The sequence below is a fragment of the Dermacentor albipictus genome, chromosome 4 (assembly GCF_038994185.2).
Source record: "Dermacentor albipictus isolate Rhodes 1998 colony chromosome 4, USDA_Dalb.pri_finalv2, whole genome shotgun sequence".
Taxonomy (NCBI): Eukaryota; Metazoa; Arthropoda; class Arachnida; order Ixodida; family Ixodidae; genus Dermacentor; species Dermacentor albipictus.
Window position 1 is genome coordinate 117,773,652 of NC_091824.1, and position 60,948 is coordinate 117,834,599.

Consider the following 60,948-nt stretch of genomic DNA (forward strand, 5'->3'; position numbering starts at 1 on the left):
CAATTATACACGTGAGTAGCTTGTGAGTAGCTTGTGAGAGTCTGTGAGTAGCTTACTTAAATAATTGCTTGCGTGCGACTGTACTGAAATTACTAAAGCCGTTCGTGAAATCTGGATTCTCCGCAACAGGAGTCGTTGTGGGGAGAAGCCCAATTTAAGGAATCTCTTCGTTTTACTATCCTCTTTAGTTTTCCCATCTTTTATGGCTTGCCAAGCCGCCAATCACTGCAAGACAGCTTTTCCCTATTCCGGAAGCGTTGGCTATACCAATCCAATCTTTAAAAATTCATCTTTAGTCTTTGCTTCAGCGTTTAAAACCACATGGTCACTTTCGGTCCTACTAGCCACCGCGTAATGTCTCAAAACACAAAAACAAAAAAAAGAGAGGGAGAAGAAAGTTTGCATTATCATTTAATTTCAGATGCAAATCTTTGTCTTTTTTGTTCTTTCCTCTCTCTCTCTCTCTCTCTCTCTCTCTCTCTCTCTCTCTCTCTCTCCTTTTTTTTCCCTTCAAACCTCTCCCGGACGTTAAATGCACACTCCGAGCGTCTACATCCGCAGGCTGCATTATCTTTCTGTGCGTGTAAGACCACAAGCCATCACGCAAAAGAGGGAGCTCGCTTTTTCCCCGTTGTCGTCATCGATCTCTGCGTGTGTTAGCGCAGACCCTAACAAAGAAGGAAAGAAAGAAAGCGAGGAACGTGAAAAGATCACATGACGACTCGTGTTATCACCTCCGCGGCCCTGCACGACTGCGTTCGACGCGGGTTTTGCGTATATGCAAACGAAACCGGTGCCTGCTTACGCACGCCGGGCGTCCGCAGAGCGAGGGCGTACAACCCGCTGCAGAGGTCAGTGAAACGGGCGCGGACAGCAGCGATTGCGCACGAGCCACGCGACGCACCTTGCCCGCTTCGTGACTGCAATGCGGATCGCGAAGCGGCACCGACGACGATCGAGCTAAGTGTACGACATCGAAAGACATCAAAGCAGAAAGCTGGACTAGTCTTTTGAATAACATCGAAAGACGGCGGATTCTGCGAAACTATTCACCTTAGATTCGTTTACGCGCGTAGGATTTCCCGCAAACCATTACGAGCGCGGCAGTGTCATTATTATGTGCCGTGCAATATTGATTGCCGAAGGAAGATCGATCTCCGTCGACACCGCGTTGCAAAATCGCGCAGAGCTGCTGCCCAAGGCGACACCTTTCTGCGAAGCGCGCGGTGAGTGCAGTTTAATAACTGCGCGAACTGGTGGAGTAGAATGTGTCTCATTTTGCTGATTTTGCGTTATAGCAGTGCCCGCATGCCTCCGTTGTCACCATGCGCTTGATATGATTATTTTTGTCGTTATGGCCCTCTAAGTTAACACTACCCCCCTCCCCCCATATTTTTTTTTTCACTGTGTTTGTAACTTTTGTTTAGATAATAAATTTGAATTGGGAACGCGCATTCGTCTGTGTGCCCTTTCATCGTCTTATGTTTTCAGTGCCGTCAATTGAACCACGCAGGGTGAGTAAAAGATAGAGTTCTCAGGAACGACAACGAAAGTTCTTAGAAGAAAAGGAACCATTTGGTAAAACGAGACTTCAGCCTATTAGTAACTTTCTTGAAACAGCAAAATGCAGGAGGTTTGGCAAACCCGGCGTGGTGGCGCTGGTGATTGAGCCGCTAATCGTGGTTTTGGCACACATAAATACATAATTTTTTTTAAAAGTTTGATAAGCTAAAAAACGCGCGCACACACATGCAGACAGACAGACGGGTGCCGACGGGTTCACCGAAGTTTGCAGTTCCCGCCATAGAAATTGAAATCTGTGACGTCACGGCACGCTAACACACTAGAGCACTAGCACCAAGGTATTGGCGTAGAGTTCAAGAAGCGGAAGTCTAGTCTTCCTTTTTTTTATAGTAGCTAAGCATCTTTCGTAAGGTTTGGAAGACTGCTTTATCAGCTTAAACAGAGTCATGGCCAAGTCTAGGAGGCCTCCACTGACAACTGGCAACCATGACTAAACATTTGTGGATTCTAGTGGATCCTTGTACGGCTACGGCACAGAAGCTACGGATAGGTCTTTTCTTGTCTGCTGCATGTTGCGCTTTCCTGTAGCTTGCGCTGTGCCCCGCAAAAGTTACAAAAGTGCTGTACTTCCTAAACAATGCAAATTTAATTCTTGCTAATCGACAATGATAAAAGCCATCTTAGTCTTCAATAACCACGGGAAGCCAAGGCTTTCAAAGTTTTACCAGTATTATGTGAGTACGCGTTTTTTCCAGCTTACGGCACTCCGCTATATATCTGTATAATTATGTGCAGAAGTTCATAAATAGCGTTTTCTAGCATTCCGTTACTTGGTAAATCAGAGCGGCTTGTGTAATGCGTTCTAAAAGTACTGAGAACGCATCACTTTTGTGTCAGATATCCGAAATCCCTAGGAACAAAGTTGATGCTTAAGTTTCTTAGCGCAGTTTCGACTCTCTGTTATGTTACGTTGTTGTTGTTGTTTTTTTTAACGACTGTGCGTTTACGACTTCCAGCCTGAATACGCGCAGCAACAGGTCATCCGAGAAACATTCCAGCTAGTCTCAAAGAGAGACGACAATGTCTGCAACTTCTTGGAGGGAGGAACGTAAGTAGACTATTACGACATATTTCGGAGCGCAAAGCGGTACGTGTTGTGTACCCATATGGAAAATGTTTGTTTGCCCTAAGCAAGAAGTATGGCAACCCTCAGAGTAGATAGCCCGTATAGTTGTCACTTATTTCGGCTAGTGTGTTTTGTTGACGAGTTGTAGTGGTAGCCTCAGTAAGCTTCACAAACTGTAGCGCTCGAATGTCTTGTTCTTATGCCTTTCATATACGTAGCCCACTCCGTAAATATTAAGTAGTGTCTTAACTATTTCACTTTGATGCTTTTCATTGCAGGCTCATCGGAGGGTCTGATTACAAAATCATCTACCGGCATTATGCAACCCTGTATTTTGTGTTCTGTGTGGACTCGTCAGAAAGCGAGCTTGGCATCCTGGACTTGATTCAGGTAGAGAAGTTGACATAGCTGTTAAACAGCTTTGGTTCATTTCAGCATGCAAAGTAATCGAAGCTGTAAGTGCTGCAGAAGAAAAAGAAAAGCTGTAATGAGTACTTTTCATATGTCAAATGTAAAAGGGCAATGAAGGAATAGTTGCTATTGAAAAGCACTTTTCTTGATCTGACATTTGCTCTGGAATATGCAAGAAAGATTATGTCGAGTGCATGTTCTGTTCAGATGCATAGTGTTCTGAGTGAATTATGTTCTGTAGTGTACTTAAAAGGTTGATCTTGCTAGGTAAAGGTGCCTAGAAATAGTCTGTAAGAAGGGGCATTGGAGTGCTGTGTCTTACAGCAACATCAGTTAAGAGTTTGAAACTTCAAAGTTTGCTCTCTCTGTTTGACCCTTCATTCCGTTATGCTGCGGCACGCAGCAGCATGCAGTGTCCATGTGCAATTTCATTGTAGTTGGATGTCAGTGCCATATGCAGGAAACATTTTATTGCGGCAACAGTGCAGAGTTCAAAACAGTATTTTGTCCATGCATCCATTGCACCGCATCATAGGGTGCTATGCCACTGTTGTCATTGTCGTAATAGTCTTCATTCAGCAGTCATTGCATACAGTTTGAGTAGTCTGGACAGTGCTGCAGGACTTTGGAGGAAACCGGGTTGTTGGGAGGAGTTGGGGAAGTAACCACTGTTTTTTGCCTCACTTTTCACACTTTCTCTCTTGGAACTTTGCGCCATGTGCCAGCGGAACCCAAGCCAGTGTTTGCTCTTCGTTGGCAATAATAATTCAAGAAGGCATTTTATGCTAAGTTTAGCAAGTTCTCAATCAAATCACAAATGCGATGAGTCAATAATGTACCTCACAACTACAATATATTCACCATCACAAATTCTGAAGCCATTGGAAGAGTACTGACATGATATTTTCTTTCTTTTTCTTTTGCATTAGAGTGAAGATCCTAGACCTCTGAACCCTAGACTAGATACTGGCAAGCCCTAGAGCACCCTACATAATTTAAAGGGGCCCAGAAACACTTTTCTAACAAAGCACAGAATGGCCCCACTATTAAAGGAGGTTGCCTCAAGAATATCCTGTCACAAAAATGTTTCATCTCCTTCAAGCAGAAACGGAAGACGTAGTTATCATACCAATGAGCCGCTTTCTCCCTCCTTTCATATCCGCTAGTGCACTGAAAGCTACACAGCGGAGGTGGCAAAGGGGCAAGGCTCCACCCAAAACTTGAGCATTTCGCCGACCAGAGGGCTTATAGCGTCACTCCATGGCAGTGGTCCAGGTGGAGGATGTTTTGGCATGCAGGCTTATGCTTCCGGAGCGAAGGAGAAAGACAGCTGACCCGAATCAATGCCGGACAAGAACCGCGAGCCGTGGCTTTATGGGCCACGACCACACGCCGTCTTTATTTTCTTCTCATGTGGGTGAACGCTATTCGAGTTCTAGGCACCACCCAAGGGAGGGCGTTACAGCCCCCCCCCCCCCCCTGCCTAGACTGAAAGTTGAAACTGGACTGAGGGCCAGCTATGGCACTCTAGCACGAGGTCAGGTGGCGATCTGAGGCTTTCCATCAGGGTCTCCACATAAGCCGGCTGTAGGTGGTCGAAGCTGACTGTCTCTTCACGACTGTTCTGTAGTAGGGTGGCAGTTTTTGGGGTGCGGTTGAGGACACGGAATGGTCGGTCGTAGGCAGGGTTAGCGGTGGTCAGACAGCATCGTGGCACATGTAAACATGTATTGAAGTGGCCAGGTCGGGGTACACGAAGTTTGTAGTGTGGCAGGAAGGACGGGGCGAAGTGGACCGGAGGTCTTTAACACAGTCTAGGAGGCTTGTAGGAATGCTTGTGGCTGGGCTGGTAGTTCTGCTGATGTAAAGAAGTCTCCGGGAAGACGCAGAGAACTACCATACTCTAGCTCTGCTGCTGAGCACTGTAGGTTTGCTTCGAGGACGGCCCGTAAACCCAGGAGCACAGGGGGCTAGAGGGGGTGACACAATTGAGGCGGGTAGCCAGCACGGCCCTCAGTTGTCAGTGAAGGCAATCCACCATGCTGTTGGCACATGGGTGATGAGCAGTGGTATTGCAATGTCTAGGGCCGAGAATGTGGTTAAGGCAAGCAAAGAGGGAGGACTCCAGTTGGCATCCATGGTCTGTTGTCACTGTGCCAGGACAACCAAAGTGAGATACTCACACAGAAATGAAAGCATGACAAGTACTTCGATGAGTTGGTGCGGAAAACATATGCTTGTAGCTTATGATCGGTCAGCACATGAAACTGGCATCCTTCCAGAAAATGCTAAAAGGGCTGTATCGCAGTGTGGATAGCTGGCTAGTAGCTCTCGGCTGAAGGCACTGTAGCAGGCCTCAGCACGAGGTAGCTTCCAAGAGTAAAAAGACAAAGGTCTCCGCTCGGAGTTAACTACTGTAACGCGACACCGACGGCCACGCTGGAGACATCCATCATTAACCGAGCTGGGGCCTTGCTGCACGGATGGATAAGAAGCATGGCATTCATGACTAGTTGTTTGGCAGCAGTAAAGGTGGCCTGGGCTTCTGATGACCAACAAATTGCAGAGAACAAGCCAGCGGTGGACTGAAGGAGGTCAGTGAGCGGGAGAAGCAGCTCTGCACAGTGCAGTATAAAGCGCCTGGAAAAATTACCAAGCCAAAGGAACTGTAACTAGCCCAGTGTTGAGGGCTGGGAGTAATCCTGGATGATCTCGACATGAGACGAGAGGGCGTATACCCTTGGATGGTATGTAATTGCCCAAAAACTCGAGCTCAGATGTGCCGAAAACACACTTGGAGGCGTTCACAACCAGGCCATACTGCTGTAGACATTGGAACAAAGCACGTAGATGGTGCTCATGATCTTCAGGCATAGGGCCAGTGATGAGTACATCATCAAGGTATGCAAACACAGTAGGAAGGCCCTGCGTGACCTCAGCAATGAACCGCTGGAAGGTTTGAACTGAATTGCGGAGTCTAAAAGGCATCTGCACATGCTGAAACAAAACAGAGGGCGTCGTGATGGCGGTCTTGGTTATGTCGACAGGTTCGATGGGAATTCGGTGGTACGCCTTAACCAGGTCCACTTTGCTAAAGATGGCGCAGCTGTTGAGGCGTGATGTAAAATCTTGGATGTGAGGCAGCTGATAGCTGTTGGGGACAGTCTTGGCGTTCAACGCTGGATAATCTCCACAGGGACGCCAGTCACTGGGATCACACTTGGGCACTAAATGCAGCGGAGAAGCCCATGCACTGGATGACGGGTGTGTAATGCTGAGCTGCAAGATGTGGTTGAACTCCCGTTTGGCGATAGCTAGACGGTTCCCAAACAAGCGGGGTGGTTGAGTGGTTGCTGGTGGCCCAAAGGCGACAATGTGGTTTGTCATCATATGTTTAGGCAGCTGAGCTGGGTTCGTTGGCTTTGTTAACTTCGCAAAATTTCCCTAAATTTTTTGAACTTAGAGGAAGGTATCAGCGTGCGGGTGCTCATGGGAGCAAGTTCTGACAGGACTTCAGAGATGGAGAGACGAGTCAGACCATCTGTGCCATCTGTGAAGCGACTACGCCGCATGCTGACATCCAAGCCGAAGTATGAGAGGAAGTCCAAGCCGATTATCGGGGGAACCATGTCTGCGACGACAAAGACCCATCAAAAAGTGTGGCAAAGGCTGAAAACGAGGGTAAGGGATCAGGGTCCGTACGTCACTGTAAACGAGGCATTGGCATCACGAAGCAACTGCCATGATGACCTGGAACGATCAGCCTTAGTTGGGGGAGCCACACTGATTTCCGCGCCTGTATCTATAAGGAACTTGGCGCCGGAGAACTTGTCAGTTACCATGAAAAGCCGGCTGGGACAACAAGTGAGACCACACGCCACTGTCAGTGATCTCGGCGGGCATTTCCTGGCCACAAACGGGGAAGTGTGCACTTCGTGGCTTGGTGTCGGAAACACCGGTGGTACCAGCAGAGAGGCAGGTAGCTGGGACTCCGAGATTGATGTGTGCACAGAAGAGTGCGAGAACCGAGACGAGGCGAACGACTTCCCTTTGGGGGACTCCGGAGCACGGCGATTGAGGCGGTGAGCTCGTTGATGCGGGCCTCAAGGCACAAAATCGTCAGGTCTTTAGGCGGTAAGACAGCAGCGACGGACAGGAACGTTGCCTCATGAACCTGGTCAGCGAGCTCCAGCAGGCAGTCAAGGGTGACGTCGCCAGCTGCCGTAAAGATAATGCAGATAGGCTGGGAAAGGCATTGGAGGAAAAGCACTCGAAGCAACGCTGAGTGGGTGGGGACGTCACACTCCCCGAGAAGCTGTTGCATCCAGCCCAGCAGTTGGGAGGGGTGCCGGTCAGCAAGGTCCTCCTCGGTAAGGAGCTGCCGGGGGCGGGTGCATTCCGACGGCATGAATCTCTCCAGCACCTTGGTCTTGAGGTGGTGATATGGTGTAGCGCTCGTGGGGCCAGAGAAAACGTGCAAGAGCTCACTGGCAACCTCAGGAGGAAGGACTGAGGCGACGTGGTAGTAGCACGTCATTTCCGAGGTGTTGCGGTAAAGGCGAAATTGCACCTCGATCAGGTGAAACTAAACTTGTGAGTTCTGGGGCCAGAAGTGCAGGAAGCGAAGCTGCAGCAATGAGACGTCCTGCGGACGTGAGTCCTGTTTTGTGGAGGTTTTGGGGGGATCAGTTGTCATGTCCTAGGTCACCACTTATTCCACTAGGCTTATTCCTCAGGAGCAAAGGAGAAAGACAGCTGACCTGAATCGATGCTGGAAAAGAACCACGAGCTGTGGCTTTGCATGCCACAACAAGGGGCCCTCTTTATTTTCTTCTCATGTAGGCGCGCGCTATCCGAGTTCTAGGCACCGCGCAAGGGAGGGTGCTACAGACACTTAGTCCAGCTTGCCCGGTCATCTATGCTACTACTCAGTGTGAGGGCAGATGTAACAGCATAGAAGATGACCAAGCAAGCCAGTGTGAGTGTCAAAACGGCATAATGTTCTTCTCCTACATGACCACCTTCTGCGTCATGACATCACAACACAGTAAAAACAAAGCCGAAACTGGTTTTAGAAAAGATATTATATTAAATTGTTTAGGATGCTCTGAGGTTTGCCAGTATTATTTCTAGGGTTTAGAGGTCTTGTGTTGTCATGTAACATGCTAAAAATAATAAGAGAGGACTCGGAAAGAACATGTCAACACGCTTGTCTTTTAAAACTAATTGAACAGCTGCTTGTGCTTTGAAGTCTACAGTCTTACTTGTAACCATGTTTTAATTGTGGTGGACACTGAGCTGTGTCTGGCACCATCTTCCTGAAGTCTTAATCTGACATCGTTTTTGTGTTCTATTTCACAGGTGTTTGTGGAAACACTGGACAAGTGCTTTGAGAACGTCTGTGAATTGGACCTGATCTTTCACGTCGACAAGGTAGTTATTCCTGCACTACTTGGCCACAGGGGTTTAACATGCAGGCAATGGACTGCATATGAGGCCTGCAACAGTTTTCTAGTGTCCAAGCAGTCCTGCAGCACCTGAAAAGTGTGTAGATGTTTTGCCACGACATTGTTAAGTGCAGAAAGTAAGGAAAGCAGAGATAGTTGTTAGCAAGGACAGTAGACTCCCTTTTTAGGCAGGCTTTGTCAAGCTGAACAGTTTACGGACATTTGTTCAGTTCTATATTGATTCATTGTGCAACTAACTCCTACAAAATTTCTGACCACATAAAGAGCCTAGATTCAGGCAGTGTAAATAAAAAGCAGTCTCCCTGCAATATATTACGGCTGAAGTATGAGTGGATGCATTACAAAAAGCTAGTGAGAATGGAAATTTAAAAAAAAACGCTGCCGGGTGACTGCGAGCCAGAAATGGCACAGAACCTAGAATGTTGAGTAACTGCATGAAGCCTGGGCATGACCTCCGGGATTTGGAAGTGCTTGCAGCCATAAAGGGAAATCTGATGCCACCGTCTGTGGGAGTTTCCTAAGGGCTGCTGTGCTGTCATGGGAGTGACGGTATATGTGTCTGCAAGGCTTGTGTTGGCCGGTCTTGTAAAAGGCTTTGTCTAAAGTGGGGATATAGCTACACAAATGAGGCGTTTTTAATATAATATCTTCATAAAAGGTTTTCATTCATGCATATTACAGCTTCCAGTGAAGTTTACTCACCTACAATGCATAACCAAGTGAAGAAAAGCAAGAATAGACGACAAACTGTTCGAAAGCGAGCACAAATCTTGTCGCCTGTCCTCTAACTTTATCATCCCGCTGATACTTTCTACATTTCATATAACTGTACATGCAATAACAAGTTTTCATTAATAAACAAAACATGTTTCTGTGTAATAATAAAGCTAAAACAGCTTCTTACGTGCTGTTTTAGTAGAAAATGAATCATTGTGACAGATGGAATGGCGCTTACCTGGCACGACTTGAAGGTGTCCTGTCTCTGAAAACAATGCCAATCCGAAGTCACAATATACCAGCATTCCCATGCGTACCACAGTGCAGCAGCGCCGGATGTCTCTCTAGGTAATGTAGTGAGAAACTTTGTGCTTGCAGCACACTGATGATCTCGGAGGCCATGTCCTGGTATCTGTGTCATATCCATCACCACCAGTTGCCCAGTTTGTCTGCTAAGGTGCTATTTAAAGGCTCCTAATAAAAAAAATTAGGCAGTTACTAGCCCTGAAAATTTGCCGAGATTGCTTCGATCGTATATACAACTACTTGCTAACTAATTTGGACAAAGCTACATTTTGTTTTAGTTAGCCTTTAAGCTCCCATTCATAATGTGAGCATATTTCTCAAGTCCTTTAATGTTCATGAATTAGAACATGTACTATAGTAACTCGCAATGAGAAAATATGGGCACCTTGCTTCAGTCCCGATCATATTTGGGCTGCTGCTATACTAGCGGTTCCCTTCTTCCTCGCTGCACTGAATTCTCCAGCTGGTGTGACCAGCTTATTTGGTGCAGAAACAGGTCTTGTTCAGCTGCTGCCATTGTCATTTCTCCTCTTCCATCACAGATGGGATGCTATAGACACTTGTGCTATAGCGTTTTTACAGTGAATTTTATGTAATAACTCGACATAGTCTGTAGTGCATAGCACCACTCATGCATACAGATTCTTTGTTTACACCATGACCGGCGCACTCAACTCGGCAGAGCTTAAAGTTCAGAGCATGTTTCCTGTATCTTGAGGGGTGCTGAAGGGCTGGGAGCCCAATTTTAACCCTTTGTTTGCACCTTCCGAATCCCCTTACGGCAGATCATGACAACCCAGCGACCTGATTGTGTCAGCTATGCTATCACTTACTCATGACCATTTCTCTCACTTTCTCTCTGCATTTTTCCGAACACCAAGTGAGAGAGAGAGAGAGAGAAAACAAATAAATAAATAACAACAAACAGTTCCTTTCTGTGACCTGTTATACTCTCCTGGCATTTCCAAGAACACTGACAGAGGAAAGAAACATCCGAGTAGCCCCGTTTTCACGCTTTCGTTAAAATGCCATGCCTTGCAGTAAAAGGCATCCCGACCGTAGCAAGTGCCTCGATACACATTGATGCCCTGCACATTGTTCATCTCCGACTGTATGTTCCAATTAATGGGTGTTCCATTTACTGAGAAATATGTGCTGGTGTGCGGTACTATATGCCATAAACCCTCTTAACACTGCTAGAAATATTAGGCACCAATAAGTGACGTAGCAGCTAGTTTGTCCCATGGTTTGAGCGGGGTCGCCGACTTCTGGATTAACTTGGCTTCGCTGTGGTTTTGGTTTTGAGGAGGCGCCAGCAACTTATCAAAGCAAGAATATCAGTCTTACTGCTTGACTCAGTGACTGAATTAGCATGCAGTCATGCAGTCAAAATTGTCTAATAGTGTGCTGTAAGGCAACTGAAATTTTCGTTGTTACGGTGCCACAAAGCTGTCTGCACTGCATCTGCTATACATTAAAAATTGATCAAACATTTACTTGCTTGAATCTTTGCCACTGCCTTTTTTAATTAAGATGGCTTGTGCATAAAAGGCAGGTATTCTGAAAAATAAAATAGATATAAAGAGTTCTTCTTTTTTAGAACTTGCTGCTGTGATTTCATTTAGAGAGCTGCAAAAGTTTTGTTTGTGATTAACGTAAATGTCCCTTTTTTCTTTTTTTCTTTCATTACCCCAGCAGAAAACCAACCAATTTAGAGGCTGTTGTTCAGTCTAAGTGGCAATTCGATTGAACCGTTTAAGTACTGGCAAAAAATCCATAAGGGTATTCAGAAAAAAAAAAAAATTATTGCACATCTGGATCGCAAGTTTCTTGCACATTTTAAATATATCTGGCATGGGGATATTAAATTCACAGCCTGTGTCTGAAGGTACAAAAAAACAAGAACTATGTATGTGGACTAGAAATTTCATAGTTAATAAGAGTTCAGTTCCATCATCAGTTTCATCATCATTGTGCTTGTCGGAATTAACAGTATTTGGTACTCATATTCTAATGTCACGTGATGTGCGCTTAACTTTCTTTTTTGAATGAATTTGTGTTATATTTTATTTTTGATCAATTGCCTGTACTCCCCCTCCCCCCCTCCTCCCTATGTGATACCCTCAGCTGTGAGGGCCTTTAGGGGTATTTTGTATAAATAAACTAAATAAATAAATAACCGCTCAATGCTGCAGGTACAATTTAGAGTGAACATTTGTTGAGGAAGGCTTGCAAATGAGAAAAGTCAAAGTGTTTGAAGAATGGATTAGGGTGTTGCTTTCACATGACAGATCACAAAACATGGTATGATGCAAAGTCCCGTATCATGCTCCTTACACAAGAAGCTTGTTTCTTTGCATGCTTCATTGTGAATTATGCTTTGACCTTTGCAACAGAAAACGCACCACCGCGTTGATGGACATCTTTTACCTACGGTAGACCAGATGAGTCCACAAAGTGTCATGCCGTCAGACGAGTAAGGCCTGTTTCTCAAGAACATGCATGCTGGAGCAGGACGAAATGCGTGACTGGCAGCTGCCATTTTTCAGATTTGTTTAACAAACAGAGTTCGTAGGCCTCAAGAGCCTTGCAGCTTTTTGTCTTTCCTGTACAAGTTGGCATTGGCAATTCACAGGCTAGAAGCAGCAAGTAGAAACACGATACACGTTGCTTTTGCAGTATATGTGATTAGTATTCCCATACTTCGTATGCAGGTTCACTACATTCTCAACGAGCTTGTCATGGGGGGCATGGTCCTGGAAACCAGCATGACTGAGATCATCACACGGATTGAAGAACAGAACAAGATTGAGAAGCAAGAGGTATCTATGCACATAAGCATGTGCATGCACATGCACACATGCAAACACACTCAAAGAAAATTACCTTTAATTCACTAGTGAAAGCCAAAGCTCATATTTGACCTTTAATTTCTATAGAATTCATTCTTTACAGTGCACATTCATTGGCTGTAATGGCATCAACAATAATGTCATTTTAATTAAATAAAGCTCTAGGCATTCTTGCTGTACGCCTTCCTTTAGTGGTTGAGTGTTACAATGTGCTTCATATATGCTAGTCATTGTCCTTGTTTGTAAATTATCAACACTGATGCATTTCTTTAAAATGCATTTAAAAAATTTACTGCTTCTCACAAGCTAAGATAGGGAATTTTTCAGTAGCCATTCACATCTTGGCCATCGCAAAGTCATATTGACTCCAGAATACATTCATACATATAAGTTCACAGCTGTATCATTTGAGGTTGCAGCTCATTGTTTCTCATCAGTGACTACCTGAGAAGCAGGAAGGCCTTAAATTTCAGTTTAGAGACCAATGAATAAGTGACAGAGTTTTGAGATGCAAGATGCCACAAAATCTATTCATTCAGTGGAGTTGTTGTGTCATATCCATTGTTGTCAAAAGCAGTTTGATCGAACCAAATTTCTTTATAGCTTGAGAGCATTGTTGAAGTGTTAATGGTATGGCCTCAGAAAAATGCAGTGACATATTTTTTTTTAATTCTCTCAACACCTGTGCTTTCTGCTGGAGCACACTTGTCGAGTAGTGATTTCATCGAGTCCATCCTTTCAAGGTAATGAGACTGGCACATCTGCCTCCTTTGCTTCAGCCATTCTGGTTACCTTGTCAGGGAGTAATAGAAGCGAGGAGTGAAGTAAAAACATGGCCACCAAATGGCTTGTGTTTCAGCTGGTTGACAGTTTGTGGTGACAAATTCAAAACAGCAATACAGACAAGGGGCAACGAGACAAGAGGCAGAAGTACAGTCTCACCTGAAGGTGTCGGTACTGTTCCACTTGTCAGTACTATTTAAAGAGAAATGTTGTCTCATGTGCTGCTATTGCAACGAGCACTACACTGACTTCACCTTCATAAAAATACATACTTGGATAGCACCAAGGAGGTAATAAGAATAAATTCTGGAGTGGCAGCCTTAGTAGCTTCTTAGCACCAGAGCAAAAGCCAGTGCTTGCCCCGTCTTTACCTCTTAAAGAGAGCTGCACCAGCTGGAGTCCACTCACAAATTAAGTACTCTTACTCTGCTGATGTAAATGCTAGGATAATTGGAAAATAAAAGCTCTTTGTTTCTAGCTAAACTATTAGGCTTGGCTAAAATGAAAATTTTTCTTGAGGTTCACATTTCATCCCAAAAGCAGTAACACAAAGCTGGTGTTTAGTAGGATCTGTACGGTGAAATTAGTTATCATACAGTACCTTTGGCTGAGCCACCCTGGCTGTACGGTGAAATTAGTTATCATACAGTACCTTTGGCTGAGCCACCCTGGCACCGTGGCAGTGCTGCAAAAATTACGCCAAACACTGCCCGAGTTTCACGTTTCGCTGCATGACAGATGAATGTGCGAGCCATGGAATGGGAGTTTGCGAATGTAGCACCCTCTGCGAGAGACATACTGAATTCGAAGTTCAGCAGAGGGCACTTTGTTACACAGGACACTTATCACTTGTACTCGTCATGATTCACTGCAACGTGAACAAGGTCAAGCACTTTATTGATCACAGATGCTTCAATTATGAAATGACGAATGATGCTTGCCATTTGAACGATTCTTGGGGTACTGGGATGAGGCTGCGAACTGTGCTGTCAGCACCTTGCATGTAGTCCTACATAGCCTGAATTTTCAAAACTGAACATGAACAATGGGCGTGAAAGTTACTGTATCAAATGCAGAAACAGATGCTGCAGCTTCGTACCTCATCCTAGTATGATGCCACTACATTGTTGATGAAATTGTCCACCTTCGGTGGCTGCTCTCGTCAGGACTTCTGGTTAGCAGTAATGGTAGACTGTGTGGTCTTTGCTGACCATTGAGCTACTGCATTCTTGCAGAAAAGGTAGTTTTGTGTGAGACATGGCAGAGACACAGCTTGCATTGTCACCGCCTGCTACAAAGTGGCACCCGAACTGAATGTCACACACGCATTAACAAAAAGCCGCATTTCAAGGCTGTGTTAATATTTGCTATGAAGCAGCATTGGAAGGCAAAATTGTGGTACAAGTGCTCTCCGCATTGCCCTGAAGCAGCACCATGCATTGACAAAAAGCAGCAGTAAAGGAAGTTATAATTGAACATACTAAAGAGGTTTGCTTTTGGTGCATTACTTTTGGTGCTTTGCTTTGCATTTATGTTTGTGCCAGGTCACGTGTGTTAAAGCTGTGGACATCCTTGCCGTTATTTGTGCAGTTATATGCATGGTTTTGTTTTATTTTTGAGGGTTGTAGCTTTTGGTGCAGCGTGCACACTGGGATGGCTTAAATGTATGAACATAAAGCATCTTTCTTTTGTCATATTCAAGAACATCTGCAACCAGGTCACATATAAAATAAAATATGGCAGGGAAAAGGCGGCTGTCACTCGTTTGTGGCTTTAGGGAGTGCATTGTGGAAATGCTTGACTAGTGAAACTTGCCAGTTGTAATTGAGCGACTCATACTTGGCTAAGGCCATTGTAAAAGTGTAGAAAGACACTTGCAGTAATGATGTTGGGACAACAGGGCTCATACCTTAATTAATATGTAGTTACTGTGTTCAATGTGTATGTGTGCGTGTGTGTCCGAGTGGGACTTGTGTAATTTTTTTTATTTATTTATATACCCTCAGGGCCATATGGCATTAAAGAGGGGAGTGGTTACAGAGTAGTAGTGTAAAGCAAACAAACAAGTGCAGTGAGTTCTGGTAATCCAATGATTCTCCTAATGTTAGCTGATGTCACAATGTTAGTTAAGGTTTCGCAGAAATACCGCATATTTCAATGGCCCACTGTTTGTCGCGCCTGCAGGCTGGTCTCTCGGCAGCGCCTGCGAGAGCTGTGTCAGCAGTAAAGAACATGAATCTTCCGCAGCAGATCAAGGACATGAAGCTGCCCGACCTGCCGTCCATTGGAAATCTCAAGTTCTAGAGCTAACAACCAGTAAGTAGCTTGACTCACGAACAAAACCTTCTGGGACCAGTAGAGAGCTTTAAGCGTGTCCAGCATTCGGCTAAACACAAGCTGACTGGATGTTTCATCAGATGAACAGAAGTGCAAATGTGAGTGGCCCACATGGTGCAGCCACCTGGTGGCACAAAGATCAACCAGACAAGCACAGAGCTAATATTGCAGTAACGAAATGTATCCTACTTAGCTGCTGGTGTGAATTTTCAGCAGCGGCGTAATCATGTTGCTACCGAAAATTTACACCAGAAGCAAAGTAAAATAAACTTAATGCTGCAATTTTAACTGTGTTTGCCTGGTTGAGCTCTACGCCACCATATGTGCATAGCTCAACTATTATAGTTGAACTCTGCATTGCGCGGATCTCACATGGCTTATGTATTGTGACATACTAACTTCGGGCATGGGTTGCCTTCAATGCTCATCTGCCCTTGCATAGGGCAGTCCACATCCTTACAAACTGTGCCATAGAATGAGGCATCCGCTCCCAACATCTTTACCATATCCTGATGGATCCTGGTCCGAGTTTGCTTTCTCAGGGACAGAAATTCGATCACCCTACATCACACACTGTGGTTGCTTAGTGGCTATGGTGTTGGGCTGCTAAGCACGAGGTCGTGGGATCGAACCCCGGCCACGACAGCTGCATTTAAATGGGGGCAAAATGTGAAAACATTCGTGTTGTCGAAAAATGCACGTTAAAGAACCTCAGGTGCTCCAAACTATTCCGGAGTTCGCCACTATGGCATGCCTCATAATCAGATCGTGGTTTTGGCACGTAAAACCCCGCAATTTAAGTTAATTAATTTAGATCACTCTACATGCCTTAATATTCTCTGTTTGGTCTGGCTGCACGTGCACATATCACCACCGCACCGACCGCAATCATTGTAGGCGCTGCACACATGCAAGATGTTGAGGCATGGCTTTTAGTAGGTGCGCCTACCATAGAAAAAGTGTGGGCTCTGTGCACAAACATTTTCTGTCTTAGACCAAGGACTTCTGACAACCATCATAGCCAAGCATCAAGATAAGAAACTTTGTAACATTGCATTTCTGCATGAGAGAAAGTGCAGTTTGGCTTGTTTTATTGTATTTTGCTATAGAACTTACTGTCACTACCTCTTGAATTTAAATTTCAATTGCAAAAGGATAGTGTAGCCATATTTGTCCCATTTTGCTCCTGCATCTGAAGCCTTTCTTAGCATAAGACAAACGTTGTGACGTTTCTTCCTTACAAAGGTCAATTATCTAGAAATCTAGATTGATCAAATGTTTGCATGTCATTGACCCCTTAATTGAATCTATTCTTTTATATTAACACAGTGCCTTGCATGTGTTGCTGAGTACTCTTGAATTTGTAGAGAGGCATGACTGTCACATTGCCGGCATGTTTTGTTTACTTGCAGGTTATGTCCAATCATGGAGAATGGTTTTTCTTGCTCTATGGGCTCCCTGCCAGTGCATTTTGCTCTTACACTGTGATGTCCTAAGTGTTTTTCTTTGTTTTCTGTAAATAAAGGATTCAAGAAAGGACATGTTTCGACCTTCGTTATCTACCGTTATAGTGCAGAACACTAATTTTACCAGCTCTCATAGGTTGGTGTTGACTGCCAGGCTTATAGAGGATACCTTGAAGGGAGCTTGTGAAGGTAAGATTCATAGGATGTGTTTATCACGAAGTAATACAGGGCATGAAAGTGTGATCATGTTTTACACCATTGCCATTTACATGCCGTAGATAACACAAATCACTTTTTGTAGTGCTGTCGTAGCCAATCAATGTACAAGGCTGATGGAGGTTTAACTATGCGAGAGTGTGCATAAAGAAAGGCAAAGTTGCAAGAACTTGCACCACTATTAGAAAAGAAGAATGCAGAGATGGTATTGTTCTACCGCAGGGGTGACCAGACTGTGGCTCACGAGGCCATGCAGCTCCTTGTGGGTCCAAGTGCAGCTCCATAACTCTTGCACCTGCACCATCCCTTCACCACGTTTCTGCCTCTAAAGACCAGCTTCCTTTATGTTATAGGAGAGGCACATGCTTGGGCAGCCATTGCAAGCTGGTGCCACGAAGTGACATGCATTAACTTCCTTCACAATCCTGTGAATACTGTGGCCACCAGCTTTGCTGGACAAAATGAAAAAAATTTACCCCCCCCCCCCCATATTCCCCAAGAGTGTAATTCATTAGAAAAAGGGTGTGGGGGAGAGGGGCGGGTCTTCAGTGTTGTCTTGGTGTAAAAGGGCACAAGTTTGTGGCTTGAGCAGGAAAGAATTGCCAACATTCAGTGGAACTAGCATGGCTTGCTTAAACTTGCTGGCAGTGTGGACTTGCATGGTGCTGGTAAATATATGCTAAATATATACTATGTGTGCCGTGGCTGCTTAGTGACTGTGGTGTTGGGCTGCTGAGCACGAGGCCGCGGGATTGAATCCCAGCCACGGCGGCCCCATTTTGATGGGGGCGAAATGCGAAAACACCCGTGTACTTAGAGTCCCCCGCTACGGCGTGCCTCATAATCAAAGTTGTGTTGGCACGTAAGACCCCATAATTTAATTAAAGAACATAGACGAGCAGACTATAAAATGCCACCTATAGCCGTTACGAATTCCCCTGAATGAACACTGAAAAGCCATGAGGAATGGTGTGCTTTGCATGGCTTTTTTGGCACTAAGTGATCTCACAATGAATTTTGCAAAATTGATGTTTTACAAGGCAAGATTATAGGCGATGTCATGAGCAACTGTGGCATTTTTGCTGTGAGTGGTTAGGATAACGATAGGAGGAAAGGCATTCATAAGGCTGGTCCAGGCTTAATTTTATATCTGGTGTCCTGCAAATAACACTTCATGCATGGATGCATCATGGTGCACACTTTGTGCTCAAAATACCATCTGTATGTCATATCTGTATGTCACTGATTGTGCACTTGATCTCCTCCTGCTTCTTTGTTGGAGAAAGAGTTTCTTAATGAAATATATAAGGCTTAGAGGTGAGCCACAGGAGCTAATTTCCTACCCTGCTACTCCACGAAGAATGGGAAGGATGGGCTATTTTCTATATCAGAGAAAACAGGTAAGTGTAATTGTGACCATCGTGATTAATGTTATCAGTTAATATCAGTTAATACTAGTAATAGGAGGCTCGATTTAAGAGAAACTTGCTTAAATTAAACTGCGAGATTAGGTAAACAACATAAAAGCGCCAGCTTTGGTTGGCTACCCATAAGCATGATGGCTGCATGCTCCAGTTAGATGGACCTGCTGTTGAAACTATTGGATCCTCACTGTCCAGCATGCTGCTCTGGAAACACCAGCAGTTTGACATACGAGTGCAGAGGCACCGCTGAAGTCAAGAAAATTCATTCTGGCTGACAAATGCCCACTCTACTGCTCAGCAGAGTTTACTTCCCTCAGTTTATTTGAGTGCCTTTTAACTCATTGTGAGTTATATGTGACAAAGAATAAAATAGTGACAGCACGAAGATAAAGGATGCTTTCAAAGTGGTTAATCGTATTGAAGCAACAAGCCAGATTGCACAGAAAAGCAGGAGCATTACGATATGATGACCTGGACTGTTGTGATGCAATGTGTAAATGCCACAGTGTTGAGTCAGCTCACAGGAGGTGAAGTTAAAATTCTGCCGTGCGAGTTTGAACATATCGGCCGCACAAGATTACTGGAGTTGTATTATATGCAAATTCTTATGGTGTATTTCTACTTATTTCTTAATTCCCACCAAGTGACTGCTCCTGGTGATGTGCTTCATACGGGCCAGTGACGAAGGGAAAAAAGAATTGAAAATGAAAATTATTGCAAAATATGGCCCCTGGGCAACCTTTTGTAGATGTACGTGCATGCATTGCATTCGAGGTACCCTCCGAAAGTTGAAGTGAAACAATTTTACATCCCCTTTTGCATGCTACTAAACAGTCACATTATTAAGGGATATGTTGCAATGGCTTATCTTTGTTTAAATACGCGGAAAACTTTTACCTTCGACTTTCGTTTCAGCAAAATATATTAACGTCTGCATTAATCACTCCATCCAGAGTCACTTGGGTGAGATAAATATTTTATACCCCTGCCACACGGGCACAGAAAATGACATTAACTGGCTAATGCCTTAAACTTTAATGTCATTCGCGGGTTGCCTCACAGACATGCTTAATGGCATTAAAGCTTAATACCATTCGCGACGTAGTGCGTTCTCATTTAGTTGGCCTGCTACTCTGGGCAGGGAAGAAAGGGAAGAAAATGGAATGAGTGATGATAAGGACAAATGAGACAAATGCTAGACGCACAATCTTGCAGTAGTGTGCCATCCACTGATCTTTACTGTGTTTAGTGGTCCTTGCGATTAACCACGTATGCGAAAAGTAATCGCCAACTCCAGAGAAGCGAGAGGCCCGTCCGCTACGTCCGCGTGAAGTGTCAGTTCGAGTCGCACAACTTGCTTAATGAGCGCTTAACGATAATTGATTGCTTTCGTTGATTGCCGACCTACACGATGCTGGTTGTCGGTTCGAAACAGCGATGCTCTAACAGCGATAAAGGGAAGCAAGGAGGGAACCGAAACCAAGAATCTAGTCTAAAAACGTCGCGGAAACTGCGGTCGCCTGGCGACATTGGTGTCAACATTGCCAAGATTCGACTGTCTGCATTCGGCTAGCGGTGTTGACGAGCTGAGTGACGTCCGCCAGAATGCGGTGGTTGAGCTTAAACAAATGTTTACGCCTTTGAACGACGAGATACGACTACTCTTCATCAAGTCTGGGTGAAATTGACGCTGAGCCATGTCGCTTCTGACGGATTTTTTCGTAATTACCGTGTCGCAAGTACGTCATGCAGCTTCTTGTGTGTCTCGATGATGGACGTATACCGTGCGGTGGGGTGAACGAATTCACAGAATATGCTTTCACAAGTTCAAATTTCTATCCATTAATGCTGGCGCTACGTTTGTCTTACTGCTGCTAGTCGTTTTGGTACAGATAGCTCGATTGCACATACTTTCGTACCGAATATTTTTTTAGTCTCAAAAAGCAGATGCGTACGTCATGACTGCAAAAATAATTATTACATAAGTAGCTCTTCAACCTAACTGATGTCACCCTACCACTTGAATAGCAGCTGTTTTACTGCACATGTTTCAATTCCGGGGTTCTGTATCTGCGGAGAGGTTTAGTTGTTAAGTCGAATTCCCGCACCATGTGTTCAAGATTTTGACCGCTGATCTTCACATATGGGCAGTGCTATGTAAGGGCAGTGATTGCGTTAAAAGCAACTAACCTTTTCAGCAGGTTAAATGTACAGCAATAAAGTGCGCTACAAACAGTCAGTAAACACAACTATGTTTGCAAGCTGAAGTGTGCTGTTATTGTGGTCATCGCGCCTAAATTGGTTGCGTACTTTATTACCTTTTGTGTAATTATGCGGAACTGATACTTTAAGTCATACGCTGAACACTTCAAAACTTACATTTCAGGTGTTGTTCTTTGCGGGCGGCTGGGTATTCTTTATGAAGAAGCTGTTCAAAGACTACGAGGTAACCAACGCATGCAATAGGAACTGCTTACAAATAAGGATGCCGGCATGACTGGTGATGTAGGCAGAACATAAAACGCGTGCATCACGTCAAAATAAAGCTGATACTTGTACGCACGTGCACAGGAGTTGCAGCATGTTCCCCGAGCATGACTTTCCCTCTCCCGTGATTCTGCCATTGGCAAAACGATACTGAGCATCGAAAGTTAACTTCTGTGTGACCTTTTGATCTGTTTTCATGCTCGCCCACCTTACCTTGCACATCATCACGTTACCATCGTACCAGGCCAGTGCACCAGACACTTGTACCAGCATAGTGACAAGTTGAATGCTGCTAAATTTACTGTAGTCCCATGTGATGTGACCTCAGATCTGTGCCAAGCTATTTCTGCCAAGCTTCATCAAGTCAGGGTAAAGATTAAATTTATCCGCTGTTCGTAGACAGAATTTGGATGAAGATTCCATCTTGCCTCGGCCACTTTGGTGGCTGAATGACTATGTGGTGCAGAGTGCAAGTTTGAATAACGGCCACGGTGACTCTTTTCAACGGGGGTGAAAAACAAGAATTCTTCACTAGTGAGCTTTGCATGCGCATTGAAGAATCCAAGGCAGTGAATAATGAAGAGCCCTCTACTACACAATCTTTTGTGTGGTAAAGCAAATTAGAGCTCAAAGACACATCTGCATACACGCACACATCCACACACAAGGACCCACAAGTAATTGCGTGTGTGGGTACCCAACAGAAAGTTCTGTTACAATCTCTTGTAGCCTCTGGGATGCTTTGGCATGGTTAAATCTCATCATTTGGTCAACCTTAACCTTGCAACTTGCCTTGTAAGAAATTTCTAGCCGGTGCAAGTGTAAATGCCAGAATCACTGCTTTTAGCTTGGCAGCTAGGTTTTAAGCCTTCATTTCAAATGATCTGTGTTTTACAGAAAAACAATGTGTTGTGTTCTTGTACTTTATATTTCATAATATTTTAATTTCTATGTGTTCTCTGCAGGTTCATCACCTGTCTGTACAACTGCTGTTTTCTATAACCTTCTCGTTGTCTTGCACTATGTTTGAGTTGATAATTTTTGAAATCCTGGGCTTCCTTGACACAAGGTAAGCACTGTGTTTCTATTCCACATTTCTGCTTTATGCAATCCACATAGCACATGGAACTGAAAGGTCAAAAACAAAAAATGAAATTCTGGATTACCGAGAAACATCAATTGGAAGCTTTTCATGTGGTACACTCCACAGCAGCAGTATTTGCAAAGAAAGAAAATGGTTTACAGTCACTGCTATGTTTCATATACTAGGTTAGAAGAAAGAACTACTACAAGGTTCCCTGCTAACATGGGCCAAGCTATTAAAACAAAGTATGCGATACAAGGACAGAACCAACCGTATCTTGTCAGCAGAAGCTTTCTGCAAATGGTATTTATGTTATGTAAATTAACCATTTAGTCAAGATTTTTTAGCTAATAAGTTTAAGTCTAAAATTGTTCTTCGCATTTAAAAACTTCACATTCATTAGTTTCCAGCTCGCTTTGTATTCTCAGTCGTGTTTTGATTATTAAAGCGTGATGTAGTGGTGTGTGTAATGCTTTTGGATGATCACAGGCAAAAATTTCTAACAGGTGAATCGATGCATTTTATCTAAAAGCTTTTCTTTGGTTGTGGTTTAGGTCCTACCAAGAGCACAAACTTCCACTGCACTGCTGTCTTTTTTTTTCGTTTTTTTTTCTTCACTACTGCAGCAACCAGACAACACTTCTCTATATATTTGAAATTGACACTGAAAATGTTGCGGACGACATCGTCCTCATTACTGTGCTGAACCATTTGATGTGCACGCGACAGTCGGAGAGGCTGCCAAAACTGAATGATGCCTCCTTTCAGCCCTTCGTGATGCTACGCACTTAGCCCGCTACACACAAGTGGGAATGCCTGAGCCCATTCGGCTGGCCTGCCCACCACACACTAACACACATTCCCAAATACCTACACATTTAATCAATTAGTCAATTAATGTTTTATTTTCATCGCAAGTTATACACTGGTTTCCTTACCTGACATTCGGCCAGTAACAGATAAACTCGTCTGGCTTCCACTTAAAAATACTCTAATTTGCGAAAGACTTCTGCTGACAGAACACCATTGGTCCCATCCTCTTATCTTGAACCCTTCTTAATCAGCTTTACCATTTTAACTGGGACACTTTGTATAATATCCTGAAAGATAGTCCACCATTAAAGGCAGCCTCATTCATTGGTGTGATGTTCTAGTTTCTGACAAAAATGCGAGGAGATGACCCATCCCTATAAATTCTGACTGCGGAAGCAACCTTGATGACCTTGGCAAAGAAAGGGACACAAAGTAATGGGCAATCCATACTGTTCAAAATAATACTGGGGGCAAAAAGTTTTAATGACCCACCAAGAACATTACAGACAGTTCTTGTTTTCATTCTTTTCTCTGTGTATTTTTTTTCATAATATTTTTAGCCATGAATCCTTACTTGCTTGCAGGTTTCTGCCATTCTAAATAACTTACTTTTTGCTGAATCTACCGTTGTCTAAAAAGCCTAACCTGAAGCAAGCATTCTTGTGTTACCATAGCATTGGAAATGTCTTATTACAGTTGTGTTACCATTGTGACCATGTGCACTCACGTATTTATTATTTTTATTACTATTTCTTTCAGTTCACGTTATCTACACTGGAAGCTAGGATTGTATGCCATTTTGTTTATGCTGATAGTGTTTCTTCCTTTTTATATTGGCTACCTGATAATCAGCAACACACGTTTCGGTGAGTATGATGCCTCAAGCTTGTTGACAGTTTTCTTTGCTCACTTGTGTACAGAACGGATACCAAGCATGCTTGTGTTCCTTTTTTTTTTCATAAAAGCTGTTTGGCTATATTCTTTAACCTTGTGGCTGTCAAGTTTTTCTTCAGACTGCTCTTCACCCTGTGCTGTCTTTCTTTTTTTTTTTTCGTGCATTGGTTCAGCGGACATTTCGTTCTACGTAAAAGCTGGTTCTTCATCATTGCTTTCATCCAAGTCAGAGTTCATCAGGAGTTCATAAATTTCCTCATCTGTCTAAGCATGGATGGACCTGCCATGCTGACTTGCCATGTCTGCCCTGCCAAGACGACATGGTGGAGCGCCAAGATGTGTGCTGCAGCTAGTGTCACAAACTTAATTCACAAGATTCACCTGTTTAGCTAGCCTCGCTACCACTAGTGTTATTAGGGGTGCCGGCAGTAGGGAGTGTGCGCACTTGTCCCAAAGAGACTACTCCATGCTTCCATTCCCTTTACCATGTCAGTGTGCTGTGCTCTGAAAGTCTAGCTGATTGCACAACCTCCACCACAGGGCAGACAGCGTGCATCAAAGCACCAGCCTTCCTGCCTTACCTGCTCAACCTCCTCCTTGTGCTTGCAAGCTTGCCTTGAGGCCTGCAGTAGGTGATGTGGTCCGCACCATCGCACCCTGAACAGCAGGGCTGTGGCGGCAATGGCGCAAACTCACCTTGCATGTCCGTACAGTTTTTATCGCAATGAATAGACCAGAATATTGTCATGCAACAATTAGTCAGCAATAACCACAAGGACGCAACAAAATGAAGACGAAGGTGTACGTAGTCTCGTGCACAGTTTCGCCACATTGCAGATAATACAGTCAACATCTGATTTTTTGGACTCCCTGAAACGTCGGAAAACGTCCAAAAAATCGGACAGGCCGAAAAAATGAATGCATGCTTTTTGCTGCCCCCAAGGGCACAAATCACCACACGCAAGTCCGGAGTAGTCCTGGAGACCTGCTAGTACAATTATTAGGCATATCGTTGCTCGTACTGTGATAGGAGATAGTGGGTGCACGCGTTTATAATTAAGGAATCGTGCTTATAATTAAGGAAGCCAACTTGGAATAAAAACAGATTGGAATAGTTTTATATTATGCCGGCCATATTTCACCTCTTTCCTTGAGCATCAACGTCGAGTCCTAGCAGTTGTGAGCACTGACATGTTCATACCAGCTCATGTAGTCCTTATTGTCGACACCATCAGTTGCAGAAAACATACCAGGGTCACAAGGCTGGTCTAAGATAACCAATGGGGTCGGTTGGAGGTTGGCAGGGAAGCAGCAGGATGTGACAAAGGTGGATCAGTCAGCATGACTGTGAGTCATGAATTTTCAGCGAAGCGCAATATTTCAAAACTGTGGATAAGACTAGATACCCCTTCATCACCTTCATCTTTAGTGTCCTTATGGGCATTGCTGACTAACTATCCCATGACAACATTTTCCTCTTGCATACCCATTTAGAGCAAGCACACCTAATCTAGACCCTAGCCGCCAGCTATTTAGGCAGCCTATGTTGGGCTGCTAAATTGATTATGGGGCGCCAGAAGACAAAGCCATGACGAGTGAACACTGGCGGCAAGCTTGTAGTAAGAACAGGCTGAGTGTTACTGCCGTTAATCTTTTGTTCTTTTCCCTGATTCCCATAGTCCCTGGCAAAATATGGCTGTCCCCTAGAAATGTTGCAAATCCTGGTTTATAGGAGCCAGGGTATGTGACGCAAATGTAACGTGGGCTCCAATATAGGAGGACGCTACTAGGAATCCTGCTTGCAATGGAGGCAATGGGGAGGGCTTTTTCTGCGAGGAGGCTGGCCCACCTTGCATCATCACCACACAACACTCTTTTGTCTTCTATCTCTGCTGTTACTAAACCATTGAGAAAATTTTATGGTGCAGAGACGACTTTTTGCTACTTTTACTGTGTATCAAAAATCTGTGCTCTAGGTGTGAGTACAAGCTATTGCCTGCAGGGTCATAGCCAGGGGTAGTGTTTTGGTGCTAGTACAACCACAAAATTTTGTGATCTTTATCAGAACAACCTTTGAATAAGTGGGAAAAAATTTGGGGGGGGGGGATATTGGAAATTAAGAAACATTTGTAATACCCCTCGAAATAAATCTGTGGCTGCACTGGTGATTGGATATAATTTACTGTTTGCAGAGTGAATTAGTGTGGATTTATTTATTGATTATCTTGACATTGAAGTTTACTTATTCTGCCATTCATCTGTTCCCATTTTTTGCTTGCATGCAGTGCGGACGAGGCTTGTCAAGCCACTCGCGCTGGGTGCATGGCTGGTGTTCGTCTATTTATTCTGGAAGATCGGGGACCCATTCCCGATCTTAAGCGCAAAACATGGTACGCCCGTTTTTATTTAATTTTTATGTTCTCGCTCCTTTCTTGACTATATAGTAAAGTTATTCGCTTTAGGATTAATTCTATAAATTATGAAAAACACTCGCTGGTAAAGAAAATGTAGAATTTGGATGTATCAGAAAAATTGTGAATTTCAGGGACCTCATCTGTGACCATATGGCTGTACCATGACTATACCATGATGAGTCTACTCTCTTGCATGATGTGTACTGTCCTGTGTGCCTGCAGATGCTGACAATTGGGCGGTAACTTTTACATAGACATCGACAGCTTGATTGGCATTGTAGATGAGGAGAAGCACTGCGAATTTATTAACAGCTTACAGCCTCAGCAGCAGAGAGTACTAAGCTGCTGTTGCAGGAAATTTGAGCAATGCCATGCAACGAAATGATTCATCACAACTTGCACTGCACCCGCAAGTCCTTTGGTACCATGCTCAGATCATGAGCCCAAACATGAAGTTGGTGCACTACGTGTGTCTTGTCCTTTCTTTCGTCCTTGTGTCTTAGGTACATTTGGACAAAGTCTGGCTAACCTCCCTGCCTTTCCTTGCTCTCTTCTTTCTCTCTACATGCCTGCAATGAAGTTGGTACTGCCAGAAGCATTCGACACATACAGTCATCAACACTTCTCACTAGAGCGCTGAGTTGGTGCACTGCTATGCAAATCAATCATTATCTGTGCATTGCTGACAGGTTTGAGGAATGATAGTTGTGACCAGCAGGAGCCACACAGGCGCCCGGGTAATACACTATACAGCCAGGTACCTTGAACCTAAAGGCTGCTGTGTTATTGCTCTTTCATTTAGTTCTGCAGCCATGCACTTGAGCACTCTAGACTAGAGATGTAAAATTTAATGAAATTTCGAGGGGCATGAAAAAAAAACTGGTTGATTGATTGATTGATGTTTGAAGTGTTTAATGGCGCAGGGGCCAGGTGTGGCCGAAGAGTGCCATAAAAAAAAAAGAAAAAGAGACCATCTTTCATGTTACATAGATCCAGGTGCTTCACAGACTCCCAAACACCTTGTTTTGACTGAACCTTTAGATACGTTGAAAGGAGTTTCATCACAACAAAAGAATTATGTGTAGAAGCTCTTTTTTTCTTCTTGTTCTCTTTCTTCAATTTTATCCTGGCCTAAAAAAAAGAACAAAAAAAAACTTTTTTTTTCGATATTTTCGATGTTTTTTTTCAACCACTCGCATCTCTACTCTAGACAGAAGTGCGAATGTCTGTACGTTTGAGCAGTTGTTTTCGGTTCTATCACGATTGGTGCTTGCAAGAGTGTTCTCTCAGAATGTCTGGTGAATGCTGCTGAAGTTGTTGAGCCTTAGTTTACTGGAGAGTGCACGGCTGAGTCTGGCACATCCTTTCAGGTACAGGGCTGAATATACTTTTCCTTTATACAGTGCAACCACTGAAAGGGCATTCTCAATGTTTATTTCTGTTAATATGAAAGAGCGTGCCACAGTGACTGAATTAAGCATTCATTAATACACATGTACATATAGATGAAAAAAAAACATAGGAGAATGCCGACCAAGGAAAAAAAATATTTAGTGAAAAATTAAGACATTCCTTTCCCCTCACGGGAAACTTGTTCACAATGACTGGCATTGTGAACAAGGCTCTCGTGTGGGAGCTGAAACCTCTTAATTATTCATGAAATATATTTTTTTCTTAGTCAGCATTCCCTTTTTTTCATCATGCTTCTTCCTGTAAGACAAGATTCCGTCAAACCTTGGATTTCATGTATGTATTACAGTAAGGTGGAATGGCGATAAGCCCTTTTGCTATTATGTATATGCTACACTACCCCCCCTCCCCCCGTCTCTATCTTTTTTTTTTTTTGCTATCAAAGCTCCTTTCAAGAGCGAAGCTGAATGGTAAATTATGCTTGAAATGCAGAAAAGGTCATAATTCATATGCACCATAAAAGAAATCAGTGATTAACTCAGTTTGTGCTGAAAATATAAGCTACAAGCACACCCTCCAATATTGCCCCAAAATAAACTCACAACACCCAGAACCTTGAGCATAGTATGCACAACACAAATTTGCAACCACATTTCTCTCAGGTGTCTTTGTTAGAGATCAGAAAGCTTAGAAATCGGAGAAGTACTCATTGTATACCTTGTATGCCAGTTTTACGGTCAGAAAGGGTGGCCTATTCTTAAATAAAACAGCTTGTTTGTCAATATTTCAGCATAGTTACCATAGATGTTTTACAGCAGTGGTAGTGCTTGGAGAACGCACATCTCTTGCTGCTGTTGGCAGGTATTAATCAACCTAAGCACCAGTGCCCATTTTTCACATGTATTTGCACTACATTCTTTGTTGGCTCGTTCTTTTTTCTTCTTTACATTGTGTCCCAGATAATGCAGGATAACAATAAATACTCAAGGAGATTGTAAATAAGTAAAGTTAATTAGTTAGCAAGAATATTAAAAAATAAATTCTAGTTGGACAAGACACTTGAAAACAACATTACATCAGTGATAGCAATCAGTGTTCAATAAAATAAGGAACAATTAGGGCTTAACATTGTTATTCAATTATGGGTAATTAAGCAATTAGACAGAACACAAAAAGATATCCTGAGTTGTGCTAGGTGACCGCAAAAAAGCTTAGCATCTGTCTCGCTGTTTTCTCTTCGCTTATTTGTTTTTCTCCTAGAATATAGTTTCATTTCAACAATACGTTACTGTAATCCTTGCGGGCTGTGTTATTATTTTTTAAAGCCTGTCTAATGTTTGCTGAGACAGCTCACACATGTTGTAGACAACCAAGCCTTGACATGTTCTTGTTGGTTTCTGCTAGGCATACTCTCGATAGAGCAAGTCATCAGCCGTGTAGGTGTCGTGGGGGTCACGCTCATGGCCGTGCTGTCCGGATTTGGTGCTGTCAACTACCCATACACCTCTATGGCCTACTTTATGAGGTGAGTGGCAGCTGAAATTGTACAGAAAAGTAAGCATGAGTGTGTGCTTCCTTTATAGCAAGCGTTCTCACAATGCAGCGGCAAAACCCACTGTTACTTCGCACTGCAATTCAAAAAGCTATTTTACTCTGCTGAGCAGCAGATTTCCAGATGGGGCACGCATGTTCTGATGGCGACAGGATGTGAAGTGCCTGATTACTCGGTTTATACTTTTGAAAACCTCAGGTAATATGTAATAATCAGGAGCCCTTTCCTACAGCTTCTCCCATTGCCCCAGTATAGCTTTGGGACACAAAACCACATCAAGTACTTCCTAGTAGCAGCAGTTACATTCGATTGGTGGCATTGTACAACATTGCCTGTGCACTGAAATTCGGCACATGTTTAACAGCCCTTGGAGCATTTATGTTTATCTGGAGTCTTCACCTGAACCATATGCCTCACAGCCAAGCTATACCTCTCAGGCATAAAGGTACTTCGGTCAGAAATGTAATACAGTTAAACCTCCATTTATCGAACCTCAATGTAACGAAATTTTTCTACATAGTGAAGTATTTCGCTTTTTTTTTACTTCTTGTCCATAAAATGCCAAGTATTTTGGACTTCATTGTAACGAAGTGTGTTTATACACGATTTCAATGTTACGAAATTTTACTGCTGCAGCGAAAGAATACCGAGACAATAAATGGAAACTTCTGCAGACGCAGATGGTCAGATGGTTGAATTACAGCCGGCTATTTTACATGCACCTCTCGAACTAGATGCCTCGAAGCAGAGCAGCACGATGCACCATATAAATTCCAAGTTCGATAAGATCCTATCGCACCCCGTGCACTGTATGCTTTAGGTGTGAGTGAAAGCATGCCAGAGTGAACCAAGAAGGGTGCTGGTCTGATCAGTACCATCTTCCCACGCAAGCGAAGGGAAAGGGTTGGGGGAGGAAAAAAGCTTGTAGTAATGCGATCATGCATGGAGGGGATGGGAGTTGGGGCAAGTTGGCGTGTCTCCTTTTCTAGCGTGGCTGGGGCGGCACATGGCTGTCTGTGTGGCTGAGTGCACACACAATCCGCATGCCCTGTTTTAAAGGTAATCTGCCACGTGTGCAAAGACAGGGCAAGATGCAATGGCGTGGCATCATGCACTGTCTCCCCACGTGTTTAGTGTTGGACGTTGCATGTTTTCAAGTTTCAAAGACATGCTGAAGCAAGAGGCAGACGAAGCATTCAGTCCTTGCTACTGGCGCTTTCCATGAAAGCGTCGTCGCACTGCAGGCGGCACTATCAACCGCAGGGGCGGAGTGGACGCAGAAGTATGGCTGGCTTCACTTCAAACCACCGATGAGAAAATATCGTCAACTTGGCATTTCAGTGCTAAAAAATGCCTCTGCACTAAAATGCCTGAGCACTGGAATGCCTGTGCAACAATGCATATGGACCGTATCTCTCATTGCTGACTCTCAAATTTAACAAAATTATCTTTTTTCTCATTCAAGTTTGCTTTTTTCGATGGCCCTATGATTTGGAAAATTTTGCAACCCCTTCCATATAAGGAAAATCTAACAGCAATTGCACTCATTTGTATAAAAGATAAAGTTTCACTATTACAAAATTTTCATATAACAATGCAAATTCGTTATCACGAGGTTTAACTGTGTCTCATTTCATGGTAGTACAGACTAGATGCATTAGAACACTGATTAGTTGGGAGTTTAATGCTTGTAGGGATGTTTAAGGGATTTTACGTGGATGTTATGCCATGCTGCCGATTTTTTTTTTTTTTCTTAAGGCTCTTGACATCTTAACCAGTAATGAAAAAGGTATTTGGCTGACGGTTCAGATCAAGGGCGCTTGGAAAGTATTGCGTAAACAACTACAGTAATGAAGAAAAAGAGAACAAGCCAGCCAACCATGAAGTACCCTCTTGTCTGTGAAAAGGAATTTGAATGCTGGGCTACAATGCAGAACGAAACACACGGTTTCATGTTGTCCGTGATGGTTTTGAGATACTCCTTCAGCTTGTACAATCTTTTGAAAATTCACCTGTAAACCATTGTTAGAAATGGCATTCAGTGTATTTGTTTTGACTTAACAGGAATATTTTTACTAATAATGATTATTATTGTTATTGTTATTACTTGGAAGACTGCAATGCAGCTTTTTTTTTCAGAACTACCAACCTGACAAAAGGTACCTTGTGTTGTATTCCGAACCATGCTCCAAATGAAGTGCAGATTTTTTTGTTGTTCCCCAGCCTCTCAGTGGTGCAGTTAGTATCACAATTCTAGCAGTATTCTTGTGGCCATATGTTGGGCACTTGGGCATTATGGTAGAGCCAGCTTGGCACTTTTCTGCATGGTTTATTCAACCGGTTGGTGTAGGCTCTGATATCCTCTATCATTTTACATTCTACAGGGTAGTCACTCTCACTGATGTGCAAAACATGGAAAAGAAGCTTCTGCAAACATTTGACGTAATCATCATGAAGAAGAAGAGGTCTGGTATTGCATTTGTTCTTTGCTTATCTTGCCCAATTATAAGTGCATTCATAAAAACTCTGATCTGTTCAGTAATTTGTTTTCTATAAATCTGACATTGTGCCTTACTTGAAAAAAGAACATTTCAACTGGCGTTGAAAAATTGTTTTAAGCGAGCGCTAGGATTTACAGTACCTGGTATTGTTGACTCTTTCTTAAAGAAGTCTTGCCTTTAGTTTTGTTTAATTTATGCTGCAGTAAGGTTTGAATAGGAAAGCTAGGTTGCTATTACATGTTATTTGTTTGAGACACTAGTTCTCATTTTTAATTGGTAACCTTTCTAATGGAATCTATTTCCTTCATTATTTCATTGAACCCATATACTGGTGGTACATTCGAGCCTTGGTCAACTTTTTGGCCGGGCCACAGAAAAAGAAAGCATGATCTAAGAAAGGGTAACATTCAGTAATGCTTCCAACAGCATTACAGGCTGTAATCTACAGGCTGTAGGCTATAAGCTTTATTTGAAGTTGAAAAAAATAAATAAAAGATTATTCAAAACATTCTAAATAAGGCTCACTGTTGCCCCCTGGCAATTAGATGGAACACCACACTTTTTTTTCTTTTGCAGTCATAGTCGTGACTCGTGATTAAATTAAGCTTGTGATGTCCGTCTGCCACTTTAAATAAATATTTCATAGTAGCAGGCCTTTCTCAGGTGCTCACAACCCTTTTTCAGTTAATGCAAAGCCACGTATATCAAAATAACCGCACAAGATATCGAAGACCATGACATTGTCTTCAAACATGCATGAGCCCGGAGGGACTGCTCGAGCCTTCATTCTCCTCTTATTCATTTTCGACATCATGGACCATGCTGGCATCAGTCTGACAAGTTCATCTGTTCTGAAATCCCAAGAATATATTTTGAAGAATACACATTCACAATAATTTCTATGGGCTCCAGTTGTGCCATAGCATCCTCAAGTTCCCTGCACTTTTTTGGCAAACCCGTTGGCAATCTCAGTGTGTTGCACATAACTGTAATTTCTACCGATGCTGCACCCTACAAGTTCTTGCTCCTGCCCATCCAAACATTGAAACCCGTTCTTACAGTAGGTATGTAAGACAATCAAATTAGGAATGATGTTCAGCTATGTAAAGAGAAAATGCGCTGAGTCATAAGTAGTGCATCATTGTACTTTTTGGACGTAAGAACCTTCAAGTGAAATGTAACAAATGGGGTGCCAATACTGTAAACACTATGGGAACAAAACACAACATGTTTGACAATGTAAGAACCAAGAGAACATAACAGGATCGGTACCAACCTTTCTATTCATGTTTGAACTACTGTTTTACTGTCTGTTTGCTGCAGTTAGATGAAACCAAATAGTTGCGCATTCCTTGTACAATATTTGAGCACCTATAAGCTGCACAGAAGATTCAAGAAATCTTAACGGTGCAGTGGTTTCTGTGGCGAATTTTACCTTAAATGTAGCTCATTGGCCATGCCAATTTTGTTGCCGTGAAGCTGAACGTGAAGGCAATGTTATTGCCATGCAGTTGCACGTAGATGTAAAATTGGCATATAAACTAAAATACTTGAGAACAGTGCAAATAAATGGGCGTAAACTGCCATGTAAAACACAGGCGTCCCTGCTTCGTATAAGCAGGTTGTGCACTGCTGTGAAGGTGTGCTGCATTTCGAGAGGGCAGCGGCAAAAGCTTTCATGATTAAATGCAGAAAACCAGTGTTTGTCAGCTTCACTTTTTTTGTCAACAGTCTCGCTGGTTTGTCTTAGTAAGATTTGAGCATTTCTGTAAACAATGAGGCATACATGCGGTTTCCTTTCCTTTTCATTTTTCTTCAAGGTTGTAATTGTGGGTGCAGGTTACATGCAAGGGTGGGCTGCATGTGATAAGATACAATATGTTGCAGATTTCAGAAGCAACTTTCATATATTGTCGAGAAACGACTCACCATTCTCATCTTGCCTTACCACAGGATTGCCCTGGCAATGAGGGAAAAGCAGAAACAGTCAGCATCGGGTCGGCAAACCACTGGCATCTGGGGCATGTTGCAGAGCGTCACATCAACTTCGGCCAGCGGGGCTGAAGGTATGTTGCCATCATGAGATTAGCATTTGCACACATGTGATGGTTACACTGTAATTAGAGAAACTGACAAATTGCTAGCATGTAATACCTGTTTTTATTCATCTAACTTAGCCTAATATCATCCTAGTTGAAAGAGCACTAAAAAAATTTTTTTTTATATTATTCAATCAAAGGGGCCCTGAACCACCCCTCTGGCTTGGTGAAATGACATTTCACCAAGCCAGAGGGGTGGTTCAGGGCCCCTTTAATTTAATAATAATAAAAAAAATATTTTTTTCTTAGTGCTCTTTCAACTAAGGTGATATTAGGCTAAGAGTTAGCTGTGAACATCTCAACCAAGTTTTGCTGTCGTACGTGGTGCGTGGAGCTCACAAGCACAATGCGGTCACCTTTCTCTCGGTGCTCTCTTTTCAACAGAAGTCCCTGTCCTTACTCTCTTCTAGAAGCACTATTAAGTCATTCCCTTAGACAGCTGCTGTTGACCAATAGTTCACATCAAGCTGCGGTCGGCTACATGTCGAAGATATTGCGGCTGCCACGGGTTGCCGCCACAAGTCCACTGGCTAAGCGCACTGCGACATGCTGAGGACAACCTTGTTTGGCTTATGTTTAGTGCGTGATAGGCGCCAAAGGCGGAAGTCATGGTGTCTCCATTAACATCCACAATGAAATTTGAACTGTGCACCACGGTAAGATTTAGAAGGCGGAGCGTTGCAGGCACGCCCCACTGCACCATATCCTTCGCTGTGCAAGGCATTAAAGAAAGAACGGGAGCACCGTGGAGGCCCGTGTTTGATTGCCGATAACTCCGCTTCTGCTGAACACATCGAAATACTTTTTGCACCAAAGTCTTTCTGAAATAGCCTATTTTCACTTCAAATGCCTTTCTCCACTTTAATAAAAAGTGGTTCAGGGTTGCTTTAAACATCTGGAGCATGAGCTTTAGATTAGTCATACCATGAGAACAGGCTTGATGCTTTTGAAAGGACATGAAAGGCAAAAAGCGACTTTACACTGAAATTCTCACACCAGCTCTCTGTGATGCCATCGATTTTGACGTCTGGTAGAGCCTGCTTAGGACTTAGGTGCTACTTTCAGCCTAGAGTGTTGGTGTATGTAGCTTGTCAGACAGTCCTAGGCAGTCCGGGATGGCAAATACAAGAGACCCAATACATCTTTCATGGGACCGCAGAATGGGGGAAAAAAAAACCATAAGTGCCACAAAGAATACGTAACAGCAAGGGAATAGAAAAAGCAGGTGCTGTTTTTAACATGAAACGGTTTATTTGATAAAACTCGGCCTTGAGCACTTGAAGAAAAGAGTTTTGATGGACATCATCGTTATCATCATGATCACTGTTATCAGCTTTCAGCTTTTGATTGGATTGGTGCAACAGCTACTAGTTGGCAACAGGAATGTGAATGGCAGGCTGTGACGGCCGCATCAGAATCTTTTTGGACATGTAAGTGAGTGTTTTGTCCATCGGATATTGGCCTCAAAGACATATCGTGGTGCCATCTGCTACACTACAATCTCTCTGTGAGTTCGAAAGCGACATCACATGATACAAGCTGCGAGGTGTGGAACATCTCCAGCAGTTCAGCAGCAGTTAATTTCAAATGTTTGCATGTTTTAAGTATTGTATGTGTAGCATTTTTGCAGCAAGACAACCTAGCGCGAACATCCTAGTCTGGTGTGTAGGGCAGCAAAGACTTCTATTAAGTGAGAAACCTGATGCTTTCATATTAATTATTCAGTTTGCATGATTTTTCATGAAAGTAGCTTTCGCAGCACTTTCGCAGCAATAACAGTACTGTTCACAGCATTTGTCGCGAGGAGTGCGGCTTGACATTTTTGACAGAATTATCATGGGACGGTGATTTTGTTGCCAGTCTTATAGTACCTGGAACTTCAACTGCTTACATTGTTGTCTCCTCAATCCACGATACCATCGTGTGTGCAAATGCAAGTTGCATGCTTCTCTGATCAGGGTATTTCTACTGATGTCATATAAAGTGAGCATGCTACAAGTCCTGTGTGCATCACTTGCTCGACTCTTGCAATAACAAATTATCTTGTTTTCAGTTACTTTATCAGCCTAGCATCTCGTTGCTGCTTCATTTTGAGGCACGTGTGAAAACTCGCATCAGGCTTGGTTGAATACATGCGGCACAGTAGCATCGAGCACTAAACCATGCTGTAAGAGTGGGCAACTAAGTTGCTATGTTGGGAATGAAACACGTCATCTACAACCCTACAGTCAAGGCTTCAATCGCCAAGTCAGCGAGCTGCGTTGGCTGCAGCAAAGGCACAAAAGCGCAAATGCAAGCCATGTAATATCACTTTATGTCATAGCGATAGCAGCCGCCGGTCTCTCCAGTGGTCTCTCCAGTGGTCTCTCCAGTGGTCTCTCCAGTGGTCTCTCCAGTCTCTCCCCCAAGGCCAATACAGTTGTACTTCGTTTCAACAAAGTCGCATAAATCAATGGAAATACCTTTGTTATATCTGATATTCATTATAAGCATACCCACAGATATAGACAAACAATACGTTGTGACCAGGTCTATGCGAAAGAAATGCTAGTGGGGTGCTTTTGACGGGCCAGCAAAGGGCCTCCTGTAGATTTTGATGGCCTGCTGATACGAGGCATCGAAACATCAATAATTTACGTTCACACGCTCTGCACCACTGTGAATATGCAATGGTTCGGTCATTATTGCGCAGGATTGGCATGTTGGCTTGCTGACTGCAGTCTAACTAAGCCTAGCCACTGGCCGAAATGTGCACGCCATGGCTTTTTGGACACTGAGAAGACCGCACATGGATCCATACTCTGCTACTACAGCCATCAGTCTATAGGCCATGCGTCTGATCTCACACTTCGATAAGGTCCACAAGTACGAACATAAAAAATGTGTACACTGCCGGCAGTCTTTTCGAACACAGAGGGGACCGCACATAAATTCGTATTCCGCTACTGTGGATATATCAGTCTAACCTGTGTGTCTGATCTCATGCACAATTGCTGATAAGGTCTAAAAGTCTAAATATATTGGTGGCAAGTCCTGCAATGGCTTGTTACCAGCCACTCTGCCAGCTGCACTGCTTAGTCCGCCAGGCCTAACCAGTGCCACTTCATTGGGAGTTGTCAACCAGAGTTGCAGCTTCGTGCCCGTCGATATGGCAGCAACTTTGTTCATGGCCACCATGTTTGTAGCATTGCACCTGTGGTAAATGCCCAAAACACCATGCAGTGCCCGGCATTTTTGTTGTTGTTTAAATTGTTGCTAGGGGTAAATGGCGGTGCCACAGAAATTGTGCAGGTCTGAAAAGTAAGGCATCTGAAAAATCAGTTGGTGACAGCATTCGACACTTTAGCTGTCTGAATAAATATTCTAGACACCTGCAGACAAGAATTTGCTTTGCTATAGCCAATACCTTGTTGAATCCACCAGCAGGAGACCACACATGGAAATAAAGCACGGCCAATCAAATTTTCTGTCTACTTTGTTACATCTGATAATTCATTATGTCTGTGTTCATTATATTGAGGTTCAGCTTATGTGCTAATAGATCACATTTTGCCAGCAAATGGCAAATCAGGTTGCTGCCCCATACAAAGTGCAGTGTAAGGTGAGAGAAGATGATAGAATAGCAATGCTCCTGAAAAATGTTGCTTAATACAGGCAGGCCACAGAGAAGACGACAGGCTGTTGAACCCCATATGGACAGCCTCACATGGTTGTAACCTACATTTCATTGCCTTTCTTGTTCTCACTCAACCTGTGTGTTTTTCTGGCGCTATGAACTGGTTAGCCCAACAACAACCGCTGAACGGTAACATATTCAGCAGGAATAAAATACATAGCAGCCTATGGGCTTTGCACTGGGACCACAACAATGTGGCGTTGCAGTCGATAAAGCACAAAAACTGAAAATGTGTTGATGAAAATCTCTTCTACACGAGAACAGATGCTGCAAGTACAATCTGTATAACCTCTTCCTCAATGGTGTGTAGGAGGGAGGCCCTGTTCAAGCCTCTGTAAATTGTTGACTGGAATTTTGCCTGTCACGTGAAACTTCACAGTCTGTAATGTCCTGCTTGGATTTCTTCTGTATGTCGCAGACATTGGGCAGCTGAGGCAGAGTGTGGAAGCCCTGGAGGAGTTCAGCCGACAGTTGTTTCTGGAGACGGTGGAGATACACAACATGCTGGTAAGCAAAGGCTTGCTCGTGTAGCACGTGGTCCATTGCTCAGCCATGAAACGCAGCCATGTTTAAATGTATGTGACTGAAGTTCATCGCATTTGCTAGTGCAGCATGTTAAATATTTGCAATTACTTACCCCTTAAGGCTTCCTGGCCACATGTACATATCCAGGAATTGTCAAGTACTGTTCAATATTTAGAATAAAAACAGCACAAGTTTCCTGTCTCGTTCTTTGAACTGTATTCGTTCCAAATACCATGTACCAACTAGCCAAACAGCAGATTCTCTTGACAGTTCTATGCAATCTATTTGCAAAGCAGTAGGTATATGGCTCAGATACTCTTGGTATAAACAAAAAAAAAGAATTCTTGTATTTTCGCAGGTATATTTTCTGCATCCTGATCACATTCATTGGGGAGGGTAGGCAAAATGTTGGCTTAAAGGCGAACTGCAATAAAAATTTGGACAGCATAAAAATTATAGTTTAAAATAGTAATTTGGATATATACTAGAAGGACCTCCGTTAAAGGGACACCAAAAGCAAATACTAAGTCAAGCTAAAGTGATAGATTAGTGCCTGAGAATCTCTAAGGCGTAATTATTATCGCGAATAGAGCCTTAACAATCAAGAAACTGAGGTAAATGCAGGACATGATTAGAGATTCCCCCAGAACGTTCAAGCATTTCCAAATGACGAAAGCACTCCTCAGTTAAATTTTGTCACTCGTACTCAACTAGTCGTTGTACGAGTTGAGTACGAGTAAACATCCTTGTATTGTATTATAAGATGAAATAAAATGCTACTTGTCCACTTCTATTTCATTTTTAGAAAAAAGAACTGATTGAAATTAGCCTTGGCAACAACGCGGGTGGTCGAAAGGTTTCGTTTTTGCTTGATTCTGCACCACCCTCGCTTTCGCGTTTCAGTAGCTTCATTATCACATAGCGCTGCGCTGGTTTTACTGGCTCGCGAAACTTGCACGAACTGCAAGTAGCAGAGAATTCAACTTCCATGTGATCTCCCGGGATGGCTGAACGGTCTATGCCAGTTTCTGCTGCAAGTCTACGCTGCAGCAGCGAATCCACGGCTCTGTCTTGGCTCGGTACCGCCATCTGTCGGGCGCCGTTTTACTCACCGACGGCAGCAAAGTGTGATGATGGCATATGCAGTGTCACCACTCCCCCAGTTGGGTGGCAGGAGATCTGAATTTTGGAAACGGAGTTTGGACCCTTTAGGTGCAATTTTCTCGTAAACTGAGTCTCTTCTTGACACGAAACAAGCATTGCGAAGTTTCTGGAATGGTATTTAAACAGTCCACATTGACTTAGTATTTGCCTTTAGTGGCACTTTAAACGCTTGCCGAAATATCCGTTTTTGATACTGAAACTCAAAAAGAACACCACCATCACCTCTTGCTGGAAGTGACACATGACGCAACACACGGCTCATCAGTATGACCTTCACAGTCTCGGAGGCCGTGCTGCTGTTAGCATAGATACAATGGCCTGTGTGGGGTGCCGCGACAAGCCCTCTCCCCGTGCCTGTGTGAGATGCTCGAGCTACTGCATGCTCTGATTTACCTGTGCGGTTGTTGAGGTGTGGTTACGCAAGCCAGCCCGACCACAAGGCACCCTTGGCTCCTTGTGGCGCGGTGAAAAATTTTGGACGCTGCGTGCCGGGACTTAAGCCAGAGTAACACCACTAGGCGCATGTGCCATCTGCTTAAGTGCTGTTTAAAAACTGTTAACAAAATAACTATACAATTACCAGCTCTACAGCTTTGCCAAGATTGGTTCAGTGCTATATCAGTACTATTCATTTATAACCAATTTAGCCAAAAGAAAATTTCGTTGCAGTTAGCCTTCAACGCACACAAATAACTGTGCTAAATAACACATATCTTTATGAAACAACCCTGCGCAGTTATCGGTTGAAACCAAAGTTCTTAAACTACTTTTGTGCATGTTTCAGTCATCACAACCGTTAGCAGAGTGCATTGCTGTAAAGCCACACAGCATGGCAAAATTTACATAAAAAATGCACCCACACTTAAGCTTCTCGAATTACTGGTGCAGGTAAAGTCTACAAAAAATGTGACAGTTAACAAAGATGAAAGCTTACTACAGCTGTCCCACAATCTCAAGGTGGCAACACACAATCGATGCAAGAAGCTATAATTAACGGAGTACACAAAGCGCAGCATTTGCCTGGCAAGTGACAATTTGAGGTGCCAACAAAAAGCTTTAGAGGTGAATGAATGAATAAGAACTTTATTGTGTCTACATTAGTCGTAATGCCAAGGAACCCTCAGTCCAGGGCTTTGTTGACAAACTTTCCCAGGAATTTCTGGATATGGTTCATAAGGTAGCATTTGTTGGACGAGGTCATGCTGAGAATGAGCCAGTCCAATGTAAGGGTTAGTCGGAAGCCAGAAACAGGAGGGAAGAGAGGTGTTAGTTTGCATGTGCTAGAATGTTGCGATAATCTGTGTAGCCTTTACATGAAGGGCACTCAAGGCAAAGCCATTAGTGTCCGAGAGCTTGTGTATGCGAGATGGCAGAAGCTGAGAAGCAAGCATGCCCCAAAGCATAGCTACAGCTTTCCTACTGATATCAGCAAGACTTTGTTTCTCATTTGTGAACACTACTTGTCCGACAAGAAATTCTCTGAGCAGTGTCATAAAGGCAAGTATACTAGTGACTAGAACCCCTACTTGCCAATATGAACACTGGCATTAAAGAGAATGGTACGCAGCATAGCAACTTCTGGGGATGAAGCAGTGATAACGTTTGAAGCACACCGAGTGATGTTTGCTTGAAGTAACACTCGACCTGAGTAGAGCTCAAGGTGTAAACTGTACTTCGGCTATAAGCTAGATTTGAATAATTTTCCTAGCATTTAGTGGCGATGTTCATTTGTGGCCCTCTTAGCCTTTTCTCACCTGACATCATACCTTGTTCTTACCTAGTTTTGTGCATTTCGTGTAAGCTGTTACTTGAACAAAATTGCTTTTTCATTTCTCATATTTTTGTCCACTTAGAAATTGAAGAATTGAAAGGCTAGAACTTTCAAAATAGAAGGAGATTGTTTGATGTGGTGTTGATACATTCCCCTTCACTTAACTGCAGTGTTGGTGGACCCGCTCAAACTATCTTGATTGCATTGTTAGCTTGAAGAACTGAAATATAGAAAGAAAGAAAGGTGTTAAAATAGAGTGACAAGACCCTCTCTTGCCCCCTTTTTCAATTTTTCACTCTTTCTTGCAATTAGCGGGATGTGGTACTGTTTTCACATTTGATATTGGCTCCATTGAGGTCTTTCTCTATAGTATTCTGTGGTAAGAGTTGTTTGGCTAATGTGACCATCGTGATGGAAAAGCTTGAATGGGGATGTTTATAGGTTTATAGGCATCATCATGGTCTCGACGGTGCCATTAGGTGATGCCTGTTTCTTTCTTTCTATTTTTAATGCATACTTTATTTTTCTTTCCCAGGAAAGAATAGAGTGGTCCAAAACCTTCAAAGGGAAATACTTCAACTTTATCGGTTACTTCTTCTCTTTGTACTGCGTATGGAAGATATTTATTGTGAGTAATTTTGAACCTGTTTCTTTTCACTTGTCATTTAGAAAATCATTCTGGAATTGTGTTGCACTGTACGTAGGTATGTAGTGTTCTTTTGCTAGCCTAAGGACCCACTGTAGGCATCGTATTACATGTACAGTCAACTTCTGTTAATTTGGCCTTGACGGGACTGACAAAATTGATTGAGTTACAGTGGGTCAAATTAAAGAAGAGAAAAAAAAATAGAAACGCCAGAACACATTTGCTCGTTTCTAACACATCGCTGAATCAAACATACACCCATATTTTTATAGGTTCAGAGTAGAAAACTAGCGTAGAAGCGACATTAGAGGTTCTAAACAAGGCAGACATCCTAACGTACATCAGATTCTTTAGCAAGAAAAGTAAAGCATGCATCAGATTTGGGCATTAAGAAAAAGACAAAACCAGTGAACTTCACCTTCACAGAATGGATATATTTTGCACTTAATGTGAATCATCATGCCTCCCAGGCAGCATTTTATCGCTGTCTGTGAACCAAGATGTGCCATCGTTCATACGGTTGGCTGCATGTTTATTATTCTTCATTTATCTAACAGCACCACAACAATCACAGACGTACGTAATTAGCTAACCACATTGCTAGTTCATACTGCAATGCATATGGTTCGTTGGAATACTAACAAATGGTGATGCGACTTGTTGCTGCTAGCTTGGCTTGTGAAATAACTTATCCTTTCCGTACTGTGAAAAGTGACGAAAATTGTACTGAATTTACCAAAATTTTTTTCCACTCAGTTTGTAGAGCTTTCGTTTTTTTTTTTTTCCCTCAACAACACGGTACCATTCTTTAAGTTTGGTAAAGTTGTTTTATTTCCCAAATTGTGTAAAAAGAAAGGCAAGAAAGTTTAAGGAAGGCTTCTCTACACTGCACTGAGGTCTTGCAGCACAGCATCCTGTGGGCCCGATGCACTATGTAAAAAAATAATTCGAAAAGAAAATAATTTAGACGGTGCAAAACAGATGTACATGAATAGCGACTACTTTTCCACAGCTCCAAAGGCACAGTCTGTAAGTGGGGAAACCATTCGCGGGCTGCAGTGAGAACCTTCAGTCTATCCACATGGTCATCTTCGTCCAAGTCTTCAAAGGGGAACACATCTCTTTCTCTTCCTGAGCAAAGCTCTACAGAGCTGTTTTCTGAAGAGGGATCATCAAAATACTTGCTTCTACATGCACTTTTATTCGCATGCGATAGGAAGGCAGCCATATTTCCTGTTCAAGCGTGAGAGGAGACAGAAGTAAAGAGAAAGGGAAGACATAGTGGCACAACATGAATAAGTCTGGCCATCTAGTGTCAAAAATTGCAAATGAACACAATTTGACGAATATATTCATCATCGATTCACTGTGTGAGGCATTTTTGTTCATGACAGTTATACTCATGACAGGTAAATAAAGGGTCATGAGCTTTCATAAACACTGAAAGTGACGTGTTTCGTCATTATTCTAATTGAAAAATTGTTCTGCTGCTATTTTGTGAGGGCAATGTTGATGACGGTGGCTAGGCTGGATCTGATGGTAGGCTGTTGTGGATGTGGTTTTGGTGTCATATCCTACGGGACCATGCAGGGAATTCTGTGGCAAATTTTCTTGGAAAGAAAGGCACACGTTGGAATCAAATGACTACTGCAATCACTCATTGTGAGCTACCCTTATTGCTTTAAAATTTTTCTAGGGTATTCTGAAAATAAGTCTTTTTAGTGGGAGATGATATATGCTCATCTCACAAGCACTGCTAAGGCAGGCACTGCTACCCCTATGGTCATCATTGAGGTCATTGTGGGGGTCACCATTGAGGCATGCTTGCTCACCAGTCAAGCTCGAATCGTCTGGCAGAGGCAAATTTCAGAATCAAAATAATGAAAATTTGGGTCTATAGAAATGTGTGGATACCAGCCGGGATTTTCGGTAGAGATAGAATTAAGGGAAATCTGCTGTATCTGCATGAAGACATATCTTTATATGAGACCTGCCTGTTCCGCTTGTTTGACTTACTTAATTTCCTTAGTCTGATGTGTAGACCTGGTTGCAAAAGCTTTTAAAACATGTGTGCTGCAATAGTTTTTTAGGGGGCCGGTAATAGAAAAGCATTAAGAAAAAACACTACCTGGCCCCTTGACAAGGACAACAGGAATAAAAGTAAATATGCAGTGATGTCATGGCGATACGCATGACACTGGCATAGAAGTATGATGATGATGATGGAATTACAGTTTAATAGGGGTGTACGAATAAAAAAAAATAGTAGATTTCAAATAAAATATCAAATAGAATCAAGATAAATAAAGCCAAATATTGAATTGAATATTGACTATCCAAAAATTTTGCACGAAATTTAATACTTACAAATTTTGGGCATGAATATGTGGTGCTGCACATGCTCGCGCATCTCCTAGTAGGCATAACAACAGTGTGTCATGCTATCAATAACCTAGGTTCATAGAAACCAAGGTATGCAATACGGTCTACTCTTATTAAAGGAAGCACCTAATTAGTATACGAGCACTGATTACATCTGGTCTAGTATATGAAGGTCTAAAACATATCTTTTTAATCAGTAGAATTTCTTTTTAATAGAATCTAGTGTTTCTTTTTCTCCACTGAAACTAACTAATTAGTGACGCTTTGCCATACTGAATACCTACAAGGTTCTCAGTTTAATAGCGGACCTGTGCTTTGCGGCAATTTTTTATTGACCTACGCAGAAACCTGTATAGAAAGTTTTGCTTTCCAGTTTTTCTCCAGAATCCAGAAGGGCTATCCCAACTTTACGGCAGGTGGGTTATCGCAAGGCCAATCTGCACTATAGACGAAAAGACCACACGTTACGTGACTTGATCACCACTGTGTGTCCAGCCTTTGCCGACAGTAAAAAGCAGGTGCTGTCCGCACCTTTTGCTTGTTAGGTTCAGTGTGACCTGCCACTTGTCAAAGATTCTGATATCTGCAGAGTCATGGTAAGTTTGTGCGAGGCAATTTAATTTGAATCCCTGTGCACTATGTGAGTGAACTCTGATCAGTGCAACACAGTGGCCTGGGAATCGCTGAAAAGAAGAAGAAGAAAACGAAGAAGTTTATTTTACCACATAAGTACACTGATGTATACAAAGTAGTAGGGATGGCAGGATAAAAGCTGCATAACGGCTATTTGACTAGTCCCACCTCCCCGTGAACAACAGGCAGCAACATGGCAAGATATTCGTTGTACATACATGTGGCAGGGTTAATATATACATATTCACAGACGCATATATATACACACACTTATATATACACACACACACACACACACATATATATATATATATATATATATATATATATATATATATATATATATATATATATATATATATGAGGGCTGCACACATCTGTCGCAGCTGGGAACCTGTAATTTAGCAACATATTGTTGTGGTCATGCTGGGCAGTACATGCTGCACCTTTAAATTCTTGGGTATACATGTTGGCAGTGACAAAAGCTTGCTTTTCCTCAAGCCATACACCCTGAAAACATTGTTGGAGCAGTCAGTGCCTTGACTCCCCTACAGTGACAAGAATTCCTAGCATTCGCAGCAATCCTGCGCCTTATTCCAGGCAAGGTAGTTGACAGTGATGAGACTTGCTGATAGCTTTGGTCTAATGTTTTGCCTTTCTATTAGCTTCTTGTTGTCACATTCACTTTCACTGGTTCAATCAATCAGTGACCACTGGAACTGGTGTTGCCAAAAGCGTGATCAATTGACACTGCAGCCTGTGTGTGCACTCTGCTTGACAATATACACTACAGGAGCACGGAAAAGTCATGCAAATGCCTGTCACTTGTGCAATGCACAATAATGGTGGCTGGGTGACTTGAATACAAGTGACTTGAATAAATTTGTATCTTTAAGAACGGCTGCCCAAGAATGTGGCTGGTATTGTGCTCACAAATTTGCCACCACCTCCACTGCAGTTACTGGCATGATAATGTTCTTTCGAATATATTGCAGTGCACAATCAACATTGTATTTGATCGTGTCGGCAAGGTAGACCCTGTGACAAGAGGAATGCAGATTGCTGTCCATTACATGGGATTCGACGTTGATGTGAGTCTGTGTGCTTGTCTGGCCAACATCTTGCATCTAAGGTGTTTCAAGTGCTCGTGATGATTCCTCCTCGGAGTGAAATTTATCCTTATCCAGAAGCAGTGGCATTCACATATACTGTGGTTCAGCATTGTCTTCTCTTGTATAGAAACTGAAGTAGCATGCTAAGCCTATAGCTAGACTAGCCTCTGAAGATGTTAACTTTTTGTCTCTTTTGTAGTACAGTAATACGATCTAGAGTGAATTGACATCGTTCAGCAATAGAGAGTGTGCACTTACAATTTAAGTCTTTTTTTTTTGTTCTGGTCATTAATTTAATAGTACCTGGGCAGCAATGACAATGTTGACGTTGACACGACATGCATGCACATGATGTTTCAGAGTGCTTCTGCCACGAAGTCACTGCCTCTTTGAAGGCTAGCTTTCCTTGCTTTTCTTTTGAGATATTTATCAGCCGGCTTTTTGCAGAAAGGCCTCTCGCAGAGGCGTTATTGATACCATCATGTCCAAGTATTTAATCAGTATACTTTCATTTTTCAAGTTCTTGATGTTGTGCCATCATTTTTCTTTTCATCAATCTGCATAGGCCTGAATATTACCCTAAAAAAAATTATTTGTATACAGCATAAGCTTGTACGCCGCTTACGCAGCTTGCCTATATCTTTTGTTACCACTAGAAATGTGTTCATTTTTGGTGCTTTTATGTTTTAACATTTTACTTTAAGATGTAGTAGTCACAACACATGCTGCAATACATAACATTATAGCCTGATCACTGCTGTTTTGAACGGATGTATAGCAGTAATGATTGCTCAGGAATATTTTCACGATTCTTATATGAAACTTCGAAGAAGCACCTCAAGGAACTCAAATGAAAGTAATAATTGGCTACTTTTTGTATAAGTACTGAGAATAAAAGAAATCTGAAGTATAGAAAATATGCATTTGGTTCCTAGTTCCTTATTTTTATAAGTTAGATCACACAAAAAAATTATTATGAAGACTTGTCAGCAGCCATACTAGCCATAGTGATGCCCATGCTATACAGAAAAGCAGTAGCTTCACAAGTGTGAAAATGGGTAAGTTCCTATTGTACAGGGAGCTTTTTTTCTTACTTATTGGAGCATGCACCTGGTTTGCTTTTTACAAGATTCTTTAGGCTCACGAAGCAATGGTTGCTAGGTCACGGAGCAAGCACAAGCTTCCTCATACTTGATTATTGTGTTCAATCTGCTCTTCTTCATACTTCTACTCTTCTGCATAATTGAGTGTGCATTCAACTGGTGCATTTAACTGGTGCATTCAACAGGTGCATTCGACTGGTGCATTCGACTGGTGCATTCAACCCACATGCTTTGTTCGGTTCTTGTACAGTGCTGTACAGTAATGTGGAGTGTTACACAATATTGTACAGCGATGAAGAATGGCAGTTGCACAAGCGGTGGTCATAATGTAAGAAATTAGACAGCTAGTCAGGCTTCAGGCAAGGGTGGATCTGAAATCAACTGCATGCTCTTGTGTGAGTGTAGACCCTGCACGACAGGGATTGCTCATAATAATCTGTACATACACTGTCGAAGCACTGATGGATAAAAGCAACCCACGGTGGGAAAGAATAAAATTGCACTTTATATTAATCGGACACAGTTATCAAAATAACATGTACTCATGCGCATTTACCATTGTTTGAGAAATTGTTAAAACAGCCTGTACATCAGATCAGAATATCGACAACCCAAGGAAAGCTTTTGTGTACTCACTGCTGCTGTAATCTAAAAATTATGTTTCCAAGTCGACCAAAGCGGAAATATTGCACTTATTTTTTTTTATTGAGGAAGTGGTATGAGCACTGCAGGATAGTTCCAATGATACCCCCAGTAGAAGTTTTATTTTTACAGACTCCCCAATATGTGAAAAATTGTCAAATCTGACAAATAGCTAAAGTTTAGGTATCATTTCAAATTCTGCATGATGTTGCTAGTAGGAGAATTCCAAAGGAAATGTTTAACAATGCACAGAAAAACTGTCAATCAAATTGATATATTTCTATAGACGCAGTAACGAAAGAGTTAATGTATGCAAGGTGTGCATAGTGCCACTAAAAAAATTCTGTTTTGGTAGCTGGTAGCAATAAGGAAAAGAATGCAGCTTGAACATACTAGTTGTCACATAATGTTGTTTCGGGTTGCTGTGCAGCATGCAATAAGCAACAGCTTGTTAGAGACCAGAGCAATTGGTATTCAAGGAGTTGTCTTCACTTCTGAAAACCATGTAATAATAGTAAGACCCATCCCTGTGTCGGTATATGTGTGATTGAAGTTGTGATGTTGGTTCCCAAAAGCGCTCAATAACAAAAGGCTTAAGATAAAAGTCATGTAATGCTTTCATTTGTGTTATTCTTGCAATGACTTTCTCCCATTGGGAGCGAGAAAAATAGGAGCATTTGGAAGCATTTATAGGTGTACCACTTCATTAATTTTATTTAAAAAGGCTAATGTTTGAGGGAACAAGGCTTTGACAAGGCACACTAAATAGACTTAGGGCGTATTGCCAAGAGTCATTGTTTTACCTTTTGTTGGTCACAGGATTATGACTTCCATCAAGTTGTTGCTCAGTACAAGTTGCACCTACGTATCCGAAATTGAATGTTGCGGCCAATTATGTTTGGAAGGTGGTGTGTCTGGTCAGATTTTGCATGCATTGCATATTGTGTTATGTTTTCAAAAGTATGTGAGTACCAATGATTAATCTGGAATGTATGGTTACGCATGTATATATACGGATGCACTTTACGCTTTGGAATCGTTCCAATGACCTAGGACTGTGCTTACCATTGTTGAAGTGGTTTAAGTGTTGCTTGTTTTTCGGGGCACAAGCTCACCCAATAAACAGTTAAGACAGTTAACTCACACACATGGCAGTGTTTAGATCTTAGAATATCACATTTCTCTGATATCTTTCAAAACATGTTCCTTTTTGTCTGTAGGTGAAGTTTTGGTCACAGCATATATCTTTTATTTTGGTTGGCATCATTGTTGTCACTTCTATACGAGGCCTTCTGATAACCCTCACTAAGGTAAGCTGCATTAGTTGTATTTCTCACTGGCAATTCTTGCGAGCATACAATTCTGGACCTAATTGCTTGTACTACTTGAGCTTTGCTATCCAACTGGGATCTCTGCGATTAAATATTAGTTTGGTGTCAGAACAACCGGAAGGGGAACTGAGGGGCTCGAAGTTTTGTTTCACAGAGCCACATGGGGGGAAACCAAGAAAAGCACAAGGGAAATTAACAGTTGTTTTCATTAAAATGTAGAAGCGATAAGGTAAGTGGACGCACAAAATAACTTGCCACGTGTAGAAGCTGATCCCATATCTTTCACATTACACGTTTCTATGTCCTACCAGTTGGCCTGTGCCAATGGCTGTTCTCACGTCCACTTTCTTTGGTATTTGTGTATTTTTACAAGATGTAGCCCTGGGACTTTTAGCTAGTGCCACTCATGGCCACGGCAGCGTATGTGGAATGTCCACCACTTTGGTGTCAGGTCAGCCAAGATGTTTTTGCCCTTATGCTTAGCATCCAAATGGCACCCGGAAACACGCTATCCTGAACCTTGAGAGACTGTCTCACCAACAAAGTGTGATAACTGAAAAAGCAACAGATATACAGTTAAACCTCGACATAAGAAAGTCTGTAAAATTGGTAATTTGCTTCTATATATTGAAATTTTGTTGTATTGAAATTTGACCTCTCTTGCAAATAAGTAGAGTTGCTGATGGATTTTTCTGACACGGGAGGGGCCGCGAAACTTTTTGAATTACTGGGCAGTCACAGAATGTTAATTGTGAATGAGAAAAAAGTTCATTTTATTGAATTTGAGAGTTGGAAATGAAAAATATGATTTCATGCCATGTCAACAATATCTTCACATCTTCAGTGCAAAGCTTCCACGCTTTTGTGTCATCCACGCTTTCATGTCCTCTCCGTCCCTGCGGCTGATAGTGTCCCCCGCAATGGGACAACGCTATCCTGAAAAGCGCAAGCAGCGGGGAGCGAATGCTTCGTCGGCCTCTCCCTTCAACGCATCTCCGAAACTCATGATTACGCAGCTTCCAATACTAAACATGCAGGAAGACAGCGTCCATGATACCACGCCATCTCGGCACGCCCACTTTTTGCACACGCAGCAGATTACTTCTAAAATGGTGTACGAGCGGCGAATGCTTCGTCGACCTTGCTGACAGCCATTCGTAGCCACGGCCATGCTATGGAAGGAGACACGCACCAATCTGCCTCCCCCCCACCTTTTTCCTTTACGCGCACTTGATCATGTTGTTGTGAGTTCACTACCCTCCAAGGCATCCTGGATAGTAGGCCTGTGCACTTTGCTTATGACATCATGCTACTGGAACTGAAATTTCCACTGCCAAGCACCAGCATGACGAAAGCAGTGACGTCAAAATCACCGCAGCTCACTTGGGAGCATCTTCATTAGATTCTATAGCAGTCAGGCAAGGTAGGATGACGCCATGGATCGAAGTAGACTGGCCTTGTGCTATCTAGAAGGCATTGTCACCTCCCCACCTTTCCCATTTTCTGACCTTTCGAGGTGGTGCTCGTCAAGCCGCCATCCTTCTCAAGTCACCCTCGCAGTCTTCCACTCTCACCCAAAGCATACAGTGCATGAGGCACGATAGGATCTTATCACACTTGGACGTTATACGGAACATGACGCTGCTCTGCTTCGGCAGTCGCTCTCTGTCTAGCGGCATATGATTGGATGAAGATGTGTGTTCGCAAACAGCTGCGTGTAATTCAACCATTAGACCATCTGCATCTGCAGAAGTTTTCACTTATTGTCTTGGCAGCGAAATTTCATTACATTGAAATCATATATAAACACACTTTACTACACTGAGATTCTAAATGCATAGTTTTCTACAGGCAAGAAGTTATAAAATGTTTACTACTTCAGTATATCGAGAATTTCATCATATTGAAGTTTGTTATATTGAGGTTTAACTGTACTCATGGCTGTGACGTTTGTGACGTAGGGCACATGGGTCATGCCCAGTAAATTAATAGAGACACACCATATACAGTGCACAAGATTTTTATAGCAAGTGTACACTTTGGAAGTCTTAAAGACCTAGCAGCTCAGTCAGGGACTGTAGACGTCATCTGCAGTCATGCAGTATGGCTTAGCTATACACATTACAGCATTACCACTGAGGTCTACATCAGCTTCGATATTTGCATTGTTCTAGCCACTGAGCTGTCCTGGAATTCCTTGTCAGTTAAAACAAGCTTGAGAGATTTCATGGGTCTTGATTTTCCATTGCAATGCTTATAAACTCAGCTAAAAACCCCTGTAGTTTTGCCCCCATGTGCAGTACAACCACATAAATAGTTGAAGCACCTTATTGGACTAATCCTTATGTGTCCTGATGCATTTTTTAGTAAATGTGAGATGACCTTGTGATACAACTATATGTCAGTGTTTCGACACTACTACTACATCTATTAACCAACCACTTTTAGCCAGGCAAGATTCCAGTGCACTCATAATTGGAAAACATTTGTGTATAAACGGCTTCAAACACTTTGTGTATTGCGAGTGCTATCACAATAGTGACTAATCAGTTCTGGGTAAATTTAACAGAGGTCACCAAGGCTCTCACTGCCTGGGCATCTTGTTAAAGGAAATAACTATTTCTTACCTTAGAGCCCCTTATTGATCTACAACGCATGGTAACTGCTAAGTGTTCCAAACAAAGCAAAATAATCACTAGAAATTAGATACTGGAATTTATAAACTGTGGCCAAATATGAGAAGCCTCAGCTTGCAGCCAACGTTTCGACAAGGGGACTTGTAAATCATTGGAAGGAAGGAAGGAGAACAAGAGGTGAAAGGCAGAGAGGTTAACCAGATTAAGTGTCTGGGTGGCTACTTGGCACAGGGGGATGGGGTAAGGGGCAGAAAAGATAATAAAGCAAGAGAAGATTAAAAAATATCAATGGAACTTGTCAAAAAAGGGAACTTATTAAGCAATGGAACTTGACCAGATTAAAACAAATCCCATTGTTGAAACGCTGGCTTTGGGCAGAGGCTTCCCTTGCTTGTCCATTGCTAAACGTAACGAGGGAGACATTCCGTGCAGGCTTTTCATTGATCATTCATCATTTTGACTTGTACAAGAACAGCCTGGCTGATTCCGTAATTTGTAAAATTTAAATTTAGAAACATCCATGTGATGTTGTGCATTTAGTTGAACATCGGCTAAAGGTATGTGCATAAGTATGGTTGCACATGTTTGCTTTCATTAATAAATGCTGCTCTTTATGCTTGTTAGGTGGCCAATGTGCATTATACATTGAAATATCTTGTTGCTTTCTCTATATTTTTTCTTTCTATCTTTTTCAGTTTTTCTATGCGATTTCAAGCAGCAAGTCCTCCGACATTATTGTCCTGGCTCTTGCCCAAGTCATGGTGACATTGCTCGAAATTTTTACTCATTACTACCCCCTTTCTACTATCCCACATGTTAACGTTTGTATTTGTTAAATTAAATGTGAGGTTTGACATCCTGAAGCATCTCATTAGCTACGAAAGATACTGCATTGGGGGGGCTCCACATTTACTTCGACCACTTAGGGTTCTTTAGCATGAACCAAAAGCATGGTGCATAAGCATTCTGCATCCATCAGAATGTTTCCACTGGGGTCGGGAGTAAAACATTTTACATTGTGCTGAGCAGCAAAATACCATAGTCCTTGAATCGCTGCTGCTGGTGTGTTTGTATTGTATCAGAAAAATACACTAAGCCTTCATTATAATGAAGTCACTGAAACAGATGATTGACTTCATTGTAAGCAATATTTCGTTAACCATAGAGGGACTATAAGAGAGTCGTAGCAACAGAAGGTATAGTACACTCCGACAGCATGAGAGCTCGTAAAACATATGTTGAAGGAAAGCTGTATTTGATAGTAGCGACATAGCAGTGGTAAAGTTCTGTCAAGATAAGTAAACAGCTGCTTCGTCTATCGATTATTGTCGTGTCATACACTTAGCCGCAAGAAGCTGCCACCATGTAACTTTTCAGCACTCTTTGTCAGGCAGGTTGGTGCTGAGACGAACAGCCCAGTATGGATTTCACACTTACTTTATGCCAAGTGGAGTCAGGTTCTATTGCACTTCGAATTTTCCAATCTAAATACTCTGCGGTCGCAATCACAAGAAACTTCAAATAAAGCAATACTTCAAGTAAAACAATTTCGATATAACACGTGTTTATTGTAGTGCAAATGTTAATTTGCTTTAGTTTTTTGCATTCAGAAATATTGGCTGACAGGGCATCAATATTGACTTTTGTGTAGACAAGAAAAACTTAAGGACTTGGTAACACTCTTTCCTTTCTTTTGTTGCAGGGCATGTACTTTGTGTCCTCTGTGCTGTTGATAAGAATGAATATGCCTGCAGAATATAGGTAATACCTAAAACTACTGTTTATTCCTTCTTTTTTTTGCGTATTTTCTATTGTATTTCCTGCCCCCTTTTTGCTTTAAGTGGCTTATTTGCTTATATTAACAGCCCTACACTTTATGTATATCCTTTCTGGCTTTCTATTAATCATACTCATGTTTCTATGCCATTTATTGTCCTTATTTTAGCCTTCTGTCCTTCTCAGTGCTTTCTTCTGGAAACTATGTGCAACCAACAAGCTCAGGCAAACACTATCATTATTTTAATGTAACCCCCGCTTAGTTAATGCTGCGGTGAAGCTTGCTAAGAACTATAAATAAATAAATAAATAAATAAATAAATAATATTGTGTCCTGTCTGCACCTAACCTTGAGTGACACTAAGTAGGCATAGAAAGTTAGTGAATAGGCTGCTTTACATAATGGTAGAGTGTACAGGGAGTCCTTGCACATATACAGCCTATATCAGAAGAGTAAAGATTACCTGGACATTGCTGGCAAAAGCCCACTAGCCTTGGCTTCATTAGCAAAGCATGTAGTGCATCTGAAAAGTATAGGACGTACATCTGGGATATATCTGCAAATGTGCGAATGGGTTGGCAGCGTCACCAATGAAAAACTGACAGGACAGAAGACATACAAGGCACAAGCTGGATGTCACGATGGAAACCAGCTTTTGTTCTGTGTGTTTCTTCCTTTTTAATTATTGAAATTTATGCTGGTAACCACAATGCTTGGGCCTTGCATCCTGGTTTAGCATTACCTCCTAAAAAGGACACTGCAGACTTGTGTGACCCTGCAAAATCACAACTGAATTTCCAATGAAGCTATTTCTTTCGAGTAGTTGCAATAAAAATATTAACTGCCTGTAACTAAATCACACATTTCAAAATGTTGCTCCTATATGACAGGTCCATTCCGGCATAAAACCAACTCGGGCTCTTGGTAAAGAAATTTTACAAATGCAGTAATTCATCTACACACATTCTACTTTGCGAGAATATTGGCCATACTATTCCCCCCATTTGCACTAGACGTGACCTTGTTCCAGCTTACAGTTCACCCACAGCAGCATGTTAAATTCTGTGTTCTTCGTGAAACAGTTAAACACTCCGAATAGCATGCATAAGCAATTTACTGCCAATGCCTGTAAATTGTCCACACATATTGAACTTTACTTATACATTATTTATAACCTGCCTCTACTTTTAAACAGATATAACCAGTGTGCACATTGCACATGAGACACCCCTCATTTATGGTAAAAATGAAGATTGTGTAATGCAGAGTTCTTTCCGAGCATTGATAAACATAGATAATAACGGCCACATTACATTTGGAAACACTCTAAGACATGCTTTGTAATGCATTTAACTTCACACAGTAATCTTTTTAGGAGTCCGCCTATTGTTGCTAAATATGTTCTTTGTGGCATTTGTGGTTATGCAATGGCTACTTGCAAAATTTTGCACAGCTTGTAAAAGTTAATTATGTATGCTTCGGAGCACTTGTTTATGCAATTTATTGCAGAAGACGTTATCACCCAAAACACCATGAATTTCTCATACACATTACCCGTAGCATGGCCCTATATTTCTGCCAAATGTAAACTTTGTCTAAGATAGGGTTCTTTCACGACACTGGGAAACATAGCTTTGGCTAATTAATGACTCTAATCTTTCGCCACATGTCACCCATCGTATGGCCTCCATTTCCTCAAAATATGAAATCTCTGCCATTTATGGTGCGCCCAATGAAGAGAGAGGAATCTTAAGCGTTTCATATAAAACTTGCATGCAGTTTTATGGGCCGAAAACGATGGTCTAAGAATTTTAATTTAACCCCTAATTGACACCTAGAAGCTTCGAAATTTTCCCGCTGATTGCACTTAACAGTCCCCATATTTCCTCAAAATATGGACTTCCTCTTTTATTTAGTTTTTTTTTCATAAAACAGTGAAAACTGGCATATAATGTTTTTGGGCAGTTCTAATCACAGTAACACCTTTGCTGTAAAAGGTGCACTACTACATTACAATGATGCCAAACCATTCTCACATTTCACCTGTTTTCAGGTCCATCATCACTGAGGTACTCGGCGAGTTGCAGTTCAACTTCTACCACCGGTGGTTCGATGTAATTTTCCTGGTCAGCGCACTCACAAGCATTGGCTTTCTCTATTTGGCCCACAAGCAAGGCCCTGAACGCGACACTGTACCATAACTCGGCTTCACCCCGAAGGACCGCATTTGTTCCATGTGCGGACACTAGGTGATGCACCATTTGTCTCGGTGTATAATAATACCAGTAAAACGTAGTATTTCTCATGCTCAGTATACCATGTATAGGGATTTAAGGAAATAAACTATGGGGTAACAGAACTTCCCTAAACACATAACATCCCCAAATAAACATTCCCCAAAGCAACATGTGTGCTATGAAAGACACTGTAGTAGGGGGCTCCGGATTAACTTCTACCACCTGGGGTTCTTTGATGTGCACCTAATTCACAGTACAGGAGTGTTTTTGTATTCCTACCCCATCAGAATGCGGCAGCCGCAGTCAAGAAACAAACCCGTCACCTTGGGCTCATTAGTGGAACTCCATACCTAATGAGCCACCATGGTTCAGTGGTTATAGCTTGGTGGCTATACATAACTTGTAATGATCATCCACAGAGCATTATGCATTGGCTTTTTGCTAAAATATGCCATCTAGTATCAACAATGTTATTACCTATTAAAGTCAACAAATACTTTCATAAAGCTGTTTTAGGCTAAAACTGGCTGCAAGATGAGATGCACTGGAGATATTTGTGATATTTCGCTGAGTGAATTACACTTATATACTGCATCAGACCACTGTAGACCACCGAGCAAGTTCTGTGATTTGGCATGCAGTTTTATACAGTTCAGAATCTGTTTCTGCCGACGTACATGCAATGTCTTGATGCAGCGCACAAACTGATAACCAAATTTTGCTTTAAGAAATGATGCAAGAGAGGTTGATGAGACTTACAAATGTATAGAGAAACTATTGCAAGGATTGACTTGTCCAACTTTGTTAAAAGTATTGTTATAAGTGAATTGCACTTAAGAATGGGGAGGAGTAGCTACAAGAAGTTGTGATAGAAGTTTTTGTCATTGTCCTTCATCACAATGCAATTCCAAGCAATATAAATAACAGAACAGCATTAGGCCAACCTCAAGTGACTGATAAAGGCTGGCACGTGATTAGTTGTGCGGACATATCTTTGTCATGGCACCATTATCAGCTTTAATGTGTATTATATAGGTTCCTATTGCAAAAATGTTGGCCTGCTTTCCTGAGGTGCCTTTATAGCATGTTCTTGTACGGTGGAGTGCAGTATGTTGTTGCTGTGTGCACTTGAGTTTCTGTACTGTCATGTGCTTGTTCAGTTTTTTTTAATAGGTACTTTCCCATTCCCTGTTAGAGACCTGAATTTTAGGGCTGCACAACTTGTCATATGTTCCATTCAAGTGCGTTTACCAATACTATAGACATTTATTAATTACATTTTTTGGCTAATTTGATTCTGACCGTATGTGCTGGCTGCCACCTGTACATTTCTGCAGACCAAGAATTTCGTTATTTACTATGTGCTAAAGATCTTCACCGAATAATTCAAACTTCACTGTTCGGTATGAATGTGCTTGACCACTGTGGTGACGGACCTGTGACCCTAGTAGCGACAGTGTCTGTTTTGGCTGTGCTAGGAAACAGTGAATGTATCCAACACACATCATCTCTCATCTAAAATGTCTATGTAAACATGCTTTCTGATAGCGACGACGATAAACAATAAATGCAAATAAATTTCCATTTTGCAAAAGTAAGTTTGGTAGTTTCATCTTTTTCTGATTGCCAAAATCAGAGGCATGCTACATTTTGCTTGCTTTTTTAAAAAGTCAGCTGCACATTATATTTCTACTTTGTTTAGAATCTTTAATGTCATTTCTATGTTAGTTTTCTACTTCAAACCAATATAAAGTGGGTGTGCGTTTGATTCACGAAGTGATTCACGGCTCAGTGGCTATGGTGTTCACTTGCTGAGCACAGGTGGCGGCTTTGATTTTTAGTCATGGCAGCTGCACTACGATGGTGGCAGAATGTGAAAACGGTTGTTTACCATTCTTTGGGTGCGTGTTAAGTAGCCCCAAGTATTGAGAACTATATTTTAGAGTCAGTCCTCCGCTAAAGTGGTTTTCATAGCTTATGTGTTGTGTTGGAACATTATTTGTCAGCTGCAGTCGCACATTCCGTCAGACGAAGTGTATGAAAAAAACTAGCAACTCATTTCACTAAGTCACTAGAATTATGTTAAAGGTTTGCTCTTGTTGAACATGCTTAGCATGGTCTACTGTGAGCGGCATGGAGCACGATCTTCACAACAAAATGACATCTATAAATAGGCATTTTGGAGACTTCAAGCACTTCGTTATAAAGGCATTTGACTGTATATCAGGGCAGTCATATAAAATAAACATGTCGCCAAGGTATATGTTATTCTAAAAATATGTTGGAGATACACTTTCATGTGGTTTTCACTTATCACAGTGGGGATAACTATATGGCGTGCTACTTCTTAAATAGCGCCACTTCTGTGTGGTCTGCTTGCTTCAGGATATGTGAACCCAGTTGTGAGAAGAGAGGATTTACCCTTATGTTTCATTTTGCAATTTCTTTTATTTCTAGGTCTAGTTTCATGCCTGACTGTGCCGTGTTCATTGCGTGACATGAGAAATGCTGGCAATATTTGATCAGCCATACTGCCACGGAAATGTTGACAGGGTCATCGCTGACAACTAAGGCTACTAAGATTCCACTGAGATGAAGACTTAGTAGCCTAACAACTGCTTTTGGCAAGGATAAAACTTCACTCATACCATGTTCTAATAAACTGTTCATTCATATTTCCTGTTCACTCGGAACCTAAGCAGTTCATACAGGGGTGTAGCCAGGGGAGGTCACACGTACCAGGCAAGACGTACCCAGGAAAGTGGTGCCTTGTGTGCCTCGATGCTGGTTGAGCTGGAATACGAGTGCTGAGGTGCTTGGTATATTGCCCAGACTAATAAAGGGAAGCTTTATTGTTACCAATCACAAACATATTCTCAGGATTCAGGATAGTGGAAACTTGGACTTGCTGGTTTGTGACCTCTGGGTTGTACAGTTCAAAGGTAATGATGACAAAGAGCAGAACAAGACAGCACACAAGGCGTTTTGTGTGTCATCTTGTCCTTTTTTGGGGTCCTTCCGTCTGTGCTATACAACAAAAAGATAAGGATTCAGAGTTGCCAAATGATCAACACAATACATGTATACAGGATTTCTTACTAAGACATGAAATCTTTAAAAAAGTGTATCCTTACAAGGAGAACACACTTTGTTTCAGAAAATGACAAAAATTAATTAATGGGTAGTCTCTCAATTATATTAAGTGATCGGTTTTCTTGGCATCTACGATTTTTTTTTATTTGGCACGCATTTATCAGCGTTTATTTTAATCGGTAAATTCGGCACTTATCGGCAATTCTTTTGTACAGTATCACCTATTCAGTACATTGCTGTCCAGCTCTAACCTGCGTGACCAGCAGCCGCTGGTGGGGCAGGCGCTAGAGGCAGCCCGGGCTCCTGGCATCCTGGACTGCGGCGCGTCGGCTAGAAGACGATAGAGGACACATTAATGAATTCTAAATAAACGTTTATTATCTCTCTCGGTAGACACAAGCTGAAACGAGTGCCGTTTCCCAGGTAGCACACACAGTCTTAAAAACGTCGATTTCAGGGATACGTCGATAAAACAGATTTCGGACCTTTTTCGACTTCCTTAAGACGACTTGTACCAGTTACATATGTTATGCTTGAAATCGGGTAGAAAAAGTGTTCAAAAGTACTATTTGTATTCACTTCTCGAAACCCTATTAAGACAGTGTTTCTTGGCGGGAAAACAATTTTTTTTTTTTTATCGTGGCGGAGTCGTGCTTGCTCTGCAGCCGTTAGATGGTGGACAAGGCAGTTTCAGAGCGGGAGGCTGCGAGCTGCCGCAGTGCCGCCCGCCATATTACAGTGTACTAGATCTAGTACACTGTGGCCATATTGCGGTTTGCGTCGAGCGGACGTTTGCGAGAGGTCCGTAGTTGCCTCCGTGTTGGGCCATGTTTCATGGCGTCTCAGTGTTGTATAAAAAAAGAAATAAAATAGAAAAACGATTGAACCTTTCTTTCTTGGCAATTCTGCCATATTCAATGCTAATTGAACATGCCTATGATTATTTTGTTGGTATGTAAAGTGTCTCATGGCATTTCGGAGCTTTATAAAGAACAAAAAACATACCCGCGTTGACAATTATTATTATTATTATTATTATTATTGCGGTGAATCGTCCAGTATTCACTGAAATTGCCATGGCTATAAACGTTTCGTTGATTAGACATGCAGCTACTTCATTACCTACATTATTTGCGTACAGTTCTGAACCCAAAATGAAAGGTTGTTTTACCCTGCGCTAAACTGGCACCCCGTGCTAAGTAGCTGCCTTCCTTGGCCACAGACATCGAACCGACGACAACTCGTGCTTAGCACGAGAAGGCCATAGCTCAATGAGGCCACTGTTGAGGTGTCGTCGCGCAAAGCAAAAACAAAACAATACTGAAATAAAGTTATGAAAAAATATTAGGAAGTAAAGAAAATTAACTATACCTACCATCGACCATACCAACGCGAAGGAAGCATGTGGTAGGATCAGATGCACTAATATTATAAATATATTTTTTAATATATTTAAAAATATATTTTGATTCCTTGTTGAAAACTTCATTTACCAAAGATTATTGCATCTGATCCTACCACCTGCTTCCTTCGCGTTGGTATGGTCGATGGTAGGATTATGGAAATGCTCTCCGTCATAGAGTCGAGAGTAACGCTATTAGAAAGACCTAGGGCTCAGCCCAAAAGTAGACAAACAACACATACTGAACCGCTCCCGACCGGATCAAATCCCGACGGGGGCGCCAAAGGTTTCTAAAATTTCACAGTAAACAAGATGGCTATCACAAATAACAATACCATTATAATTTGGCAGTGGAACTGTGCTAGCTTCCAGAGGCGCAAGGCTCCATTAGGTCAGCTCGTCAGATCGGTGACAGACAAGCCACAAGTCATTTTACTGCAGGAGACGCTCGCGGAGAAGGAGATTACTCTGTCGGGGTATCGCGCAGTAGCGTACAAAGGCGAAACGGGGAGAGGCATCGCCGCCTTAGTTAAAAAGAGCGTCTGCTTTGTGGAGCACACCGTTCCAAAATATCGTAGCGGACTAGAAGCACAACTGATCGAGCTCGTGCCCAGTAGATCGAGCAACGCGAATGTCTTTATTATTAACGTCTACAGTTCGCCTGCAGATAAGAACAGAGACTTTAATGCACTATTCCATTCCGCAATCAGGGCAGCCAGAGACGCGCCCATCTTAATTGCGGGGGACTTCAACGCTCCGAACACGGAATGGGGATACGGCATTAACAGCAAGAAGGGCACAAACTTAGGCGGATGTGCAGCCTATTTTAACCTCACCCTTGTTACAGATCCTAGGTTTCCCACTGGAAGGGGTAATTCGGTCAGTCGAGACACAACGTCAGACCTCACATTCTTCCGAAATATCGAGGGCACGT

The 60,948-nt window shown here is 42.4% G+C and overlaps 2 protein-coding genes across 3 annotated transcripts; both read left to right on the forward strand.

Moving 5' to 3' along the window:
- Positions 1-2,043: 2,043 nt before the first annotated feature.
- Positions 2,044-17,063, forward strand: or (AP-3 complex subunit sigma-2 or). Its single transcript, XM_065447636.1, has 7 exons — positions 2,044-2,258; positions 2,541-2,632; positions 2,929-3,040; positions 8,423-8,494; positions 12,267-12,374; positions 15,372-15,503; positions 16,937-17,063. The coding sequence occupies exons 1-6, from the start codon at positions 2,190-2,192 to the stop codon at positions 15,489-15,491; spliced, it is 573 nt and encodes a 190-aa protein (XP_065303708.1). The 5' UTR covers positions 2,044-2,189; the 3' UTR covers positions 15,492-15,503; positions 16,937-17,063.
- Positions 17,064-20,148: 3,085 nt separating this feature from the next.
- Positions 20,149-58,194, forward strand: GPHR (golgi pH regulator). 2 transcript variants are annotated; one of them, XM_065447637.1, is made up of 16 exons: positions 20,150-20,369; positions 21,017-21,076; positions 22,083-22,186; positions 23,774-23,880; positions 26,194-26,298; positions 29,137-29,257; positions 31,669-31,749; positions 33,739-33,851; positions 37,979-38,067; positions 41,556-41,648; positions 45,677-45,772; positions 48,759-48,848; positions 52,201-52,266; positions 53,208-53,266; positions 55,336-55,531; positions 57,977-58,194. In XM_065447637.1, the coding sequence occupies exons 1-15, from the start codon at positions 20,328-20,330 to the stop codon at positions 55,481-55,483; spliced, it is 1,374 nt and encodes a 457-aa protein (XP_065303709.1). In that variant the 5' UTR covers positions 20,150-20,327; the 3' UTR covers positions 55,484-55,531; positions 57,977-58,194. The 2 variants fall into 2 exon arrangements, with proteins under 2 accessions (XP_065303710.1, XP_065303709.1); XM_065447638.1 differs by lacking the exon at positions 57,977-58,194 and having other exon boundaries at positions 20,149-20,369; positions 55,336-57,117.
- The last annotated feature ends 2,754 nt before the right edge of the window (positions 58,195-60,948 follow it).

Coding starts and splice junctions, on each gene's coding strand:
- GPHR (XM_065447638.1), top strand. CDS start 20,328: ATGTCGCTTCTGACGGATTTTTTCGTAATTACCGTGTCGCAA. Junction 48,849..52,200: donor TTCTGATAACCCTCACTAAG/GTAAGCTGCATT, acceptor TATCTTTTTCAG/TTTTTCTATGCGATTTCAAG. Junction 52,267..53,207: donor TGGCTCTTGCCCAAGTCATG/GTGACATTGCTC, acceptor CTTTTGTTGCAG/GGCATGTACTTTGTGTCCTC.
- or (XM_065447636.1), top strand. CDS start 2,190: ATGATAAAAGCCATCTTAGTCTTCAATAACCACGGGAAGCCAAGGCTT. Junction 2,259..2,540: donor CAAAGTTTTACCAGTATTAT/GTGAGTACGCGT, acceptor TACGACTTCCAG/CCTGAATACGCGCAGCAACA. Junction 8,495..12,266: donor TGATCTTTCACGTCGACAAG/GTAGTTATTCCT, acceptor CTTCGTATGCAG/GTTCACTACATTCTCAACGA.